Source organism: Spermophilus citellus (genome assembly GCF_964194105.1).
Source record: "Spermophilus citellus genome assembly, chromosome: X".
Classification (NCBI taxonomy): Eukaryota; Metazoa; Chordata; class Mammalia; order Rodentia; family Sciuridae; genus Spermophilus; species Spermophilus citellus.
In genome coordinates, this window is record NC_138190.1 from 115626642 (window position 1) to 115698730 (window position 72089).

Consider the following 72089-nt stretch of genomic DNA (forward strand, 5'->3'; position numbering starts at 1 on the left):
GCAGATGCAAGCTCACTTCTTGAGTGGATGTATCTATTGCTGCTGCTATTGTCCAAGGATATCAGACCCTAGCTACTTCACTCTTCTAAAACAGACTCTCACCAATTATTCTCCAGGGAGTTGGCAGGCATTCACTCTCAGACTGGGGCTTCACCATTGGTCCCTCTTGTTCTGAGGCTCCAGCTTCTTGGACTGAGTAGCTACTGGTTCCACCAGTTCTCCAGCTTGCAGAGGGATATTGTGGGACTATCCCACTTCTGATTGTGTAAACCAAACTAATAAATCCTCTTTTATAATCATACACATATCCTGTTGGTTCTGGCCCTCTGGTGAACTCTGACTAATAGACATCTATTGATTCAAAATAGTACCAATCAACCTCTAGCGAGGTATTTTGTAGATATTGACAAACTGATTCTAAATTTTATATGGGAAGAAAAAACAAACAGCCAACACAATATTGAAGGAGAAGAACAAAATTAAAGGAATGACACTACCCAACTTTGAGTCTTGAGTAATTAAGACAGTGTAGCATTGGCAGAGGAATAGACAAATGCATCAAAGAAGCAGGTACAGAGCCTGTAAATTAACTACATGAAATAATCAAGTGATCTTTGACAAAAGAGCAAAGAGGAAAAGACAATCTTTTCTTTTCTTTTTTTTAATAGACCTTTACTTTTATTTACTTATATGTGGTACTGAGAATCGAACCCAGGGCCTCACACATGCTAGGCAAGCACTCTACAACTGAGCCACAACCCCAGCCCATGGGAAAAGACAGTCTTTTCAATAAATAATGCTAAGGGGAGGGAGGGAAAAGGAGGGGGCCAGGGGGTAGGAATGATGGTGGAATGAGTTAGAAATCATTACCCTAAGTACATGTACAAGACATGAATGGTGGGCTGGGGATGTGGCTCAAGCGGTAGCGCGCTCGCCTGGCATGCGTGCGGCCCGGGTTCGATCCTCAGCACCACATACCAACAAAGATGTTGTGTCCGCCGAGAACTAAAAAATAAATATTAAAAATTCTCTCTCTCTCCCCTCTCTCTCCTCTCTCACTCTCTCTTTAAAAAAAAAAAAAACATTTAAAGACATGAATGGTGTGAAAATACTTTGTGTACAATCTGTGTCTTGAAAAAAAATTGTGTTCTATATGTGTAATATGAAATGAATTGCATTCTGCCACCATGTATAACAAATCAGAATAAATTTAAAAAATTTAAAAAATAAATTGTATTTATAACAAGTAAAAATATAAATAAATAAATAAAATGATGCTAAACCAGGCATCTTAAAAAAAGAGAAAGAATCTAAACATATTCCTTATACCCTTCACAAAAATGAACTCAAAATGGATCACAGACCTGACTATAAAAACTATAAGACTCCTACAAGATATCATAGGGGAAAATCTTCTAGGAGTTTTATGATGCTAGGTTTTGTAATGACTTCTTATATACAATACCAAAGTCACAATCCCTGATAGAAATAACAGAGGCCCATGCCAGAGAGGTCTTGGTCTGCTGGGTGGGAAATGCCCTAGCTCCAGTCCTTCTGCAATAGGAGGAGGCTTGCTGGTTCCTAGAACAACTATGGGATTTCCAGAGCCACTTAGGTCCATACCAGAGGAGAAGTGGGTGAAGTCTTTGTTATTAACCTTGACTCTGTGGTGATTCTTCCCATGCACTAAAAAATTCCTGCAAGCACACAAAACTGTCACCTGTGCCAATGAGATCACTGCAAGCCTAAAACCTGCAAAACTTGCCACCTGACAGAGGGAACAGAATTCCCCCACTCTACCACCAAAGGACTACCACACATCTCTCCATGTAGCAAGCACCAAAGACTTCCAGGAACACAAAAAGTGCCCTTCTCATCCTATGGAGGATTCAGCCTGCTGGCAAGGGCACCCTAGTGCCCTTCAAATACCAGAAGTCTACAAGTTCCTAGGCCAGCCATAGAGTTTCCAGAGATGCCTGGATCCACAATGGAGGAGATTGGGATAAAGTCTTTGTAATCAAACCCAGGTCCACATTGATTTTCCCTACACAAATAAATCCCCATGAGAACATAATACTGCTGTCTACACTAGAGAGGAAATCTGGCTACCAGGCAGTCTTATTTCCCAGAAGGCCTATTGGATCATACAAACACAGGAGAACACTTGGAGATACATTAAGTTTGCACTGGAGGAGAAGAGCAGGGCAAAAACCTGGTGGATAAGCTACAGTGCCTAAGGTCTGCATAGTTTTTTTGAAACAATAACAAATTAAAAAAAACAGTCTGATCTAGATGTTGGAGAAAAAATTGGCTGCCCCTAGCCCAATGTGAAACTGAGTGATTTGGTTGCTGTCTCTGGCCCAGAGCCAATCAGAGTATACACAGTCAAGCCTGGACATTAGCCACACCTCCTATTCTTGGTGGATTTCCAACCTGGAAATACCTAAAAGATATCTCATCATGTTAAATGACACAGCAAGGTGTAGATTATTTGTCATGCAGATCCTAATGTGACTCACAGACAACAAAAGGTAGGGTACAGTGACAGAGTTTATTTTTTAAACAGAGGAAGTAGACCGCCCAAAAGGGAGGGGTCCCTTCCTGCTTGTCAAGATGAAACTGGAGTTTGAGCTGAAACTTAATTCTTTACTTCTGCTGGTGGGTGCGATCTGTGAAAGTTGCAAAGCTCTGCAGATAAGAAAGCCTGTTTTAGTGTTAGCAGCTAACCAATGCTGGAAGTGACCATCTGTGTCAGCTCTGAGAGTCACAGCTTGCAAAACCAGAAAGTGGCATGTTGCAGCTCTTAATGGTGGGGCATGCTCTCCAATATTACAGCAGACCCTAAGAGTTCACAACCAATTTTTTTTCTTTCCAGGCTCTTGTCTCATGAATTCAAAAACTGAAATGCATAGACAAGGAAGAGTGTGTGTAGAAAGAGTAGGAATTATTCAAGTGGGAAGAAAAGAGAGTTCCCCCAGGGTAAGAGGTGACTTGATAGGGGTTGCTGCTTGAATCTAGTCTAGGAATTTATATAGTTCATAGGTCAGTGCTATTGGTCGAGATTTATGCTAATCAGGTCTTTGAAAGTATCAATACTATTGGTTAGCTTTTGAGTAACTTTCTTGTAATCTCCAGTTGGGAATATTGCCACTTTAATTTTCTCTCCACCAATGGGACCCTGGCCAGGCCACTGTAGGGTGACAGGTCAGCATACCCTGGCTCACCATGCCTCAGGATGGTGGGCTCTGTGTGCTCACTAGCCATGCTCTCCCATTCCACCACTGCTTCCCCCAGGAAGGGCTTGGATTCAAAGAGAACTTGTAATATTTTTCATATTTTTAAAATTTCATCTGTATTGTCTTCTATGTTGGTTTGTTTGGCTTCCATTAATTGCTATTTCATAATTTCAAATATAATTTTATTTTTTTAAATTTTACCCAGACATTTCTTTTTTCTTCTCTCTCATTTTGACTTCATCCCCTTTTCTTTTTTATTTTCTTCTCTAGTTGTTTTTTCTTCTGTCTCTCCTCCCTCCCCCACATTTTGTGATTTATTTTTTCTTTACTCTTCCTTTTCTTTCCAATTTCTATATAGTTTAATATTGATTTTACTTTATTACCTGATGTTTTAGACAATAATACATAATAACTCCTACTACTACTACATAATTACTCCTCCATTCTTCTCTTTGGTTAATGGAGTTGTACAGACCATTTTCAATATTTTTAATTGTATGTTTGCTTTCAAGCTGTAGCTATTTCTGTTTGATATTCTTTCCTCCAAACATGGAGTTGAGTATTGATTGAACCTAGCTCATCGAACATGTTGAGTGGGTACTCTGAGGCTGAGATAAACCTTATCTCAGGGGGACTTAATAAAGAGAAATCAGTTCACAAAAAGGACCTTTCACATAACCATGGTAGAAATATACATCCCAGTAAAAGAGCAAATTTCATCACAGAAATAGAGAAAACAGGATAATAAGATGCCTCCAAACATTCAATAGTTCCCAACAACTAAATCCATAAATACTGAAGTGGAGTAAATGCCATACAAAGAATGTTTTTTAAATTGATGTTTAAAACAATCAATGAATTATGGGTGGTGTTGTGGCTCAGTGACAGAGCACTTGTCTCACATGTGTGAGGCACTGGGTTTGATCCTCAGCACCATATAAAAATAAATAAACAAAATAAAAATATTGTGTAGGGCTGGGGATGTGGCTCAAGCGGTAGCGCGCTTGCCTGGCATGCGTGCGGCCCGGGTTCGATCCTCAGCACCACATACCAATAAAGATGTTGTGTCCGCCGAGAACTAAAAAATAAAATATTAAAAAAATTCTCTCTCTCTCTCTCTCTCTCTCTCTCTCTCTCTCTCTCTCCTCTCTCACTCTCTCTTAAAAAAAATGTTTAAAAAAATATTGTGTACATGTATAACTAAAAAATTTAAATAATCAATGAATTAAAAGAAGAACTAAGGAATAAACTAAGAAAGACAATACAGGATATTAAAAAGGGCTTTTCAAAAAAGAAACATTATGGGTGCTAGAGCTATGGCTCAGTGGTAGCACACTTGCCTTGCATGTGTGAGACACTGGGTTTGATTCTCAGCACCACGTATAAAGAAAGATCTATCAACAACTAAGAGAAAAAATATTTTTTTAAAAAAGAAAAATTCTGAAAAAGAAAAACAAAAATTTGGAAATGAAAGGCAAAATAAATCAAATAAAATACTCAGTGGATAGTGTCTACAATAGACTAGATCAAGGAGAAGAAATAATATCAGAACTGAAAGACAAAGTGGTTGAAATAGAACATTCATACAGTAATGAAGAAAAAATAAGAAATTATGAATGGAATATACAAAAGCTCTGGGACAATATTAAAATACCAAATCTAAGACTCATAGGTTTTAAGGAAGGAGTAGAGATAAATACTAATAGTATAGAAAACTTATTCAGTGAAATAATAGCAGAATTTTTCCCTAATCTGGAGAATAAGATGAATTTGCAAATACTAGGGGCATTTAGAACTCCTAATAGATATGACCAGAAAAGAATTTCTCCATGAAATACTATGATTAAAAATGCCAAAAATCCAGAATAAGAAAGGGTTTTAAAAGCTGTTAGATAAGTGCCATTCACTTATAAAGACAAACCTATCAGAATCACAGTAGATTTCTTAGAAGAAACTCTAAATACCAGGAGTGCATGGAAGGATGTATTTCAAGCCCTGGAAACAAAATGACTGCCAACTTAGATTACAATACCCAGCAAAACGATCCTACAGAAAAGAAGAAGAAATAAAGAACTTTCAAGATAAACAAACTAAATAAATTCATGACCACTAAACTAGCATTGAACAAATATACTTAAAGGAATCCTACAAACAGAAGAAGATAAGAACAACCAAAAGAGCAAGGGAAAGAATAAATCTCATTAGAAGAGTAGAAAGGCAAAAAAGAATTAGGAATGAATCAAGCATTAGAAATAAAGCAAAATGAAAGGATCACTCTATAATAAAACTGAATATAAATGGTCTTAATTCTCTAATTAAAAGGAATGGACTGGCAAAATTGGATTAAAAACAAGGTTCAACTGTATGTTGTCTGCCCAAAATATACTTCTCCAACAAAGACATTCACAGGCTGAAAATGAAAGGATGGAAAATGATATACCAGACAAGTGGAATCCAAAATCAAGCAGGAGTAGTTAAATTATTATATATGACAAAGCAGATAACCACGTCAAAATTAGACAAAAAGACAAAGGTCACTACATATTCTTTTTTATTATTTTTTATTTATATATGACAGCAGAATGCATTACAATTCTTATTACATATATAGAGCACACTTTTTCATACCTCTGGTTGTATACAAAGTAGAGTCACACCATTCGTGTCTTCATACCTGTATTTTGGATAATAATGATCATCACATTCCACCATCATTAATTACCCTATGCCCTCTCCCTTCCCTTCCAACCCCTCTGCCCTATCTACAGTTCATCTATTCTTCCCATGCTCCCTCTCCCTATCCCATTATGAATCAGCCTCTTTATAACAAAGAAAATATTCAGCATTTTGGGGGGACTGGCTAACTTCACTTAGCATTATCTTCTCTAACTCTATCCATTTACCAGCAAATGCCATGATTTTATTCTCTTTTATTGCTGAGTAATATTCTATTGTGTATATATGCCACATTTTTTATCCATTCAGCTACTGAAGTGTATCTAGGTTGGTTCCACAGTTTAGCTATTGTGAATTGTGCTGCTATAAACATTGATGTGGATGTGTCCCTGTAGTATGTGTTTTGAAGTCCTTTGGGTATAGACCGAGGAGAGGGACAGCTGGATCAAATGGTGGTTCCATTCCCAATTTTTCAAGAAATCTCCATACTGCTTTCCATATCACTACATATTCTTAAAGAGAACAATCCAACAAGATATAATAACTGTTCATATTTATGCCTCAAGTGTTTGTGCACCCAATTTCACAAAACAAATATTACTCAACATAAAGGGACAGATAGATCCCCTCAAAAAATAATATTAGATAACTTCAGCATACCACTTTAAATAATAAATAGATCATCCCAAACATAAAATTAACAAAGATACTGCAAAGGTAAACTATACTTTAGATCAAATGAACTTAATAGATATCTACAGAATATTTCATCTGACAAGAGCTGAACATACCTCTTTTCAGTTGTTCATGGTACTGTCTCCAAAATAAATCATTTATTAGACCACAAAGAAAGTATCAGTAAATACTAAAAAAGCTAGATACTTCCTTATATCTTATCAGATAATGTTGAAATGATACAAGAAATCAACAGCAATTAAAAGTACAAAAACTATACAAGCACATGAAAATAAATAAATATACTTTTGAATGATGAGTGGGATATCAAAGAAATCAAGGTATAAATATTCAGAATCTTTGGGATAAAATAAACGCAGTTCTAAATGGGATATAATAGGTATGAGGGTCTACGTTAAAAAAACAAGAGCCTGCTATAGTGGTGAACATGTTTAATCCCAGCAACTTGGGAGTCTGAGACAGGAAGATCACAAGTTCAAAGCCAACCTCCGCAATTTAGCAAAACCCTCAGCAATTTACTGAGATCCTGTCTCAAAATAAAATAAATAAAGGGACTACAGATGTAGCCCAATTGTAAAATGTCCCTGGATACAATTCACAGTTCCCCCCCAAAAAATCAGAAAAATCTCAAACAAACAACCTAATGATGTATCTCAAGTTCTTAAAAAATAAGGAAAAAAAACAATAGAAGAAATAATAAAGATCAGATCTGAAATTAATGAAATACAGAATAAAAGAACAATGAAATGAAGAATTGGTTCTCTGAAAACTTAAACAAGATTGAAAAGTCCTTAACCAAACTTACCAAAAGAGAAGATCTAAATTAATAAAATTATAGATTAAAAGGAGATATTAAAACAGATACAACTGAAATCAATAGAATCATTAAGGAATATTTTGAAAACTTATATTCCAATAACTTAGGAAATTCAGAAGTATTGGATAAATTTCTGGACACATATGACCTACCAAATTTGAACCAAGAGGATATAGAAAACCTAAATAGACCAATATCAAGCTGCAAGATTGAAGCAAAAATAAAAGCCTCCCAAACAAAAAAAGCTGGATCACATGATTTCTTGGCTGAGTTCTACTGTAACTTTAAAGAAGACCTAACACCAGTTCTCTTCAAATTATCCCATAAAGTATAATGGGGTGGAACACTTGTATATTATTCTATGCATCCAAAATCACTCTGATATCTAAACCAGGTAAGGACACATAGAGGAAAGAAAATTAAAGATCAATATCCATGATAAACATAGATGTAAAAATCCTTAATAAAATACTTACAAATCACATTAAACAACATATTAAAAAGATCATACATTATGATAAAGTTTGTTTCCTTCCAGGGACGCAAGGATGGTTCAACATACACTAATAAACATAATAAATCACATAAATAGAATGAAGGATGGAAATCAAATAATCATCTCAATAGATGCAGAAAAAAGCCTTTGACAAAAATTCAACATCCTTTCATGATAAAAATCCTACAGAAACTAGGAATAGAAGGAACTTACCTTAACATAATGAAGGCTGTATGTGAAAAATCCAAAGCCAAAAACTGAATGGGAAAAAAATATAAGAATTCCCTCTAAAAACAGGAACAAGAAAAGAATGTCTTCTCTCATCACTCCAATTCAATATAATACTCAAGATTTTGGCCAGAGCAATTAGGCTATAGAGAGAAATAAATGGGATACAAAATAGGGGAAAAAAGAAATCAAATTATCCCTATTTGCAGATGATATGATCCTATACTTAGAAGACTCTAAGGCTCTGACAAACAAATACAGCAAAGTAACAGGATATAAAATTAACATACAAAATAAAAATCAATAATTTTTCTATACACAATAATTAACCTGCTGGAAAAAAAGCCAGGAAAACCATTACATTCACATTAGCTTTCAAAACAGTAATAAAATATCTAGGAATAAATCTAGCCAAGGAGGCAAAAGTCTTCTAGAAGGAAAATTACAGAATATTGAAAAAATAAATTGAAAAAGACATTAGAAGATGGAAAGTCCTCCCATATTCATGAATAGGTAGAATTAATATCATTAAAATGGCCATATTACCCAAAGTGATCAACAATAACAACAAAATCCTCATCAAAATACAAATGACATTCTTTGCAGAACTAGAAAAAACTTCTTAAGAATCATGTAAAGGACAAAAGACCCAGAAATAGGCAAAACAATACTAAGCCAAAAGAATAATGCTGTGCATCACAATACCTAATTTCTAATTGTACTACAGAGACATAGTAACAAGAAGAGCATGGTACTAGCATAAAAACAGACATGTAGATCATGGAATAGAATTGAAGACAAAGAGACAAACCTACACAACCACAGTAATCTGATTTTTGACAAAGGTGCCCAAAACATACATTTCAAAAAAGACAACTTCTTCAATAAACAGTGCTGGGAAAACTGGATATTCATGCATAAAACAATGAAACTAATCCCTACTTCTCACCTTGTACAAAAGTCAGATCAAAATGAATCAAAGACCTAGGTATAAGACAAAAAAACTTTGTCAAATGCTAGAATAAAACATAAGGGAAACTTCAACATGCAGGTATAGGCAATGGCTTCCTCAATAGGATTCCTATAGGCTAGAAAATAAGATCAAGAATCAATAAATAGAATGATATCAAAATAAAAAGCTTCTGCACATTAAAAGAAACAATAAACACTGTGAAGAGATAGACTACAGAACAGGAGAGTATCTTTGCCAACTACTCATCCAATAGAGGATCAGTATCCATAACATATGAAGAACTCAAAGAAGTCAACACTAAGAAAAGCAAATAACACGTTCAGTTAATGGGCAAATGAACTGAATTGACACTTCTCTAAAGAAGTGGCCAACAATGGCCAACAACTATATGAAAAAGTTTCAACACATTTGTCACCAGTGAAATTAAAATCGAATGTATATTGAAATTCTATCTTGTCTGAGTCAGAAGGGTAATCATTAAGAATACAAATAATAAAAATGCTGGCAAGGTTATAAGGAAAAAGAAACTCTTATACACTACTGGAAGGAATGTAAATTGGCATAGCCACTGTAAAAATCAGCATGGAGTTTCCTCAAAAAAATAAAAACTGAAGTTATTCAAAAGAATTAAAATAAGCATACTTCAGTGATACATGCATGTCCATGTTTATCACAGTACAGTTCATAATGGCCAAGTTATGGAATCAGCTAGGCATTCATCAATAGATGACTTGATAAAGAAAATGTGGTACATATACACAATGGAGATTTATTCAGACATAAACAAGAACAAATTTATGTCATTTGTAGGAAAATGTATGCATCTGGAGAGTAAAATAAGCTAGACTTAGAACATATTAAATGTTTTTTCTCATATGTGGAAACTAGGGTGGGGGTGGTTAAAAGGATGTCATGAATATAAAAGGGAGACTATTAGAAAAGAGGAAAACAATCAGGGGGAAGGCAGAGGGGAGGACAAGGGGAAATACTGGGGAGTAAAAATGATTAAATTATGTTTTTGCATGTATGGATATACTACAATGAAAACCCCTGTTATAGTTTGTATATGAGGTATTCCTGAAAGCTTATGTGTGAGGCAATGAAGAAATGTTCATTTGTAAATTATTAGATTATTAGAGCTGTAACATAATTGGATTTAACCCATTAATAATTTGAATAGATTAATGCATGGTAACTGAGGCAGGTCAGATGTGGCTGGAGGAAGTATGTCACTGAGGGTATGCCCTTGGGGATAGATTATCCCTAGCTCCTTGCATTCTAGAGCTTTCCCTCCTACAACCCTTCTCCTTCCTGGACATCATGAACTGAGCAACTTTGCTTCTTCACACCCTTTCACCATGATGTTCTGCATCACCTCAGGTCCAGAGCTATGGACTTGGCCAACCATGGATTAAACCTCTAAAACTGTGAGCCAAAATAAACACTTCCTCCTCTAAATTGTTCTTTCAGATCTTTTGGTCATAGCAATGAAAATCTGACTAACACACCCACCATTCTGTGCAATTAATTATATCAATAAAAACTGAAATATAGATAAGCTGTACTTAATTACAATGTAAAAACTTCAACTCTGAAAAATAAACTGTCAAAAAATGCAAACATGAGTCACAGACTTTACGGAGAAAATACTTGCAAAAGACATATCTGATAAGGATTATTATTCAAAATATACAAAGAACTCTTAAAACTCAACAATAATAAGTACCAGTTTTAAAATGAGCACAATATGAACAGATACCTCACCAAACAAAATATAAGAAAGCAAATAAGCATATGAAAAGATACATAACAATATGTCATTAGGAATTGCAAATTAAATCAATAATGTTACAACATGAGTAAAAAGAACTCATTCATTGCCCGTGGGAATGCAGAATTCAACAGCCATGTTGAAAGACAGTTTGGCTGTTTCTTACAAAACTAAACACACTTGGGGCTGTGGATATAACTCAGTTGGTAGAGTGCTTATCTAGAATGTGTGAAGCTTTGGGTCCAATCCCCAGCACCATAAAAAAAACAAAGAACAAAACTATACCCACTCTTACAATATGGTCCAGCAATCATACTCCTTTGTATTAACCCAAAGGTACTGAAAATTATGCCCACACAAAAACCTATGCATGGATGTTTATAGCATCTTTGATTATAATTGCCAAAACTTGGAACCAAATAATATATTCTTCAGTCAATGAATGAATACATAATCTGCAGCACATGCAGACAATAAAATATTATTCATCACTACAGAGTAATGAGCTATCGAGCCATGAAAAGATATCAAGAATAATAAACACATGTTACTAAGGGAAAGAACCCAGTGAAAAGTCTATGTACCATATAGTTTCAACTATATAACATTCTGAAAAGTTAAAACTATGGAGACAGTACATAAATCAGTGTTTTACCAAGGTTAGAAGGGAGGGAGGAATTAATAAGCAAAGCACAGGCTCTTAGGATAGTGACACTATTTTAATGTGATTTATAATGGTGGGTAGATGTCACAATGTTTATCAAAACCCACAGAATGTTCAATACTGGGAGTGAACTTTCATGTAAGATATGGACTTTGGGTGAAAATGATGTGTCAACACAGGGCCATCAATTATAACAAATTTATCACTCTAGTGTGGGATGCCAATACTGGGAGAGACTGTGCATGTGTGGTACAACTTGAAACAAAGTGACAATAGAGAGGTTATATTAAATTGGTGGGGTAAATTCCTTATGGTGGTAAGCAGAAGGAAAAAATCACTGAATACTTGTTGATTTTATAAGAAAAAATATATTTATTTATCATAAAATGTTACCAGAAACCTTAAAGAATAAAAATACAATATGTAGTTTAATATTAGAAGAAAAATGAAGGGGATATGGAACACTTTATTAAAGTTAGGGAGAAGAAGAAGAAGGGGAAAAAAGTAAGGAAAACAGTTGGTAACAGAACCTAACCTATGTGAAATAAAGAAATTTTCAAAATGAGATGTATATAAAGATACAAGTTATGTGTAGTTTTCAAATCCAAAACACTTACAACCTACAATGCTATTTATAATTTGTGGAAACCTAAATAATAAACATAAAATTTGTGAAAATAATTATCTTTGGAAAGAAAGAATAATGAGATAAAGGAGGTATATATAAGGGACTGCCACTATGAAATCTGCATATCTATTTTTAAAATATTATTTTAAATAATAAAACTTAACGCCTAGCATACAGAATAAACAGAGAATTTTAAAAGCCCCAAGAGAAAGGAATTAGATTACATGTAGGGGAAAACCAATTAGGATATCTGCAGATTTCTCAACCCTGACCCTCAAAGCTAGAAGATTGTGGAACAACATACACCAAAGTCTGAAATAAAATGGATGCCAACCAAGAATCTTATACCCAGCAAAATTAAGCTTTAGATTTGATGACAAAATAAAAATCTTCCATGATAAAAGTTAAAAGAATTTACAATTAAAAAGTCTACACTACAGGACATCATCAGCAAAAATTCCATGAGGAGGAAATGAAAAAAAAAAAACAATGAAAATCAGCAAAAGGAGGTATTACACTAAAGGAAAATCCAATCAAAGGAGAAACCAAGTCAAGTTGAAAATCAAAATAAACAAAAATGACCAGGAATACAAATCATGTCTCAATAATAGCCCTGAATGTTAATGGCCTAAACTCATCAATCAAAAAACTTAGACTGGCAGATTGGACTTAAAAAAAAAAGACCCAACAATATGCTGCCTTCAAGAGACTCATTTCATACAAAAAAAAAAAAAAAACACAGACTAAAGGTGAAAGGTTGGGAAAAAAACATACCACTCACATGGACCATGGAATTAAGCAGGGGTTTCCATTCTCATATCAAATAAAGTCGACTTCAAGCTAAAGTTAATCAAAAGGGATAAAGAAGGACACTACATACTGCTCAAGGGAACCCTATACCAACAAGATTTACAATTATAAATATATATGCCCCAAACAATGGAGCACCTACGTTCATCAAACAAACTCTTCTCAAGTTCAAGAGTCAAATAGACCATAACACAATAATTCTGGGTGACTTTAACACACCTCTTTCACCACTGGATAGATCTTCCCAAAAAAAGCTAAACAAAGAAACTATAGAACTCAATAATATAATCAATAACTTAGACTTGACAGTCTTATATAGAATATTTCATCCATCAATGAGTGAATATACTTTCTTTTCAGGAGCACATGTATCCTTCTATAAAATAGACCATATATTATGCACAAAGCAACTCTTAGCAAATACAAAAAAGTAGAGATACTATTCTGTATCCTATCAGATCATAATGGAATTAAATTAGAAATCAATCATAAAATAAAAAATAGAAGCTATTCCAACACCTGGAGACTAAACAATATGCTATTGAATGAACAATGGATTACAGAAGACATTAAAGAACAGATTAAAAATTCTTAGAGGTAAATGAGAACACTGATACAACATATCAAAATCTCTGGGACACTATGAAGGTAGTGCTAAGAGGAAAGTTCATTGTGTGGAGTTCTTTCTTTAAAGAGGAAAAAGTCAACAAATAAAAGACCTAACATTACATCTCAAAGCCCTAGGAAAAAGAACAACAAATCAACACCAAAAGCAGTAGAAGAAGGAAATAATTAAAATCAGAGCTGAAATCAATGAAATTGAAACAAAAGAAACAACTGAAAAATTGACAAAACAAAAAGTTGTTTTTTTGAAAAAATAAATAAAATTGTTAAACCCTTAGCCATGCTAACGAAGAGAAGGACAGAGAAAACTCAAATTATAACATCCATGATTAAAAAGGAAATATCACAACAGACACTACAGAAATACAGAAGATAATTAGAAATTATTTTGAAAATTTGTACTCCAATAAAATAGAACATATCAAAGGCATTGACAAATTTCTAGAGTCATATGATTTGCCCAAACTGAATCAAGATGACATACACAAGTTAAACAAATCAATTTCAAGCAATAAAATAGAAGACACCATCAGAAGCCTACCAACCAAGAAAAGCCCAGGACCAGATGGATACACAGCTGAGTTCCACAAGACTTTCAAAGAAGAACTAAATACCAATACTCCTCATATTTATTCCATGAATAGAAAAAGAGGGAACATTTCCAAACTTATTCTATGAAGCCAATATCACCCTGATCACAAAACAAGACAAAGACACATCAAAGAAAGAAAAATTCAGACCAATATACTAATGAACATAGATGCAAAATTCTCAATAAAATTCTGGCAATTTGAATAAAAAACATATTAAAAAGATAGTGTACCACAATCAAGTGGGGTTCATCCCAGGGATGCAAGGTTGGTTCAACATATGGAAATCAATAAATGTAATTCATCACATCAACAGACTTAAAGATAAGAATCATATGATCATCTCAATAGATGAAGAAAAAGCATTTGACAAAATACAGCACCCCTTCATGTTCAAAACACTAGAAAAACTAGGGATAACAGGAACATAACTCAACATTATAAAAGCTATCTATGCTGAAGCTGGGGATGTGGCTCAGTGGTAGAGTGCTCATCTAGCATTCCTGAGTCACTGGGTTCGATCCTCAGCACCACATAAATATAAAATAAAAATATTGTGTCCGCTTAAAACTAAAAAATAAATATTAAAAAGCTATCTATGCTAAGCCCAAGACCAACATCATTCTAACTGGAGAAAAATTGAAAGCATTCCCTCTAAAAACTCGAATAAGACAGGGATGCCTTCTTTCACCACTTATATTTAACATAGTTCTTGAAACTCAAGTCAGAGGAATTAGGCAGATGAAAGAAATTAAAGGGATATGGATAGGAAAAGAAGAACTCAAACTATCACTATTTACTGACTACATGATTCTATGCCTAGAGGATCCAAAAAATTCCACCAGAAAACTTCTAGAACTAATAAATAAATTCAACAAAGTAGCAGGATATAAAATCAACACTCATAAATCAAAGGTGTTTCTGTACATCAGTGACAAATCCTCTGAACGAAAAAGTAGGAAAACTACCCCATTTATAATAACCTTAAAAAATAAAATACTTGGGAATCAACGAAAGAAGTGAAAGACCTCTGCAATGAAAACTACAGAAGAACTAAAGAAAGAAATTAAAGAAGACCTTAGAAGATGGAAAGATCTCCCTTGTTCTTGGATAGGCAGAACTAATATTGTCAAAATGACCATACTACCAAAAGCACTTTACAGATTTAATGCAATTCCAATCAGAATCCCAATGACATTCCTCATAGAAATAGAAAAAGCAATCATGAAATTCATCTGGAAAAATAAGAGACCCAGAATAGCTAAAGCAATCCTTAGTAGGAAGAGTGAAGCAAGTGGCATCACTATACCAGACCTTAAACTATACTACAGAGCAATAGTAACAAAAACAGCATGGTATTGGCATCAAAACAGACTGGTAGACTAATGGTACAGAATAGAGGACACAGAGACTAACCCACAAAATTATAACTATCTTATATTAGACAAAGGTACCAAAAACATATATTGGAGAAAAGACAGCCTCTTCAACAAATGGTGCTGAGAGAACTGGAAATCCAAATGCATCAAAATGATATTAAACTCCTATCTCTCACCATGCACAACACTCAACTCAAGTGGTTCAAGAACCTAGGAATTAGACCTAGAAATTAGACCAGAGACCCTGCATCTAATAGAAGAAAAAATAGGCCCAAATCTTCATCATGTCAGATTAGGCCCCAACTTCCTTAACAAGACTCCTATAGAACAAGAAATAAAATCAAGAATCAATAAATGGGATGGTTTCAAACTGAAAAGCTTCTTCTCAGCAAAAGAAACAACCAGTGAGGTGAAGAGAGAGCCTACATAATGGGAGCAAATTTTTATCACTTGCACATCAGATAGAGCACTAATCTCCAGGATATATAAAGCACCCAAAACCTTAACACCAAAGAAACAAATAACCCAATCAATAAATGGGCCAAGGAACTGAACAGACACTTCTCAGAAGAAGATATACAATCAATCAATAAATATATGAAAAAATGTTCAACATCTCTAGTAATTAGAAAAATGCAAATCAAAACTACTCTAAGATTTCATTTCACTCCAGTCAGAATGGCAGCTATTAAGAATACAAACAACAATAAGTGTTGGTGAGGATGTGAGGGAAAAGGCACATTCATACATTGCTGGTGGGACTGCAAATTGGTGTCACCAATCTGGAAAGCAGTATGATGATTTCTTAAAAAACTTGGAATGGAACCACCATTTGACTCAACTATTCCACTCCTCAGTTTACACCCAAAGGACTTAAAAACAGCATACTACAGTGATGCAGCCACATCAATGTTTATAGCAGCACAATTCACAATAGTCAAACTGTGGAACCAATCTAGATGTCCTTCAATAAATGAATGAATAAAGAAACTCTGTATACACACACACACACACACACACACACACACATAATGGAATATTACTCAGCATTGAAAGAGAATAAAATCATGGCATTTGCAGGAAAATGAATGGAGTTGGAGAATATCATGCTAAGTGAAGTAAGCCAATCCTCCAAAAACAAAGGCTAAATGTTTTATCTGATATTTGGATGCTGATCCATAATGGGAATGGAGGGGGGGCATGGGAGGAATGGAGGAACTTTGGATAGGGCAAAGGGGAGGGAGGAAAAAGGAAGAGACATGAAGGTAAGAAAGATGGTGGAATGATATGGACATCATTACCCCAGGTACATGTATGAAGACATGAAGGTGTGACTCTACTTTGTATACAACCAGAGAAATGAAAAATTGTGCTCCGTTTGTGTACCATGAACTGAAATGCATTCTGCTGTCGTGTATAACAAATTAGAACAAATAAATAATTTTTTAAATAATAGTAATAATAAAACCTAATGTTAAGATTTTATAAAATGGGCATTTGTTATTTTCAATTTTTGTCTTTGTTTTGAAACAATTCCTACTTTAAAAAAATAAGTCAAAAAAGAGAGAAGCATAAGGCTTAAAAAATCTTGTATATGAATATATTTTAAATGAATAATTAAAATTATATATATACTGGGAAAAACATGCAAAAGTGGCTAAAAATGTACACTTAATTCTTAACAATGATTCTCTCTGGAGGATAGGACTGCAATCTACTTCCACTATCTGTTATATATCACTACATATTTGGTTGTTTCGCCATGACCATGCATGAATATGGTGAGCAGTAAAAATAATAAGGTTTTTTTTAAAGTTGGAACAATGAAAAATTCAAGGGAATCTGAAGACATCTCAAAGCAACAATAGTTAAAATAAAAGAAAAAGCATGTACTTGAAATCATTTTCAAGCAAGTCCTCTCTGAAGTTAGTGTTATGTTCCATTATGTCAAAATGTTGGTAGGAGCTATTGACAAATCAGTAGAAAATGTAGATATTTCTTATATTCTTTCTAAGAATTTCCATTATTGCAATGGATAAAATTAAAGAATGAAATGATATAATTTTGAATATAGTGATGCCCATGCTATCCTATGATACCTGGTCTTGAAGAGCAATTAGATAATGCTGGCTTTGTTGATTTTAAGTAGAAGGCCAATATAAGAAGTTTACAGGGATAAGAAAACTGTTAGATTGCTGGCATGGTAACAGGAAAATTAAAAAAAGAAAAAACAAGATACACCCAATAGACTACAACAGTCTTCTTGTATGTATCTCATGCCAGTACCAGGTATCATTTATTACACATTGGGTCGAAAGTATATTTACATACTTGCAATAGAAATAGTGTATATTTACAAGTATAAATATTGTAGCATAGATCATGAATGAGCATACAATAATATGAATATTGTATGTGGAGGACTAATTTCAAAACAGAAATCATAGTTTCAAGATGTAATCTTTGTGCTAAGTGAACACATTTTGAATAGAAATATATTGTACATAACAGAGATATAGGATAATTACATTCTTCCAATATTATGTTGCAATATAATTGTGAACATGTTTTATAAAATGTACCCATGGTGGATTCGTTATTTTTAATGGAAAAGTAGAATTGCCATAAACATAACTCATAGTCTTACTGCTGAGATGGAAATGAGTCATTCACTAGCTATTAGTAGAGAGACCAAAGTGGGAGGGGGTGTGCATAAAACCATGCAATATTAAATACATAGTTTTTTTCCCACATGGGTAGTTTATGTCTCATTAAATTTTTTTTAAAAGCCTAATGGCCAAAGTCTATAAAATCATTTTAGATCAATATTTCTCAAAAATGAATATTAAAATTTGCACAAATGGGCCGCTAAAAAAGACAGAACATGGACCTGTAAACAACTTCTAGATTCATCTGGAGAAAAAGTAGTCTTTACCAACATGCTCCACCTATTTCAGGAACTATCATTAACTTCAAAACTACTGTGAAACTTGGCAGTATTTGTTAAAATATTAAATGTTCATAACCTTTGACATAACTTTTTAGCATCTAGAAAATGATTCCTCAGAATTCCATAAGAGAAGAAAAAAGTTTACACAAGGATATTCATTACAGCATTGTTCAATTTTTTCATGATAGCTAAAAGTTGGTAGCAATTCAAATGTTCATCAGTAGGGAAATATTTAATTAAGTCATGGTATATATACATAATGAAATGCAGTACACACACAGAGATTCATAGGTACAAACATGGACAAATATGTGTAAAATATTGAGTGAAATAGTATGTTATATAATGTTGTGTTAAATATGATACCATTTTCATTGTTGCTATCTATATATAAGGAAGAAAATAAGAGAAATAAACAATAAACTGTTTAAACAATAGAGTATAGAAAATACTTTTGCCTTTCAGCTTGTGTATTTCTGAATCTTGTATAATGTAACACATATTACTTTTGTAATCAGAAAAAAAAATTAGACCTGATGGACTAATGAGGCTGAGATTTTGTACACATAAACACACACACACACACACACACACACACACACACACACACACTTGAACGTTTTGACTGACTTCGGTCAAATTCATAAAAAATTCATAAAAACAGACAAAGCTATTCAGACTTGATTTCTTTTTCTTTCAGCAGTATAATGGCCTGAATTGTGCAACTCAAATTTCTTATACTGAAGTCCTAGCACTCAGTATTTCAGAATGGAACTCCATTTAAAGATAGGGCCTGTAAAGAGGTAATTAAGTTAAAATGGGGCAATTAGGATCGTTCCTAATCCTATTTGGTGTTTGTACAACAGGAGGAAAATATTAGGACAGAGATGAACAGAGAAATGACCAAGTGAGGACATAACCTAGAAAATAGCCACCTAGAAAAATCAAGAAAAGAGGCCTCAGAAGAAAACAAACCTGCTGATACCAACTTAAGACTTCTAGCCTTCAGAATTACAAAAAATAAATAATTTTCTGTGGCTGAACACCCATTTTGTGGTATTTTGTTATGTCAGTCCTAGAAAACTTATACAGGTGGTAAACTGATAAAGAGTATTGTAAAAAAAAAAAAAGATGCTGTAGATCTATATTGAAACTTACTTTATAACAACATGGATGGACCTTGAAAACATTTCACATAAGTGAAAGAGGCCAGCCACAACAAACATGTATTATATGATTCCATTTATATGAAATGTTCAGAATAGGTGAATTTATAGAAACAGAAACTAGTGGGTTTCTAGTCCTGAGGGCCTTGGAGGTAAATTAGGAATGACCAGGAATGAGTACAGATTTTCTCTTGTGGAGGGTGGATTTAGAACATGTCCTGAATTTGTTTGTGGTGATTGTTGCACTTCCTTGAGGATGAACTAAAGACAGTTGAATTGTATATTTTGATTTAATTGTACACTTTAAATGGGTGAATGTATGATCTGTGAGTTATATCAATAAATCTATGTTTACAACTCAATTTCTAGAAACAGAAAGGAAGCTCACAATATTCAGAACAGGAAGTAGTCACAAATGAAACCAGAAGCATTATTGTACAATATTTTTCTCAACTCTATACAGATATATTTGAATGCCTGGGTGAAATTAACTATTTCCCAGGATATTTAAATTACCAAAATTAATTCAAGAAGAGATTGAAAATTGTTTAAAAATTACTATAAGTGACATTGAAAAATATTGTCAGTGAATACCCTCCAAAATGCATGAGGCCCAGAAGTTTCAGATAAATTCTATCAAATATTCAGGTACAGAATAACTCTGATGTTACTTCACCTGTTCCACAGCACAGAGAAAAATCCAAAATATCTTCTTTAGAGTTCAAAGGAAGCAATAGCTCAATTTCACTTATAAGCCTCAATGCAAAAATCCTACACGAAGTGTCATCTAATGGAATTAGAAATCCCCTATAAAGAACAACACAACAGTGACCAAGAGGGTTTATTTCTGGAAGGCAAGTTTGTTTTAATATTGAGGAATTCATTAAAATAACTCACTATATGAGTAGAGCAAGGGAGAAAAACAACATGATCATCTTTATTGATACTGAGACAGTTTTTAACAAAATTTTACAACCATTTCTGATTTTAAATACTCTTAATATAAGGAGAGATAAATAATTGCTTATCATTATGGCATTTAGAAATTTGATACTGATGTATGAACAGACAGACATAGTAGCAGAACAGAATACAGTTCAGAGACCGAGCCAAATATGCATGGAGATTTTAGTATTGAAATAAAAGCTACATTCCAATCCAGTAGAAGGAAAGGTTATATTCAGCAAATGATATAGCAACAACTGGCTATAGGTAAAATGGACATCTACAACGTACCTTGCATTGAAAAAAAAAATTCCACATGGGATTAAAGAATTTTAAAGAAACCAAGACATATTAGAAAAAAATAGTTGGGTATTTGTGACCTTCAGAAAAGGAAAATCCATTTAAACAAGTCACAAAATGTGAATACCATTAAGAAAACTTTTGACATATTTGACTACATTAAAAATTAAAATTCTCTACAGGGAAAAACTATCTCTAAACAGTTTTAGATAGATCAAAGATTGAAAAAAAATTAATCATAACAATAACATAATTTTGTATTAATCCCAGATTTTAAAGACTTTCCCAAACAGGATAAAAAAATCCAGAAGCCATAAAGAAAATACTTTCTACATATATACAACCAGAGATATGAAAAATTATGCTGTATACATGTAATAAGAATTGTAATGCATTCCACTGTCATTTTTTTAAATCAGTAAAAAAAAAATACTGATCTATATTTGAGTGCAATGAAACTTAGGTTTGCACAGGAAAAAAAAATGCTATAACCAAAGTTAAAAGACAAACTAAGCCAATATTGGCAATTCATATCACAGATAGAGCACTAACTTCTTTAATATAGAAAAAGCACCAACACTAAAAAACAGACCAATAGAAAGATAGGCCAAGGAGACAAACCCACAGTTCACTGGGGAAAAAATGGAAATTACTTTTAGATGTGAAAATTGTTGAAGCTAACTTGTGATATAAGAAAAACACATTTACAATAAGCAACCATTTTCACCTATGGAATTGTCAAGTTTGATAACACTACTTTTTGTGAGGGTATGGGTAAATAGGCACTTTCTTACATTTCTGATGAAAGTTTAAATCAGTGCAATAAGCATGGAGATTAATTTATCTGTATCTATCAAAATTTAAAACAACATACCCAACAATTATACTTCAGGAAATGTACCCCCTTGTTTTACTCCAATGTTTGCAAATGACATATGCACAGGGGAGTTATTGTAGCATTATATACAATAGCAAGGGTTGGAAAAAAGAGTGCCCACTGAGTAGGGGGATAATTTAAATAAATAAAAGATGTATATGTTTATGTTTATATAAGCAACTTCTAGAGGATACCTAAAAAAATTATTTCTGAGAAAGGAAATGGAGGGACTGGGAATCTGTGACCAGAGAGAGATTTACTTTTCATTGTGCAGTTTTTTTGTTACTGTTTGAGCTTTTTACTATGTACATAAATTTACTATTTTTAAATTACTTATTTGATAAACACACAGAAACTAGTGTGTGCCAAATACCAACAACTTTTCAAATACTAACTGGGATATAGTTCAGAATAACCCCATGAAGTAGAAACTATTATTTTCTCCATTTTACATATGATGAAACCAAGGCACACTGGGATATACAATGATTTATGTATATCCTGGGCACTTTGGCCTTTATGAAACTCTTCTTCCATAAGAAGAGTTTGTGGTTGTGGCTCAGCAGTAGAGCACCCACCTAGAAAGTGCGAAGCCCTGGGTTTGATCCTCAGCACCACATAAAAATAAATAAATAAAATAAAGATATTGTGTCCAACTACAATTAAAAAATAAATATTAAAAAATTATATCCTACAACTCCTTTGCATATACATACATACAAATATAATCCAGGTTGGATTTATTATTATATACTCATAATAATATTCAAATAATAAGGAATATAATATTTTTCTTCTGCTTTTAAAAGAAATTAAAATTAAGGCATTTCCATGGGCTCCTAATATCATATATTTTCATGGGTTCCTAAAAGTATATAATATGCCTTAAGTACTTTTCCTACTGTGCCTAAATGGTTAAGTCAGTCAGCCCTGTAGGCACAGAGATATTAAGTAACTTGCCCTAAGTCATACGTATAACAGCAGGGTAGAGCTGGGATTTGATGTGGCTCCAGAATCTGTTATTTTAACTTCAATACTAGACAAATAAAACAAGTCATAGAAGGAAAATAGTGTACATCTTATGTGTTTTTTGGAAAGAAGGCTGATATGCACACATATGCTTAACATATGCCTAGACTATCTCTGGAAGAACTCACACACGCGCATGTACTAACATGAATGCATGCACACACACAAATGTATGAAGAAAGAGATGAGGAACTGGAGGGATGGGAGTCTTACTTTCATTGCTCCCTCTCCAATGATGAATTTTTTTACCATGAGCATATATTTGTAAAAGAGGAAACTGTGGCATAAGCAAAGTTAAGTATTTTGTTCAAGGTTACATAGGTAGTAAAAAAAAAACAATAGCACACAAGAACAAACAACTATTAGGCCAATGAATAATACATCCTCTTTCCTAATGATAGATTTTATGATGCATCCCTGTTAAATTGCATCATGGTAGCCCATAAGAGCAGTTGGCCAAGCTCTTTTTGGATCATGATTCTGAATCCAATGCATTCATCTTTCTGACCTCCTTAAATCTAGCAAGCATGTGTCTCATGTTTACATCCAAGATATTTTTTTTTAAAGAGAGAGAGACAGAGAGAGAGAGAGAGAGAGAGAGAGAGAGAATATTTTAATATTTATTTTTTAGTTATCGGCAGACACAACATCTTTGTTTGTATGTGGTGTTGAGGATCGAACCCGGGCCGCACGCATGCCAGGCAAGCACGCTACGGCTTGAGCCACATCCCCAGCCCAACATCCAAGATATTAATGAAAATATTTAATACATGACAGAGCATAAGCAAAATCCTGTGAGACTAAAAATCCTCCCAGGATCACATCAATCTATCTCTGTGGGTAATGAACTACCAATCCAACTGATTATGCCATCTACCATTCCACTTAACATCTCTTCTTGCCCAGTGACCACAGGATATCTAGAGATCCAAATATTTTACTGCAAAGAATCCACACAGCATTTCCTTTTATTTTATTTTATTTTTTTGCTATGCTTCTCTGAAACCTCTTTCACATCAGGCATTTAAATAAAACTAATAAAAGACTGGTTTCTTTACTATATTATGCAGGCTTCTGGATTTTACAACCTGGCCAATTCCCCAGAACTCAAGTACAAACTGTTTCAGAAAGACTATGATTTTTCCTCCAAAATCTTTCATAACACGTTTGTATGAGATATTTTTAAATGCAAAGATATACAACTGTTTTCTCCCTGGAATCAACCCACTGCCACCCAAAATAACCCAGACAACTAAATACAGCAGCTGGCAAAACGATGGAGGCCCCTAACCATGGGGGAAGGGAGCTAAATGCATACTGCTGCAGGGAATTACCAAAGAAGCACTCTGTTAGCAAGACCTTGCTCTATTTCTAACTACAACACACAAACTATATATAGTCAAAGTGTAGGGGAAAGAACATATTTTCTGGTTTCCTTTAGTATCACACACTATGGCATTGAATATTTACATAGATAACCCTAACAACACAATTGCTACATTTTTTGAAAGTTTACTATGAAGTAGAATCTACTGAACAAGGAATTCATTTTTTACTAGCCCTGCCAAATTGGAATCACATTGCCCTAAAAAGAATTTTGTTCCCTGGATATTAAAAAACTTACAAATACAGAAGAATTTTCAATGACATATTTTAGGGGAAAAAATCACAATTAACACTAAAATAAATAACATGTTTTACTCACAATGTCACAGAAAAGAATGACTAAAGCAAAAACATCAGAATGTCAGAGATCCTGGTAATGGGAGTACTTAGCTAACATTACCTCACTCATTGTTTCACTATATATGCTCAGTTGCATGCAATTTCTAATATTTCCTACTGTTTTAGATTTACCATCTCCTTTTTCAACCTCTTTAACAGACAAAGTCTATACACATTGTTAAAGAATATGTTTCAATAGGAGAATATAATGTATGAAGATCTGTTTTGATATGAAGTCATTTGGCAGTTGGATAATGTCCAAAAAATGATTAGGAAATTAAATTGACATCCTACTGGTCCTAACCTAATAGTTAAAATTGTGTGTTACTCTCATTATGATTTATTATTGTATCAAAATAGTATTTTTAAGCAGGGGTATAGCTTAGTGTTAGAGTATTTGCTTAGCATGCATGAGGCCCTGGGTTTAATCTCCAGAACTACACATATGCGTGTGCACACACACACGAAAAGGAAAACAAGAAAATAGTGCTTGTTGAGATTAATAAAATGCTGATCATAGTTATTAATGTTTGCTATCATTTATAATTTCAGTACACTTTTATAAAACAGACACTCGGTGTTTTACATATATTATCATATTTAAGCAGAAAACAACCCGATGAAATAGGAAGCATTGTTATCCACATTTTTTGGAAGAAACAGGTACAGAGATGCTAAGTAATTTAACCTTGACCACATATGTAGTCACACTAATTTCAGAGTCTGAACTCAACCACTAGACCAGAAAGGGGGCAGGGAATAGATACAATTGCAGTATCTTTGTTGAAAAAATGAGGTTGTTGTTTGTATTTTCTAAGTAAGTGACTTTCTTGATTTTAGAGTTAATTTAAATTAATCACTGTCAAATGAAAGACAGGTCACTATTTACGTTGGACTCTATGTTTTCTATATCTGTAAATGACTTAGATTACGCCTGAACCCTCCCCTCAATATAGTAAATTTGATGCCTTAATGACAAATAAGGTGCATTACTATAAAGAAGAGCTGGGAAGAGAAATGAGAAAGTTTTTCCTGACATTCTGGGACATTTTAAAATGCAAAGATATACAACTGTTTCCCTGAGACTTACTAAGAGTATGTCAGGAAAGGCCTAGAGGTACACATGCTAGGAATACATTAGGTCAAAGTTCTTAAGATTCAATTGTCTTTTGCACATAAATTATTAAAATTCTCACACAGCTAGCAATAATAATCCACATTTTATATTATTTTGAATAAAATACAATTCCAAATAAAAATGTTAATACACCCAATACTGATATTTCAGAATTATTGTTTTATAGTTGAAAAGCCATAAGGATTCTAAAACACTAATCCTGATTCTTTTTTGAGTGATGTACTAATAAAAGTATACTAACAAATTAAGCTGTGTCCTTACCTACTCTGAATTACACATAGGTCCTTTTTTAAAAAATTTTCCCAGTTTTCAAAATTATCTCTCCTCTCTATATGATCTCTCAAACTCTCTCTTGAATAACAATAAACCTATTATCACAAAACCAGTCCTATATTTTCCCCTAAACTATATGCAAATTACTTATTTCACTCTCACTCCAAAAGAAATAAATCTAGTTTCCTCATCCCAAATCGGTTACTGCTTTTATGCTATTTCCCTTGATTTAGGGGTGGCAACAATTATTATTATTTCTAGTATTAGTCATGGTCTTCCAGAAAATAGCAAGGCTATAATTCATGCTTTACTGCAATTGGTAAATCAGGCAAGTGAAAAACAGAAGAAGCCTATAATTTAAATTCTCTCTGGGTTCTTAATCTTAGACTCTGACATTTGAATTAGAATCTGTATTATATGGTTAAAATTAAACCATGAAGCAAGTCTATATAAATTACTATAAAATCTAACTCTATCACATAGAAACTCATAAATTAAGAATTGAGATTTAAATTCTATTTTTAATCCTTTGTATTATACCTTAATACTAAAGCATATTCCATGCTAAATAGTTGTATACTTTGTTTTTATTTATATGGTCTATTAACAAAAATTTGGGCCTTCTCATCTAAAATGAAAGTCAATAACTTTCAGATGTCAAATTTTTCCTCTGAAAACATATTTTTCCAGTTAACATAATTCTAGAAATATTTTTATGTCATCAAGTCTACTCTCCATTTATTCTAAGCAGTTGATTTTATATCCAATTTTCTCTTAGTTGTGATTTAGGTCTAGACTCTTTTCTCTCTCATTATCTCCTTTTTTACTTTGATAGCTATTTTCTAAGAATCATGAATACACTGAAATTGTATAAGACAGCTACATTGCTAATAAACAGAAGAATCACCATCTTATTTCAGATGAAGCAAGAAGTAGTTATGTTTGATTATGTCTACTCAAATTACATATGAGGAGGTTGAGTGAAGTTAAAGCATTCTAAAGTTTTTGTTTTGTTGTAGAAGACAGAGATATTTATTTTATTAGCACAGAATTTGTTTGGTCAACTATGCATGTTAAAAATGTAAAAGTTGGGGCTAGAGTTGTAACTCACTGGTAGAGTGCTTACCTAGCATATGTGAGGCACTGGGTTCAATTTTCAGCACCACATAGAAATAAATAAAATGAAGTTTCACCAACAACTAAAAACAATTTTAAAAATGTAAATTTAAAATGTAAAAGTAGGGCTGGGGATGTGGCTCAAGCAGTAGCATGCTCGCCTGGCATGCGCGGGGCGCTGGGTTTGATCCTCAGCACCACATGAAAATGAAATAAAGATGTTGTGTCCACCAAAAACTAAAAAATAAATATTAAAAAATTCTCTCTCCGTAAAAAAATAAAATAAAATAATAAAATGTAAAAGTAATAGTGAAAGAAAAATTCTTTTAAAATTCAAACAAAACAGCCCTGACAAAGCCAAAAAAGACAGAAAAAAGAAATGGTGGGGGCAGAACAAATAACATACAAAGAGGCAGTGAAATAGATACAAATATATCAGTAAATGTAATAAATGTAAAGTAACTTCAAAAATAAAGATTAAAAATAAATCGAGTCTTGCCCTTTGTAGAGTACCCAGGGCTTCTACAGTAGCCTTCAATGGCCCTCTCCCACCTGGCTTCCTCTGTTGATTGATGTTCCCGTAGTTTTCTCCTGTCCTTGCATCTAAGGCAGGAAACAAGGGACTCAAGTCATAATCCCTTCCCTAGTTTGACAGCAGGGTTGGATGTTGTATATTGTGTTGTTTTGTTGTTGTTTTATTTTGTTCTGAAATTAAAGTATGCAAAATTAAAAATCTAGCCTTTTCAAGGAGATAGGTAGATACAACTTTTTCTATTACTCCCAACAAATATAACTAAAAACCCTGGATGTTATATATAAAACAAACACAGGAAGAAGAAAGAAGATAGAGGAGCTGGGGACATTGGAATCCAAAAAATGGCATGACTGTGATTTCCCTACTTATTCTTTTTACCTCATATATGCCATATTTGGAGTTGATGAAGCTGGCAGCCCAGAAACTACAATGGATGCAGACATAATAAGTCCTACCAAAAGGTCTAGGAAAAGAGCAGCCTAGCATGACAAAAACCTTTTAAACAATAACTATTCTATTGTTACCAAACACTGAAGAACAAACTGAGGCTTTGTTTCTAATCCAGTCAGTAAAGGGCAAGTGAGGAGCCTAAACTTCTGTCCTCTTTCCAGGCTATAACAAGGTACCCCAGTACCTTATCCAGAATAGTATCAGAAAAGACCGAGTAGGGAGTCAGGATTTTCATCTCTGGTGGGTAATAATGAGAGATCCTTGACAATGATGAAAGTAGAGACCACAGTGGGAGCCTGGTAGTAATATGGTGCCCCTCCTTCTCCCTGCTAGAATGGTGTCAGAGAAGGCTTTGTGGAAAGTCAGGACTTTCATCACTGCCCAATGATAATAAGGCTTCCCTCCACCATGGTATCACTGGAACCAGGTGTATTACAGTAAGGTAGTCATGAATGGAGGCCTATATAGGAATTAGAACTCCTGAACCCACCCAGCAATGGCCAGAAGGAACTCCTATACTATAATTATCAATAAAATCAAGGAACAAACATGGATTCCTACAACCTACCTGACAATAATAAGGCCTTTCTTTTCTGGTGTTAGAGTAAGCCACCTGAAACACAAAATTTAAATAAGATCCTGAGTCTCATAACCTAATATTAAAATATCTGTGTTTCAATCAAATATCATTCATTATACCAAGAACCAGAAACATATCAGACAATTAAAAACAGAACTAAGGCTAGTTCAGTGGTACACACCTGTAATCCCAGTTATTTGGAAGACTGATGTAGGAAGATTGCAAACTTGAGACTACCCTGGGCAACTTAGCAAGACCCTGTCTCAAAATAAAACTTTAAAAGGACTAGGAGTATAGTTCAGTGGTAAGTTCTTGACTAGCATTCATGAGGCCCTGAGTTCCATCCCCAGTACCACAGAAGAAAAAAAGAAAATGAAAAAAAAAAAACAGAAGCAATATATGCCAACACCAAGATGACAGAAATATTAGAATTATCTGATCAAAAAAAAAAAAAAAAACAGCCAGGCATGGTTGGAGCACACCTGTAATTCCAGCAGCTTGAGAGGCTAACACAGGAGGATCATGAATTCAAAGCCAGCCTTGGCCAAAGCAAGGCACTAAGCAACTCAGTGAGACCCTGTCTCTAAATAAAATACAAAATAGGGCTAGGGGTGTGGCTCAGTGGTCAAGCGCCCCTGAGTTCAATCCCTGGTACTCCCCTAAAAAAATCAAGCAGCCATTGTAGGAAAAAAATGCTTCCATAAGCAATTATGAACATACTTGGAAGAAAGACCGAAGTCTTACTAGAGAAACAGAAAATATAAAGGAAAACCAAACTGTATAATGTGGAATTTTTAAAAATGTATCACAAATAAAATTCAGTTCACGGGCTTAATAGTAGAATGGAGGGGACAGAGGGGGGGAAATCAATAAACTCAAAGCCTTAACAATGAAAATTATCCAATCTGAACAAAATAGAGAAAATAGATGGCAGAGAAATTAACAAAAGGTATAGGATTATTATATTCAGAGGTCCAGAATGAGAGGAAAAAGAAGACAGGGCTGAAGATAAACTCAAATAGGTAACAGCTGAAGACTTCACAAACAACCAAAGACCAGAAGCTGGGAAGAGTATGGGCAAAAAGAAAAGTTCACCAGTGGCTAATGAGTTACACTTAGATAGGAGCAAGAAGTCTGGTATGCTACTGCATAGGAGGTTGACTTTAAATAAGAATGTATTATGCGTTTCAGAAAACTAGAAGAAAGGATTTTTTAAATTTTCACCATAAAAAATGATAAATGTTACAGGCATGGTGATGCACATCTTTAATTACAGTGGTTCAGGAGGCTGAGGCAGGAGAATTACAAATTCAAATCCAGCCTCAGCAATTTAGCAAGGACCTAAGCAACTTAGTGAGACCCTGTCTTAAAATGAAAAATAAAAAATGGGCTGGGGATGTGGCTCAGTGGTTGAACGTCCCTGGGTTCAATCCCCAGTACCAAAAAAAAAAAAAAAAAAAACCAGAAACAAATGATAACTGTTTAAGGAGTTAGATATGACTAACCTGATTTAAACATTGTACAAGGTATATACATATCTGTAATTAATTAAGTAATTAATGAGATTAAAATATATTTGTTCATACTTTAGACAGGGTTACTTGCATGTTAATAGCAAAGGAGTAAGAGAATGGTTTCCACAGCCTCTGTATCTCTAAGAAGACTAGGTAAATACTTCTTCATTTAGTCAAGAGAGGAAAGATAGTTCTCAGAGTTGGTCTCTTAAGTTACAGCTTAAGAAATGCTCACTGGGGTCTTTCTTTATTAGTGCTGACCTTTATCAAGAATAGTCAGATACTCTGTAGCTGAGCTGCTTAAACTTAAGAAACCCACCTTTCATTTTTTGGTGTGTTGATATTTGCTAATCACATTTTTATATTTCAAATATAGCTTTAACACATAAATTCAAAAATTACTATTAGTTTCACCAGTTGGTTTTATTTTCGAGGCCTACAGTCTTCAAGAATTTCATAAAGATGACCACAGGAAAATGTCTCTTCATGAATGGCTTTTGCTTAATGATTCTGTGACCCCATTGAAGTAAACTAGTGCATATTAAACAATTTATGGTGATAGATCAGTTTTTATTTTTTTCAATTCTCTTTCTTTTTCCACCATTTTGTTTACACTTATTGCCACAATTTTGGTTATAACTTAAAAGGAACAAAGTTCACCAGGTATTGACTTATTGTTTCTCCTTTTGAATAATAAATCTCTTCCAAATATTGCATTGGCAGTATATCCTACATTGAAATGTGACACTTTCATGAATTAGTTCTTTAAATACTGTTTTATACTAAATGTCTTCCCTAAAAAAATAATTCACTCTGTAGATTTCAATAAGAAACTGAAATACAGGTACAACTAGAGGAAGGAAACAAGAGATAAAATGATTAATGGTTGGCAGTGTGCTATTATGCCCAAGATAATCAAATGAAAAACACTTAGAATTAGTAAGAGTTTAGTTAAAGTAAATGGATAGAAAATCAACATTTGCAAATTGATTCCTTTTTTCTATACCAGAAATTAGAAAATAACTGAGAAAAAACATATACACAATTACAATTATAAAAAATAAACCAACCTAGAAATTAGCTTAATAAGAAATATGCAGAAACCATAAGAAAACTACAAAATTTTACTAAGAGTTGTAAAAGAAAACATGAAAATAAAGAGGCACATCATGTTTATGAGTGAGAAAAAAGTAATAAAGTTTGTCCCCAGCTGTCATATCCTAAAGGAATGGCTTAAAGATGTTATCTAAACAAAAAGGAAATTACTTTTAAAAGGAAACTTGGAACATCAGAAAGGAAGAAAAAATGTAGTAAGCAAAAATACTGGTAAGTAGAATTTCTTTCTGCTCTGAGTCTTCCAAATTATGTTGAATGATGGAAGCAAAAATTATAATGGCATCTGATGTAGTTAAAGAAACAAATATATTGTAATCAAGAAGAGCAAGGGACAAACATAAAGATAAGAAAAATTTCTACACTTCACCTAAACTGGTAAAATGAAAACACCAGTAGACTATAATGAGTTACACACACATATACAAGAGTCATGCACTCCATACCAATGTTACAGTCAAGGATGAACTGCATATATTATTTTGGTTCCATAAGATTAAAATGGGGCTACAAAAATTCTTATTATATAAATGAGGTGATAGCCATCATAATGTTATAGCACAATGCATTACTCACCTGTTTGTGGTGAGGCTGGTATAAATAAACTTCCTGCACTGTCAGGCATATAAGTATAGTACATACAATTATGTACCAAACCTAATACTTGATAATGATTATAAATGACTATGTTACTAGTTTATGTGTTTGCTGTACTATACTTTTGCTATTTCAGAATATATACCTCCTTTTAAAAAAATAATGCTGGGCACAGTGGCCCACACCTGTAATCCCAGCGGCTCAGGAGGATCATGAGTTCAAAGCCAGCCTCAGCAATTTAGCAAAGTGCTAAGCAACTCGGAGAGGCCCTGTCTCTAATAAAATACAAAATAGGGCTGGGGATGTGGCTCAGTGGTCGAGTGCCCCTGAGTTCAATCCCTGGTACTCCCCCGCCGCCCCCCCCCCAATAAATGTTAATGGTAAACAGCCTCAGGCAGGTCTTCAGGAAATATTCCAGAGGAACGCATTGTTACTGTTAGAGATGACAGGTCCATGTGTGTAATTGCCCCTGAAGATCTTTCAGTGGCATAAGGGGAGATGGAAGACAGTGATATTGATAATCTTGACCCTGTGTAGGCTTAGGCTAATGTGTGTGTTTGTGTCTCAGTTTTTAACCAAAAAAAAAATAATAATAATCTGAAGTACAACTTAAAAAACCTTAAAAATAGACTATACCATACAACCTAGGTGTGTAGTACACTATAACATCTAGATTTATCAGTCTACGATGTTCATAGAGCGTCAAAAATGCTTGATGCTGTCTTTCACAGAAAGAACATATTCCCATCATTAAGCAACACAAAAATACATGTAAAAATCAAAATGAGACGCTGGGGATATAGCTCAGTTGGTAGAGTGCTTGCCTCACATGCACAAGGCCCTGCATTCAATCCCCAGCACCAAAAAAAAAAAAAAAAATCAAAGAAAGGACAGGCACAGTGGTGTATGCCTGTAATCCCAGCAGCTCAGGAGGCTGAAACAGGATGATTGCACATTCAAAGCCAGCCTCAGCAATTTAGCAAGGCCCTGTCTCGAAATTAAAAATAAAAAACAGGTTGAGGATGTGGTTTAGTAGTTAAGCACCCCTGAGTTCAATCCCCGGTACAAAAAAAAAAAAAAAAAAAAAGAAAAGAAATTCTAAAAATAAATAAATAAATAAATGGGAAAAATAAAATGGTAGATTTAAGTTGAAAAGAGCAATAGACTGATATGGTGGATTAAAAAAATGACCAAACATATGCTATCTACAAAAAACTCACTTTAAATATAATAGTATAATGAAGTTGAAAGTAGGAGGACAGAAAAAGTAATATCATGTAAACATCAGTCAAAAGTAAGCAAGAGGGCTATATTGGTATCCAAGTATAAACAGATTGTATATGCTCATATATAATAACCTTATGTTTGATGTATTATAGATAATATATAATAGTACTATTTTTATATTAAAATAATTCATATTAATATATAGGTATATATTAATGAACACATAGAATAAAATATGAAATGCATCTTGGACCCAAAGTTTTAACTGAGATAGTCAAGGATATTACATAATGATAAAAGAGTTAATTCATCATAACATAACAATTCTAAATGTGTATACACTAAACAATAAAACTCTAAAATATGTAAAGCAAAAATTAATGGAACTAAAAGGACAAATTGATGAATTTACTACTACAGCTAGAGTGTTCAATTTTTCTCTCTCAATAATTGATGTCACAATTAGACAGAAAATTGGCAAGGAGATAGAATCCAATGTCAACTTTCATAGGTATTCTCCACCCAACAAGAGCAGAATACACATTCTTTTCAAGTAGCAACAAAATACCTATCAAGAGAGGTCCTATCCCAGAACAAGGAGCAAAACTTAACAAATTGAAAAGAATTCAAACTGTACAGGGTGTGTTCTTCAACTACAGTGGAATCAAACTAGAAATCAACTATAGAAAGATAACAAGAAAATCTCCAAATACTTGGAAACTAAGCAACACATTCTAAATAATCCATGGAGCAGAGAAGAAGGCTCAAGGGAATTTTTAAAAATATATTCATGCTAAAGTGATGAAAAACTAAATAATGATAAAATGAATGAAAATGAAAATACAACATATCAAAATTTGTAGGACACAGCTAAACATTGCTGAGAGTGGAAAATCATAGCACTAAATGCATACAACAAGAATAAATCTGAAATCAATAATCCAAGCTCCCATCTCATAAATTTATCCAAAGAAGAAAAACTACAAGAAAGGCAAGCAGAAGGAAGAAAATAATAAAAATAAATCAATAAAATTGAAAAGAGAAAAACAGTAGAATCAATGAAATAAAGAATTGATTCTTCTAAATGATAAAAAAAATGACAAAATTTTAGAAAAAGTGACAAAGAAAAAAAGAGGGATAAATCATATTACCAATATTGGGAATGAAACAAGAAAAAAGAAAGAAACAGGAGACATTATCACATGCCCTACAGACATCAAAAAGATAATAAAGAAATGCTACAATTGTATACATATGCTTGACAGTGTCAATGTGCCAATCCCTTAAAGAACACAAACTAACACCAATTCAACCTATATGAAATACATCATTTTAACAGCTCTATAACCATAAGGAGATTCAATTAACAATTTAAAAGCTTCACAAAAAGAAATCTCCAGGTCTAGAAGATTTCACTAGACTATTCTTCCAAACACTTAAAGAAAGATTAACATCAACTTTATACATTTTTTTCCAGAGAATAAAAGAGGATATCCCCAAATCATTTTATTTCTCTGATTCAAAAACTAAATATGGTATAAAAAGAGAAAACTATAGATGAATATCATTTATGACTATAGATACAAAAATTCCTAACAAATATTAGCTGATAGAATTCAGTTATGCATAAAAATAATTATATACCTTGAACAAGCAGAATTTATTCCAGTGATGCAAGTTTGTTTCAATATTCAGTAATCAAGCAATGTAATTTACCATATTAATGTGGTAAAGAAGAAAAATCATATGATCATATAAATCAATGCAGAAACAGCATTTGACAGAATTTAACACCCATTCATGAGGAAAAACACTCAGAAAGAGAAAAACAGGGGGATCTTCTTCAACTTGATAAAGAATATTTACAAAACCCTACAACTAACAATACACTTGACAATGAAAACTAGATGCTTCCCTCCAAAGATCATAAATAAGGCAAGAATATCTGCTCTCAACCATGCATTCATCATAGTACTAGAAATTCTAGCCAGTGAACTGCTACAGTTTGTATGTGATTTGTTGTCCAAGGGTTTATGTGTTGGAAGCCTGTTACCTAGTATGGTGTTGTAGGGAGAAGGTATAGACCATTAAGCAGTAGGTCGTAATGTGTGATCGGGGACTGCCTTCAAAAAGGATTAATGTAGTTCTCCTGAAAGAATTGTTATAAAAAGAGCAAGTCCAGACCCACCCAGCTCTCTGGCTTCCTATCTTGTGATGTGATCTCGCCCTCTGGCATACACTCCCACCATGATGTCATCTACCATTAGGCCCTCACTAGAGGCTGAACCAATGCAGCTGCCTGAACATCGACTTTCAGTCTACAAAACTATGATCTACATAAACCTCTTTTCTTAAAGAAATTAACCTGCCTGAGGTATTTCATTGTAGTAACAAAAATGGACTAATATATGCAAGAAGGTAAGAAAAGGAAATAAAGGCAAAAAGATCAGAAAGAAGTAAACAAAACTGTCCCTACTGGCAGACAACACATTATCCAAGTAGAAAATTCCAAGGAATGAGATAAAATCTCTTCTAACTAATGAGTTCAGCAAAGTTTCACAATATAAGATAATCATAAAAGTCAATTTCACCAGTCATGAACATATAAACAACAAAATTAAAAATACAATACCATTTATAATTGCTCAAAAATAAAATTCTTAGGGCTGGGGTTGTAGCTCAGTGTTAAAGTGCTTGCCTAGCTTGTGTGAGGCACTGACTTTGATTCTCAGCACCACCTATAAATCATTAAATAAAATAAAGGCCCATCAACAACTCAAAAAATGAAAATGCTTATGTATAAAAATAACAAAATATACAGGACTTGCATGTGGAAAATTAAAAATTTGGATGAAAAAAACAAAATATGTGAATATATGTGAATAAATAGAAATACATACTGTGTTAATGGATTTGGAAGACTCAACATAATAAAAAAAATTTATTCTCCCCAAATTGATATGTAGGTTTAATGCAATTCCTATCAGAATCTAGCAATATTTTTACAGACATAAACAATATTATTCCATAATATATATAGCAAGTCAAAGGAACTAGAATAGCTAAAACAATTTTGAAAAAGAATAAAGTTGGAGGCTGCACTTGTTCAGTGGTAGAGCACTTACCTAGCATGTGTGAGGCACTGGGTTTTATCCTCAACACCATGTTAAAAAATAAATAAATAAATGTACAAAATATAATAACACTATAAAAAAGAATGAAGTAGGAGGAATCAGTCTACTTGATTTCAAGAAATTATACAGCTACAGTAACCAAGACCATGTGAAAGGACAGACATATAGATTAATGAAACAAAACAGAGATCCCAGAACTAGACCCCCACAAATATACCCCCTGATTTTTGACAAAGGTACAAAATCAATTAAAAGAGAGAAACATAACTTTTCATCAAACGGTGCTTTAATCATCAGCAAAAGCGAAACTGGACCTGTCTCATATCCTTTACAACTATTAACTTGATACAGATCACAATTTCAAATATAAAGTGTAAAACTACAAAATTTAGAGAAAAAAAAGAAAAACAGGAGAAAAACTTTGTGTCCTAGGGGTAACAAAGAGTTCAAATTAAAAAATTGACAAGTTGAACTTCATCAAAATTTAAAACTTTTTCTCTATGAAAGACTCAGTTATGAACATTAAAAGGCAAGCTACAGAGTCTGAGAAAATATTTGAAAACTGTAAATCTGACAAAAGATTAACATGTAGAATTTATAAAGAACTCTCAAAACTCAACAGTAAAAACCAAACAATCCATTAGATAATTGGCAAAACACATGGAGTGATATTTCAAGAAAGAGGTTTTTCAGGTACATGAAAATATGTTTAGCAGCATCATTAGCCATTAGAAAAATGCAAATTAAAACATAATGAGATATTACTCAGGTAAATGATTAAATAAATCATGGTACATTGACATCATAGAATACTACTTAACAAAAAGGAATGAACACTACCTCACACCTCTGAGGATGGCCACTATCTCCAACACACGAACAGAAAAAAAACAAATACTAATGATGGTGTCTAGAAACTGAAACTCTCATGCACTGTTTCTGAGATTGCAAAATGGTGCAAAACCTATGGAAAACATGATGACAGTTTCTTAATTACAAAATAACTACCATATGTGCCTCTAATCCCAGCGGCTCAGGAAGCTGAGGCAGGAGGATCACAAGTTCAAAGCCAGCAAAAGTGAGGTGTTAAGCAACTTAGTGAGCCCCTGTCTCTAAATAAAATGTAAAATAGGGCTGGGGATGTGGTCAGTGGTTGAGTTCCCCTGGGTTCAATCCTCCCCCCAAAAAAAGGTTAAGACTGGCTAGGCATGGTGATGGTGGCACTTGTCCTTAATCCCAGCTACATGGGAGGCTAAGGCAGGGAGATCACACATTCAAGGCCAGCCACAGTGAGACCCTGTCTCAAAAAACAAAAATGATTAAGATGGACCAGGGATTAGCTCAGTGATAGAGCATTTGCCTAGCATGCATGAGATCTTAGGTTTGATCCTGGCACTGCAAAGAAAATAGTTAAGATGGTAAATTTATGTTATGTATATTTAACATAGTATATTTAACATAGTTAAAAATGAAATTCATAGTGTATTATAAATTTCTATGTTGTACAAACCCAGCAGTTATTCTGAGCAATTATATTGTATATTATCCATGTTAAGAAAAAAGCATTAAATTCATTAAATGTATGCATTTAAAATATGCCACAACATTTAATTCATGTTTGCTATTTTTTAATATAGCCATAAAAATAAAATCGGTCAGGTTTCTTTAGATCACTGAGAGTCCTTGCCCCTCTTCATATACTTCTTTTCAATCATCTTTCCCTTTCCCCAAACTTTGTTCTAATTTTCCACCCCTTTAGTGCTCCCATCCTACTTCTTACTGCAGAATTATTACACTGAGAGTGCTCAACTAGGAGCTCCTGTTGTTTCTGCCTCTCATCCCCATTCAAACCTGCATTTATATTTTTAATTGATTTTATTTTTTAAATACATGACAGTAGAATGTATTGTAATTCTTATTACACATATGGAGCACACTTTTTCATATCTCTGTTTGGATATAAAGTATGTTCACGCCAATTCATGTCTTCATAAATGTACTTTGGATAATAATGATCATCACATTCCACCATCATTGCTAACCCCATGCCCCCTCCCTTCCCCTCTCACCCCTCTGACCTATCTACAGTTCGTCTATTCCTCCCATGCTCCCCCTCCCTACCCCACTATGAGTCAGCCTCCTCATATCAGAGAAAACATTCAGTATTTGGTTTTTTGGGATTGGGTAACTTCACTTAGCATTATCTTCTCCAACTCCATTCATTTACCTGCAAATGCCATAATTTTATTCTCTTTTATTGCTGAGTAATATTTTTTATCCATTCCTCTACTGAAGGGCTTCTAGGTTGGCTCCACAGTTTAACTATTGTGAATTGTGCTGCTATAAACATTGATGTGGCTGTGTCCCTGTAGTATGCTGTTTTAAGTCCTTTGGATATAGACGGAGGAGAAGGATGGGTGGGTCAAATGGTGGTTCCATTCCCAGATTTCCAAGGAATCTCCATACTGCTTTCCATATTGGCTGCACCAAACCTGCATTTATCTTATAGCTGCAGCTTAGGGAAACTGTCACTAACTACTTGGTTTTGGTGAATTTTCAGTCTTGTTTGTCAGGAACTGGCATGGCATGTTCTAGAACTGGCATAAGCAGTGCTATGTTAGAAGGCAGAAAGCTTTTTAGAACAGATTTTTGTATGAGGTTGATAGTTTCATGAGTTTTCTCTGGCTAATGATATCTAGAACCAAACTCCCCTGCTACTGTGTAACCATGAAGCCAGCTTCAAGGAAGTAAAACCTGTGAAGTCACACAGGAACCCTAGCCTAGAAGGACCCAGGTTGGATTTAATGCTTTGTCACCATCTTGAAATTCTTAATTTTATCTTTGAACTTGTATTTTGTAAATGATGTTCAATAGGATGACGTATTATGCACATGAACAGGAGAGAGATTCAACAAAGGAAAAAACTTTATATTTTAGTACCTTTAATAGAAATTTTTCTTGCTTTTGAAAAAAAGTATTTTCATTTATCACTAGGCCCAGCCAATTATGTACCCAGTCCTGTATAACCCTCACATTTTCCTGCTACCCAAGACATCTCCACTTGGCTCCCAATATACCTCAAAAACTACCTCAAATCAGGCACCATATTCTACAGTATAGAGTAGAGGGATGTACTTTGTGTTTTTTCCTTAATTTCACAAAATATTTTTATTACAGAGAGATAATAAGATTAATCAAAAGAAAAATACATAAAAATCATTACTAATCCCAAGATCCAAAAATAATCAACCCTAATACATTAGCATATGTTCTGTTTATATGCACATATATTCATGTATGTAAAAACAAATAATATTAAACCACACATTTCACTGGTGCATTATAATTATATATAATAGTGGAATTCATTATGCCATATTCACATGTCACAGAACTATTTGATCACTCAACACTCTCATTCCACACTACATTCCCTTTCCCTCTCCTCCTCTCTCTCTCACAAACTTGCTCTATTCTACCAGTTTCTCTTCTATTGCTATTATCATTTTTTTAAATATTTTTTAGTTGTAGTTGAACATAATGCCTTTATTTTATTTATTTATTTTTATGTGGTACTGAGGATCAAACCCAGCACCTCACATGTGCTAGGCAAACACTCTACTGCTAAGCCACAACCCTGTCCCTTCTATTGTTATTATTTTAATTAGCACATTACAATTATATATAAAGTGGGGTTCATTTGGTATATTCATAGGTGGACATAGCATAATTTGATAGATTTCCTTCCCTAGTTCTTCCTCATTCCCCTCTTTCTTTCCTCCTTTTCAATTTCCTTTCTTTACTCTATTTCTCTCTTCTATTTTTATGAGATCCCTTTTTTATTTCTGTTCTCCAGTTCCATCCATTTTCCTTCAAATGACATAATTTCACTCTTCTTTATGTCTGCATAAAACTCCATTCTGCATATCTACCACATTTCCTTTATGCATTCGTTTATTTACAGACATTTAGACATGTAGGCTAGTTCCATAATTTGGGTATTATGAATTGTGCTGCTAGAAACATTGGTATGCATGTATCACTATAGTATGCTGACATTAGATCTTTTGGATAAAAACCAAAAAGTGGGAGAGCTGGGTCATATGTTGGTTCTGTTCCTAGTCTGAAACCATACACTGTTAATAATCTTCTCTTTCAATATATTAACATCACAGATCTCTCTTCTTATTACTAAAAAACACACACTATTTTTATAAGAAAATAAATGTAGCCAAGCATGGTGGCACACTCATGCAATCCCAGTGGCATGAGAGGCTGAGGCAAGAAAATCACGGTTTCAAAGCCAGACTTCTCAATTTAGGAAGGCCCTCAGCAACTCAGCAAGATCCTGTCTCTAAACAAAATATAAAAAAAGGGGTGGAGACGTGGCTCAGTAGTTAAGCGTCCCTGGGTTCAACCCCTGGTACCAAAAAAGAAAAAAGAAAGAAAATAAATGCATTGATTTTTCTAAATATAAAAATAATTATAGTTCGGTAGGGAAATACATTAGGCAAAACATAACTGTAGAAGTAAAGAAGAGAAACTTCTACTTATCTACCACCCACTTATAATAATTTCTAATAATTTGGTACAGAAACTTTGAAACTATCTTCTGTGTGTGTGTGTGTGTGTGTATACACATACATGAACTATATATTACATATACATATTTAAATAAATATGGGACCATACTCTAAATATAGTCATATAATCTTTTTTACTTTCCTATAGAATATGAATATGTTTCCATATAAATATAGATCAAGATATACACAAATAAGATCATCTTCCATTTTATATTCCCTATCATAATTTTATTTCTTAAAAATAAGTCTTTCCCTTGCCAATATAGATTTATCTTATTCTTTGTAACAACTGAAGAGTATTTCATTGTGTGAACTTATTATAATGTAAACATTTCTCAAACATTTAGGTTGTTTCCAGTTTTTTTTTTTAAATGGTATGATGCACAATAGCTCAACTGTGGAGCCAACCTAGATGCCCTTCAGTGGATGAATAGATAAAAATCACGTGGCATATACACACAATGGAATTTTACTCAGCAATAAAAGAGAATGAAATCATGGCATTTGCAGGTAAATGGATGGCACTGGAGAAGATAATGCTAAGTGAAGTTAGCCAATCCCAAAAAATCAAATGCCAAATGTTTTCTATGATATAAGGAGGTTGATTCATAGTAGGGTAGGGAGGGGGGAGTGTGGGAGGAATAGATGAATTCTGATACGGAAGAGGGGTGGGAGGGAAAAGGAGGGGGCAAGGGATTAGCAAGGATGGTGGAATGTGATAGACATCATTATCCAAAGTATATGTATGAAGACAGGAATTGGGTGTTAACCTACTTTATATAGAGAGATATGAAAAATTGTGGTATATATGTGGAATAAGAATTGTAATGCAAAAAAAAGTACATGTATAAAGACATGAATTGGCGTGAACATACTTTATATGCAAAGACATGAAAATTGTGCTCTATATGTAATAAAAATTGTAATGCATTCTGCTGTCATGTATTTTAAAAAAATAGAATCAATTAAATTTAAAAAATTAAAAATAAATCAATAAATATAAGTAAAAAATGCTATGATGAAGATTTTGTTATATGAGTATATATCTTTAGACTCTTGTGTGATTATTTCTTTAGAATAAATTGCTAAATATGTAATAGCTGGATTAAATAATACTAACATGAAGTTTATATTATAAAATTAATATTTTGCAAATATGTGGAGCTTTTTTATTTTTATCTATCTGAAGTTTCTCACAAACTCCTACCTTTCTATATGATACAGGAAGCATGCAGACTTAAATTTGTCCTTTAAAGATATCTTTAACTCTTCAAGTTTAAACAATAATATTTTCTATTTAAAATAATTTCCTTCAGATAAATTCTCAGACTCTCAAGCTTTCTCTCCCTAATCCTTCCCTAGATGTCCTCATGGCATTCTGACCACTGACTGTCCTCTAGGTCTCTGCTGGTCTTTCATTCCATGTTCTCTCTGGGCATCTTCTGAAAGAATCCCATGGGGTGGGGCTGGTATCTTCACCTACTCTGGTCTTTGAGACTGGTGATTTCTACGTTCTTGGTTCTATCATGTGACACTCCCACTACTGCTTATTGGTATTAGAGTGCCTACACAGGCATGACTACTGTCCCTGTGACTTATCTCTAGAGATTGGTCAGCCACAAGCCTCTGCTTGGTTTCTGCTCATACCACTGTCACTTGGAAAGTAAGTGGGTCCATGTCCCATATCTGACCAGAACATTCTCCAAGCTCCCATTGTGCTAATCTTAGTGCCATGGGAAACTAGGGGATACTTTTTGCCCTCCTCCAACTCACTATACTATCATGCAGTTTTTATCCTTTTATCTGAGTGGCATAATGTTGGACATGGTACTTCTCTAAGCTTAGTATTTCCCACCCTATACCTTGGGATTAAAGAAACTCACTCTAGTGTTCTAAGAATACCCCAAACTAACATGGGATCACTTACTTTGTAGACAGCTTCCACTAGGAACCAAAAAGGGCCATATTTTACTTCCTCTGCTAAATAGACAGATGAAATGCTCCCTCCTTCTCAAGTTGGCATTCATCTTTCTATTCCCTGGTGTTGTGCTTTGGATATGTAGTATCTCCCAAAAGCTTATGTGAAACAATGCAAAGAACATTCAGAAGCAGAATGATTAGGCTATAAGATGTACAACTGAATTAATGGTTTAATGCACTGATACAGATTAATTGGGTCCTAATTGTAGGCAGGTAGTATGTGGCTGGAGAAGACAGGTCACTGAGGGCATGCCTTTTTGTCCCTGGTAAGTAGAGCTCTCTCTGCTTTCTGTTGTCATGTCCTGAGCTGCTTTCTTTGAACATAACATTCTGCCTCACCTCAGGCCCAGAGCTATGGAGTCAGCTATCTATTGACTGAAACCTCTGAAACTGTGGGCCAAAGTAAACTCTTCCACCTCTAATTGTTCTTGTCAGGTCTTTTGGTCACAGCAATGAAAAATCTGACTAAAACACCTGGGGACCTAATAGTGGGACATTGTCAGATTAGTAAAAGTAAGAACCCATTAAAATGGTTCTTAATAATATTTCAAAAATATTATTTTACATCACATACATTTCAAAGTCCTATTACATAATACCAAATTGCCTTACAAATATAGTATCAATTTAAATCCTCAGAAACAGTATATGAAATGTCCTTTCCCACAGTCCTTCAACAGTAAGCATTAAACGTGACCAAACTTTTTATTGTCAAAATCTTGTTATCTCAATCTTTAAATTTCTATTTCATTAAGTACTCATAAAGTTGACTTTTTTAACTGTTTCATGTGTACTTTTATGAATTTTATGTGCATATTTGCCCATTATATTACAGGTCTTTTTCATGGTCTTCTTATTGACTTATAAGAGCTCTTATTATAAGAATAATACTCCAATGGTACAGAATAGAGGACACAGAGACTAATCCACAAAGTTACAACTATCTTATATTTGATAAAGGGGCTAAAAACATGCAATGGAGGAAGGATAGCATCTTCAACAAATGGTGCTGGGAAAATTGGAAATCCATATGCAACAAAATGAAACTGAATCCCTTTCTCTCGCCATGCACAAAAGTTAACTCAAAATGGATCAAAGAGCTAGATATCAAATCAGAGACACTGCATCTGATAGAAGAAAAAGTTGGCTACGATCTACATATTGTGGGGTCGGGCTCCAAATTCCTTAATAGGACGCCCAAAGCCCAAGAGTTAATAACTAGAATAAACAAATGGGACTTACTTAAACTAAAAAGTTTTTTCTCAGCAAGAGAAACAATAAAAGAGGTAAACAGAGAGCCTACATCCTGGGAACAAATTTTTACCCCTCACACCTCAGATAGAGCCCTAATATCCAGAATATACAAAGAACTCAAAAAATTAAACAATAAGATAACAAATAACCCAATCAACAAATGGGCCAAGGACCTGAACAGACACTTCTCAGAGGAGGACATACAATCAATCAACAAGTACATGAAAAAATGCTCACCATCATCTCAATCAGAGAAATGCAAGTCAAAACCACCCTAAGATACCATCTCACTCCAGTAAGATAGGCAGGCATTATGAAGTCAAACAACAACAAGTGTTGGCGAGGATGTGGGGAAAAGGGTACACTTGTACACTGCTGGTGGGACTGCAAATTGGTGAGGCCAATTTGGAAAGCAGTATGGAGATTCCTGGGAAAGCTGGGAATGGATCTACCATTTGACCCAGCTATCGCCCTTCTCGGACTATTCCCTGAGGACCTTAAAAGAGTGCACTATAGGGATACGGCCACATCAATGATTATAGCGGTACAATTCACAATAGCCAGACTGTGGAACCAACCTAGATGCCCTTCAATAGATGAATGGATAAAAAAAATGTGGCATCTATACACAATGGAGTATTATGCAGCACTAAGAAATGACAAAAATCATAGAATTTGGAGGGAAATGGATGGCATTAGAGCAGATTATGCTAAGTGAAGCTAGCCAAGCCCTAAAAAACAAATGCCAAATGTCTTCTTTGATATAAAGAGAGCAACTAAGAACAGAACAGAAAGGAAGAGCATGAGGAAAAGACTAACAGTAAACAAAGACGAATGGGGGGAGAGAAAGGGAGAGGGAAGGGAAAGCATATGGAAATGGTAGGAGACCTTCAATGATACACAAAATTATAAGAAGTTGTGAGGGGCAAGGGGGAGGGAAAAAAAGGGGGGAGAGAATTGAACAACAGCAGAGGAGGTAGAGAGGGAAGATGGGAGGGGATGGGAGGGGAGGGGAGGGGAGAGGAGGGGGGATAGTAGGGGATAGGAATGGTAGCAGAATACAACAGTCACTAATATGCCATTATGTAAAAATGTGAGTGTGTAACAGATGTGATTCTGCAATCTGTATTTGGGGTAAAAATGGGAGTTCAAAACCCAATTGAGTCAAATGTATGAAAGATGATATATCATGAGCTCTGTAATGTTTTGAACAATCAATAAAAAAAAGAAGAATACTAACCCAAGTTGTTCATTTGTCTTTTCATTTTATTTATGATATTCTTTGCTTTTCACATTATTAAATTTTTTATGAAGTTGAATCTTTTTTTTTTCTTTTCTGTTTTCTGTTTTTGTATTCATGCTTGGAAGGGTCTTCTACATGCTCTTTATATGAATATGTACCTACATGTTATTCTGTATTTGAATGTTTTTATTTAAGTATTTAATATTTTTGAATTTTTATTTTGGTGCAAGATATACAGAAAGGCTCTTTTTTTGCCAAAAGTATAAGTTATCCTAATATTCTGGTGCCCTTTGTAAAGAAGAAAAAATATAGTGCTCTTAGTTTTCCAAAATACTATGGCCTCAATGTAGTAACTGTAAGTGACTCATAAACTTCTCTTGTTTCTAACATTATATTATCTCTAAGGAATCCAGGTCTAACCAAAATTCTGTCTCCAAGGCCCAAACTCAACTGGATTTAAGTGAGTGGTAAACAGAAAGAGCCCTTCAAGATTAATCTTGGAGAGAGAGAATATCTGATAATGCCCTCTGCCCCATGTCTCATACTCTGACCATTTCCCAAAGGCCAATCAAAGGGATTCTTTACAATCTCCTGACCAGAGTTTCACTTGTCTTGAAGAACTTCCTGCACCTCAGTTATCATAGTATCATTTCTGAGCTTACCCAGAGATGTTTATTTTAGAAAGCATAGATGTGAATACGACAAGTTCTCTTTGGCTGAGACATCTTCAAGATGTTGGACAAAGTATCAGTTATCTTGGAGTGGAAACCCCCAAGCCCTAACCTAACCCTTAATAAAGGATATCAAAGAGTTAGTGGAGTTCCCCCAGTTTTCCGCCCTAATAACCCTATTTTTCAAGAATAAAGAAAGTTTTCTCTTTTATATAGGCTGCCAATCTGCCATCCAGATTGAGGAAGACCCATAAGTATCACCACAGGATCAACTTTGACATATATTACACAAGTTACTTTGGGAAAGTTGGTATGAAGCATTATCACTTTAGGCAGAACCAGAGCTTCTGCTCATCTGTAAACTTGATAAATTGTGGAGGTTGGTTAGTAAGTAGACATGAGTCAATACCAGAAAATCAAGACTGTAGCTGCTCCCACCATTTATATGGTGAGATTAGGCTGCTACCAAATTCTAGGAAAGGGAGATCTCCCAAAGTACCCTGTAATAATGAAGGCCAAATTTTTCAGCAGAAGAGATGAGAAGATGCAGGGTATTGTGGGGGTGTCTATGTCCCTGCAGCTTAAATCCACACAGATGGAGGTTCATTAAATTTTAACAAATGCTTTCCAACAAGGAAGTAGGAAGGCCTTTACCTAGTCTCTGAATGTAGCCACAGAATGTCAGCAACTAAAAGCTCTGTTTACTTCTGTCTTCATCTTTGTTTACCCTACCCCAACATGCTTCTAAGTTTATTAAAACAAAACCAAAAATGGAAAGAGCCATTTTATCACATTTTCTCCAAAATATATTACATTATTTTTGTACCCATTTCTTAAGGAACCTGGCTTTGGTTGAAGTTAATTACACAGTATGAAAACAGGACACACTGTCATCTAGGTAGAGACAAATACTTCAAAGTCCTCAAGTTTCTGTGATAGTAAGGTCAGACACCATTGGCTAAAGTAACTAGGCAAATCACAAAACTTGGTTTTCGACAAATAAAGGAAACAGTGACTATATACATGGGGACACTAAGCAGATGCTTTATCATATAAGCCAAAATACCAGGGAATCCCAGACACTGTCCCTCCTCAAGAAATCCCCCGACCTAAAAATTATATCCAGCTGGCATCAGATGGAATTACAATAATCCAATAGAGAGAGCAGAAAAACATTAAGTATGCATGGCTGAGGCCCAGGGCTACCTAAGGCATCCTTTGTAGAAATAGAAAAGAAAATGGTAAGGTGGATTGTTTTCTCAAAGGAACTTCCCTTTTTTAGTGAGAAAATCCCACACATAAATTATGTGTTTCTGCCACAGAGAAATCTCATAGACATCTGGAAATATATTCTCCCAATGCCCACCCACACAATAACACTTGTGAAACACATTCCTAGATCAAGGATGCATTAATTCAACAAACACTGAACATTTTTTATATGCTATGAACCATGTAAAAGGGTGAGGTTGCAATGATAAACCAAACAACCACGTTTCTGGTTCTCACAAAGTTTAGGGTATAGTGAGGGCAGATGTATAAAACACATAATTATACTTAAGTTGATCACTGCTATGATTCAAAAAGTACAGATAGACCTAGAAGGTCTAATGTGTTATCTTACTTATTCTTCATTTCTAAAATCCCTAGGAAATTCTCCCCATTGTTAACATCATGTAAACATGATGTTTATCTTGCTTGTAGCAGAGTCATCAGCCTAAAACAGAAATATGGGGCTGCAGGTATGGCTCAGTGGTAGAATACTTGCCTACCATGCACAAGGCCCTGGGTTCCATCCCCAGCACTTCAAACAAATAAATAAAACACAAATCTGGTCATGACACATTTATTTCAAATTCTTTGGTTCCTACCAAATAAAGCTCAAGCTTCTTGATTAGCTTGACAATCAATGTCCTTCACAATGTGGCAATAACCTATTTTGTTTTCAGCTTGACATTTTCTCCAAGTCTCTCCCACATTAGCCCATACTAAACTACTTACCAAAGACACTAAAACTTCATGCCAATCTTTTTTATGTTATTTTTTAAAAAAAACATTTTAAATAAATTTGATTGTGTATAATTAAGATATTCAACATGATGTCAGGACACATAGATAATAAAAAGGTTTGCAGCAAATTAACATATTCTTAATCCCACAGAGTTGCCCATTTTTTTTGTTTGTTTGTTGTAACAAGAGCAGCTAAACTCTCCTTTAGCACAAATCCTATATACTGTATTATTTAATTACCTATAATCCCCATGTTGTACCCTAGCTCTCTAGACTTGTTCATCCTACATAATCTCCTTTGATCCTCTGACATACCTCTCCCCCATTTCTTCTTCACTTTCCCTGATCAATAACCACTGTTTTATTCTCTGTCTCTGTATATTTAATCTTTGAAGTAGAGTACTCTTTTAGATAAATGGATCAGTGAAGGCTTCTGAAAAGAAAACATACTGCAAATCTACATAAAGAGAAGCAGGAGTTGGGGACTTAGTTGGTAGAGTGCTTGCCTCGCATGCACAAGGCCTTGGGTTCAATCCCCAGCACCGAGAGAGAGAGAGAGAGAGAGAGAGAGAGAGAGAGAGAGAGAGAGAGAGAGAGAGAGAGAGAGAGAGATATGCAAGTAACTGAAGGTAGAACAGTCAGGGCTAAAGGAACAGTGGAGTGTGATGTCCCTGTGTATGCTGGAACAATACAGAGGTCAGCAAGCCTGGAGGATCATTATTAGCTGGGTGACGGTGTCAGGTGATTAAAATTAAAATGATAGACAAAGGTTAGATTAGATGGAACCTTGAAGGTCAATGAAAGGATTTCATTTTATTCAAAGAGAAGGAAGAAGCCACTGGAAGGGTTCAAGCAGAACAAAGACATTATAAGTATCTTCCTATCTGTTTCTATCTCCTTGATTGATACATTCCTTGAAAAAAATATCTTCTATATTCTTTACTCTTAAAGTCACTGAAGTCACACCATAATAAGGATAAGGTTCCCTCCCGGTTACTAAACTCGGTATCTGTTTTCAATGTTCATCTTTTCAGACTCTTGGCAGCCCTCAATGCTTTTGACATTGGCCTCTATTTTGAAATTCTCTTCATCTATTGATAACCTAGTTTCAACAATTGTTAGTTCTGTGGCCCTAGCAAACTGCTTGTCCCTGTTCTTCAGTTTCCTCATCTGATTGTGGGGGTTAAGTTCAAAATCTGCAGGGAAGGCTGGCAGGCTAAAGATCAAAGGACAAATTGCTGCAGTCATGAGTCCAGGGCAATGAGCAGGCAGAATTCCTTTTTCTTCGTGATAATATTATTTCATTGTCCATTCAAATCTATTCTTAAAATAGCTAACATAATGATTGTAAAACGCACACGTAGGTAATTCCCCTGTTAGACTGTGGATCTTAAATGTCCCCCAAAAGCCTGTGGGTTTGGAGTCTTGGTCCCCAGGGAGGCACTATTGTGAGGTAGTAAAATATTTATGAGGTGGGGCCTCGTAGGAGGTCTTCCAGTCATTGAGGATATGCTCTTGAAGGGGATAGCAGGACCCTAGTCTCTTCTTTCTCTCCTTTTTTTGTTCCCTGGTCACAAGGCAAGCAAATTTGCTCTACCAGACACTCCCACCATGATGTGTTGCCCACAAACCAAAGGCCTAAAAGCAATGAATCTGCCTAATCACAGACTAGAACCTCCAAAACTATGAGCCAAAATGAACTTTTTCTCTTATTGATTATCTCATGTATTTTTTGTATCTCGTGTATTTGTCATAGTGATGGAAAACTGACTGACAAATTCTCCTTAGAGCCTCTGAGTGGTATCCCATCACTTACAAAATAAAGTTCAAACTTTATAACATGGAACAGAAGGTCATGCATAATCCATCCTCCCCTTACTTTTCTAATATAATTCCTTAACTATTCTCAGTCTTGAATTTCATTAAAACAGCATATAGTTTCCATTTGCACCATGTCACCTCTTATCTCTGTTTTTATGGGTACTACTCCCCCTAAGAATGCCTCAATCTTGCCCACCTCTTTCTTTTGCCTAATTCCTAAATAATCTTTTTATGCTTTTATTAGTACATTATAGTCATACATAATAGTTGTGTTCATTTTTACATAATCTACATGCATGGAATTTAATTTGCTCCAATTCAGTACCCAGGGCCTCCTCTTTCCCTCTCCTCTCCCTCCTCCTATTCCCCTACCTCTACTCTACTGGTCATTCTTCTATTTACTTATTTTTAATTGGTGCTTTATAGATATACATAAAGGAGAAATGCATGGTCATGTATTTATACATGCACACAGCACAATTTTGTCAAATTCTTTCCACTTTTCCCACCCTTTCCCATGCCTCTTCTCTCTCTTCAGTCTCCTTCAACTCCACTGGTCCTTCCTCCATTCTTATGATATATGAACCCCCACTGTTTTCCCTTATTTTACTCTAGCTTCCACATTTGAGAAAAACATTTGACCTTTGATTTTCTGCATTAGGTTTATTTCACTAGCATGATGGTCCCAATTTCCATCCATTTACCAGGAAGTGCCATAATTTCTTTCTTCCTTATGGCCAAGTAAAACTCCACTGTTTTATATATAAAAAATATAGTGTATATATATATATATATATATATATATATATATATATATATATATATATATATATTAATCCATTCATCTACTAAAAGGCACTACTAGTTCTGTAATTTGGCTATTGTGAATTGCACTGCTATGCACATTGATGCACATTAATGCAGCTGCATCATTATACTATGATGCTTTTAGTTCTTTTGGATGACTACATAGCAGTGGGATATCTGATTCATATGGTTTTTCTATTCCTAATCTTTTGAGGAATCTCCATACTGCTTTCCAGAGTGGTTGTACTAATTTGCAGTCCCACTAACAATGTGTAAGTGTACCTTTTTCCCCATATCTTTGCCAGAATTTATTATTTGTATTCTTTTTTAAAATATTTATTTTTTTAGTTATAGGTGGACACAATATCTTTATTTTATTTTTACTTGGGGCTGAGGATCGAACCCAGTGCCTCATGCATGCGAGGTAAGCACTCTCTCTCTGAGCCACAATCCCAGCCCCTATTATTTTTATTCTTAATATTGCCATTCTGTCTGGAATGAGATGAATTGTCAATGTAGACTTGATTTGCATTTCACCGATTGCTAGGGAAGTTGAACATTTTTTCATATATTTGTTGGCCACTGGGTGCAGTGGCGCATACCTATAATCCCAGGGTGGCAGGTGTGGGGGAGCTGATGGAGGAGGATCATGAGTTCAAAGCCAGCCTCAGCAACAGTGAGGCTCTAAGCAACTCAGTGAGACCCTGTCTCTAAATAAAATACAAATAGGGCTGGAGATGTGGTTCAGTGTCCAAGTGCCCCTGAGTTCAACCGCCAGTACCCCAAAAAAATATAGATATATAGATATACATTTGTTGAATGTTTGTGTTTCTTCTTTTGAAAAGTGTCTGCTTAGTTGGTTTGCCTGTTTATTGATTTGGTCATATGTTTGCTTGTTTTAGTGTTAAGTTTTTTGAGTTTTTTATATATTCTGGCTATTAATCCCCTGTCAGAGGAATAGCACTCCCCAGTTTTTCCCATCCTATACTGTGAGACTGGAAGTTGAGAGATACTACAAACAGCTTTAGCTCCTAGCCACAAGGACTGGTAGCATGGTGAGAAACATGAAAAAGTGAGATTTAAGAACCCCCAGGCCTTGACCTGAGGGTTATAGTGTCCCCATCCCCCAAAAAATATAAATACAAAGAAAAGCACTAAAACATAAGCAATGAAGGGCTGGGGTTGTGGCTCAGTTGTAGAGTGCTCCCCTAGCACATGGGAAGCACTGGGTTCAAACCTCAGCACCACATAAAATGAAATAAAGATATTGTGTTAACCTACAACTAAAAAATAATTTTAAAAAAACATAAGCAATGAAGATTTTCTCCAATTCTGTAGACTCTGTCTTCACACTATTAAATTTTTTCTTTGCTGTGCAGAAACTTTTTAATTTGATGTCATCCTACTTATAGATTTTTGGTTATATTTTGTGAGTTTTAGGATCTTGTTAAGGAACTCAGTGCCTGCACCAATATGTTGAAATGTTGATCCTATGTTTTCTTCTAGCAGTTGCATAGTTTCTGGTCTAAGCCCTAAGTCCTTGATTCATATCAATTTGACTTTTGTGCAGATTGAGATACAAGGATTTAGTTTCATTTTACACATATTGATAACCAATTCTCCCATCATTTGTTAAAATTGCTATCTTTGCTCTAACATATTTTTGGCATCTTTATCACATATCAGATGACTATAAGTATGTGGGTTTGTTTCTGTGTTTATTCTGTTCCATTGGTCTTTATGTCTATTTTGATGCCAATACTACACTGTTTTTGTTACTATAGCTCTGTACTATAACTTGAGATCAAGTTTTGTGATACCTCCAGCATCATTCTTCTTTTTTTTCAGATAAAATATTATAGGTTTATTTAAAACTTAATTCTCACCTTGAGTATGAAAAATACAAACTCCACAATATGCTCATTTTTCTTACTTTTTAGTTTACAAACATACAAAATAGAAGTTTGCTTGAATTTATATTACATATTTATTAAGGCAAGGAACTATATAGAAAAAACACATTTGTTCTGCTTAAGGCATACTTGGAAATAAACCATTGTACAAATTATTGCACATCTGAAACCACAGTGCATAACAGACTGTCTGCATAAAATAAGTAAAAGAAGTAAACCAGACGTATTTACCTGACTTAGGTCATACATGTAGATCGGAAGACAAAAATAGATTTTCCTTGTCAAAGTATGCAGTAGTTTGAGAACTTTGACTTCCTCATTTGGTACCTTTAGAACCAAGACTCACCAAGCACCATCGCATAAGCTATTAAAACATTGTCTGGGGCTGGGGATGTGGCTCAAGCGGTAGCGCGCTCGCCTGGCATGCGTGCGGCCCGGGTTCGATCCTCAGCACCACATACCAACAAAGATGTTGTGTCCGCTGAGAACTAAAAAAATAAATATTAAAAATTCTCTCTCTCTCCTCTCTCACTCTCTCTTTAAAAAAAAAAAAAAACATTGTCTGTACCTGAATTTCTTCCTCTTCTTCTAACATCATAATAATGGCTTTTAGAAGGCAAACAGAATACAAGGTAATCTTTATGCTTAATATTGCATGGGAACAAAGTCAAGGGAATTCTGGTCTTCCCTCCCCCACCCCCAACTCGGATCTAATTTATACCCTGATATCCAAGCTTCCAGTCACCTCTTGGTATTTTGTTAGTCCAGGCATGTTCAAGTTGGATTGAGAATTGGAATGATAGAAGATCCAGTCACAGAACTCATCTGTTTTTTTACTTGTCTTTTTCATTCCTCCTTTCTACTGATTATCCATTCCTTCACAAACTGACTCCTTGGGAACTTGACCCAGCATCACTCTTCTTCCTTAAGATTGCTTTGGCTAACTATGGAACCAGTTTTGGTGTCCATCAACTGATGAATAGATAAAGAAAATGTGGTATATTTACACAATGGAGTTTTATTCAACCATAAAGAAAAACAAAACTATGTCATTTGCAGGAAAATGAATGGAACTAGAACCCCTTGTGTTAAGCAAAATAAGTCAAACTCAGAAAGTTAAGGATCTTATGTTTTCTCTCATATGCAGAAGCTAGAGAGGAAAAGGAAAAGAAAGAGGCACATCTCATGAAAATTAAAGGGAGATCAATAGAGGAAATGGATCAAGGGATGGAAGGCAGGGAGAGAGGGGAAATCACTGGGGAGTAATAGTAATATAATATAATTTTTATTAGATCTCCGAATCTATCAGTGCAGCAAGAAAACAGACACACTCATGCTGATTGAAAAAAATGTAAAAATAAAATTAAAAACTTAAATTAAAATTAAAGATAAGAAAAGGGGAAAAGTAAAAACAAATTCTTAATAATGAACTTGTTTCCACTGAGGTGGTCAAAACTTGGCAAGGTTGGATGTTCGTTGCTTATGTTGTAGTGCCTTTCTTTGTATTTATTGTTTTAGGGGGTGGGGACACTGTAACTCTCAGGTCAAGGGCTAGGGATTGTTAAATTCCACTTTTTCACCATTCTCACCATGCTACCAGTCCTTGTGGCTAGGAGCCAAAGCTGTTTATAACAGCTCTCAACTTCCAGTCTCACAGTATAAGATGGGATAAACTGGGGAGAGCTGACAAATGGTGTACTTCTATAGTGGGGCTGTGCAGATTCTAAATTGGAAGTTCCAACAGGTGGGGTTTAGTCTTGGCTGACCTTTAGAATTCTGTCAGTGTATATTTGAGATGTGAACCCTGTTGCTGGACAGATGCAGGTTTCTTCTGGATGTATGGGTCTCAGGGGCCTCCAGAAAATTCCACTCTTAGGGTGAGGAGGCTAAACCTCCACAGGTCTCACATGTTCACCATAATGGATGAGAATTGCCCCAGATCTAGAGAGTAGATGCTCCTGTCTGGCCAGTTACTGGCAAACAAAGGTAGCTTTCTCTTCTTAGTGTCCTCAGCCTGCATCACCCTAGGCACAATTCTCTCTGTGCCTATTTCAATCACACTAGTACATGCACACTCTGAACCCCACAAAAAGTGACTGCTGACTCAGGCTGGCAACATCTTTTATGAGTTTCTTTTTTATTGATTTTTTAAAATACATGACAGCAGAATGCATTACAATTCTTATTACACATATAGAGCACAATTTTTCATACCTTTGAATATAGAGTATGTTCACGCCAATTCATGCCTTTATACATGTACTTTGTTTTTTGCATTACATTTCTCATTACACATATATACCACAATTTTTCATAACTCTGTTTATATATAAAGTATGTTTCTAATCTCCTATCTCTCCTCACTGTTGCATAGTTGCTTAAAAATGGTTCCTGCGAGACTCTGCTGTGGTTCCACTGATTTTGATTGCTTTTCATTCAACAACTTCCCCCACTGTCTCAAGGTTGGCTAAGATTGGCCTCCCTGTCTTCCACAAGTTCTACCAAGTCAATTTTATTTGTCAGGCTTTCTTGTTTCTCTGCCTATGTTCTCCTTCCCCTCTGCAATGGACTGGTAGCACTGGAGATGTTGCTGTCAGTTAAGATGATATGTTTCTCATGTGTTATTTATTATTTTGTGTCAAATTTCTGACTTTCTGTGTTTCTATGATTATTTTACTGTCCAGTGTTGAATATCATTGAATTCCCTTAGTCACCCACCTCACTGAAGTGCAGTCTTGCTCTGTTTAAATCTTCCTGCTGAGGAACAGCCAGGGAATACACTCTTTCTCTAATCTGACATCTTCAGAGTCTCCCCAATTCCTATATATTCTTTAACACTCAGTTCAAATATCATCTCCAGAAATCACCCCTGGTAGCTGGGTGTGATGGCACACACCTGTAATCTTAGCAGCTCGGGAGGTTAAAGGAAGGAGGATCATGAGTTCAAAGCCAGCCTCAATAAAAGCGAGGCACTAAGCAACTCAGTGAGACCCTGTCTCTAAATAAAATACAAAATAGGGCTGCGGATATCACTCATTGGTTGAGTGCCCCTGAGTTCAATCCCTGTTAACCCCTAAGAAAACCAAATACATGATGTGCATCATGTCATTTGATAGCTAAACCAATTCTCCTTCCCCAATCAAACAATAAAAGAGGTGCCTTGAGGAATGAAAAAAAAATCTGCTACAAACTAAATCATGAACAAATTTTAAGAAACTTGACAAATCAGGCTAAGACCGATTTTAATATTGTATATCTACCAATTCCATACCCAGATACTATAATTGTCCAAAAGAACATCTTTATTGATTGAACTGACCATTCTAATAAAGAATAACATTTATTCTACATAATTTCTTAGTTTGATTATTTGTTTATGTCTCAGTATCTTCTTAGAGCCCCATAGCCAGCACAATGGTTGACATATAGAAGGCATTCAATGCTTGTTGAATGGATAAGTAGACAATCAAAGTGCTACTTTTAACAGAAATACTTTTCCACCACCTCCTTTTTCAGCTGAAAAAACTTATACTTTCCCTTTAGGTTTCAACTTAAATGTCAAGTCTTTCTGACTCAACAGAAACAGAATTACTTCTTTGAACTACCATATTTGACTATACATATAGTTCTTGTAGCATCTATTTCATTCTGGGGTAGCTACATTTAAGAACCATGACCCACTACTTGTGAACTCCTCAAGAACAGTAATTTTGACTATTTACATTTATTTCTCCATATACTGTACCTAACACAAAGAAAGCCCTAAATAGAAGTTTTTCAAATTAGACTGAAAGCAGTAACAGTAAGAACAGAATGGAGGAAACATATGTTGTAACAATTGGACAAAGATTAAACCAACAGGAATTTTCTGAATAAAAGTAGTATGAGGGAGGAGAGATATAGAGAGGAAATCAAGGATGACTTGAGGTTTTGAACCTGAATTACTGGAATAATTGAGTCATTTGAACCTGAAGAACAGAAATAAAGAAATGAGGGCTAAGCACATGTTCGGGCAGGTGTAGTAATTAGTTTACATTTGATTTTGGACATCTTGAGTCTAAGGTTCCAGGAAACATCCAGCCAATATTTAAAATTGTCATCTAAAATTAAAGTGTAAGAAATGCATGTTTAGCAACCATGTGTGGTTGAAGCTACCAGGACTAAGTGGAAAAAAAAAAACTACTATAATCACATTAGTCTTAGTAAAAATAATTAAAAGAAGTAAAAGAAGTGAGTATTAAATATTGTCAAGGAAGAGACAATGCACTTGCTGATGTAAGGATAGCCTAACTAAAAAATGAAAAGAATAAAATTAAAACCATTAAAATCATAAGAGTCAAGATAAAAGATGAATACACAAATAAATTGCTTTCAGTATAAAAACTAATTAGAAAATACAATGAAATCTCTTCACAATAATAAAACTATAAAAATATTTAGAAAATGTATGAAACCTATATGAAAAAAAAATCATAAAAGTTTACTGAAGCACCTAAGAGAACATCTTTTAAAATGGAAAAGTATACCGAGTTCCCTGATAGGATGATGCAATATCTGAAATAAAATAATTCTTCCAAAATTAATGAATAAATCAAATATAATTTTTGTCAAAAACCTAAAGACATTTTTTAGAAATATGGAAAGTTAATTCTAAAATTCAATTGTAAGAGCACAGCTTAGAAATTTTTGAGGGCTGGGGATGTGGCTCAAGTGGTAGCGCGCTCGCCTGGCATGCGTGCGGCCTGGGTTCGATCCTCAGCACCACATACAAACAACAATGTTGTGTCCGCCGAGAACTAAAATAATAAATATTTAAAAAAAAAGAAATTTTTGAAAAAGAACAATGAAAAGACTTGTTCTATCAGAAAATAAAGTTATATAAAGTAGTAACCATAAAAACAGTTCAGGAATATACTTTGTGTATCTGAATAGTTAATATGTGATAATACTGGAGTTTCAAGACAGAGGGGAAGAAAATTATTATTTTTTTTTCAGTATGTACACTTTAATTCATATATTCTTTTTTATTTATTGGATCTTTTTAATTACACATGACAGCAGAATACTTTCTGACATAATCATAAAAGCATGGAATATATCCTTGATATATATCCAAAGGACTTAAAATCAGTATACTATAGTGACACAGCCACATCAATGTTTATAGCAGCATAATAGAAAATATCTAAGCTATGGAGCCAACTCAGGTGCCCTTCAACAGATGAATGGATAAAGAAAATGTGGTATATATATATACACAATAGAGTATTACTCAGCCATTAAGAAGAAGGACTTTATGACATTTGCCAATGAATGGATGGATCTAGAGACTATCATGCTAAGTGAAATAAGCCAATCCCAAAAAAACACAGGTCAATGTTTTCTCTGATATATGGAAGCTAACCCACAATAAAGGGGAGAATTAAAAAATAAAATGATTATTTAATAAATGGAGTTTGAAAAGTTTTTAATTCATTTGTGAAATACTTAGTATCTCTATAGTACATAAAGTATAAAGTGTATACTATTTAAAGTCTACATGGTTGAAAATCTAAATTTATAAAATAAAACAGAAAAATAAAATACAGAAGAGTCATTGTGACAGTACTAAGATAGTAAAAGCTTTCTTTTTTAATTAATTAATTTTATTGGGACATTATAATTATACATAATAGTAGAATTCATTGTAACATAATTTGACATAATTTGGTCAATTTAATTCTCTAGTACCTTCCTTTCCCTTTCCTTTCCACTCCCCTCCCATTTCCCTTCTTCTATTCTACTGGTCTCCCTTCTAATTAATAGGAAAAGCTTTCTAAGGAACTCACAACATCCAGAGGCTATAAAGTGAAAAAATTTATACCTCTCGTTATATGAAAATCTAAAATTGACAGCAAATTAAAGTATTAACAAAAAATAACTTTTATTTTAAAAAAAACTAAAAAATAAAACTGGGAGGAAATATTTTAGCAATGTAAAAAATTTAATACACATAAAGAAAAAAGGGTTCTCTTAAATCAATAAGGAAAGAAAATCCAAAGGAAAAAATAGGCAAACAAGCAATTCAAAAAAAAATCCAATAAAATTTTCTAATAAAACATTTTTTATTTATTTTAATTTTTTTACTTGTAGATGGACACTCTAACATTTTTAAGTGTTAAGAATCACTAGTAATAAAAAGTGTAAGGAGAAACAATGAAATCTTTTCTTTTTAGTATCAGGTTGACAAAATTTTAAGTGATTAAACACTTGTTAATATCTAGTGATTTATGATGAGGGTATTAGAGACATGGACTCTCAAAGTATTGGTAAGATTGAGGGCAAATCATTTCAAACTTTTCAGAAAACGAATTATAATTGACTTAAATATTTGCATATTTGCATTAAAATCTATAAAAATGTTTATATATAAATATGTATATTATAATTTAAAATATATATACCCAATCACCTAGTAATTCCATAGTGTGATTTATATACTTATATGGACTATGTTTATGCCTCTTCCAAACCCCAATTCATATACTGAAACCCTCACCACCAATGTGATAGTATTTTGAAGTCAGGCTTTTGCAAGCTAATTAAGAAATTTAGATGCCTTTTTATAAGGTTAATATCCTTATAAGAAGCAATGCCAGAAATCTTGTTCTCTTTCTCTCCCCACCACACTACTTAAGAATACAGCAAGAAATAAGCTTTCTGCAAGCCAAGAACAGGGTCCTCCTCAAGAACAGAATTTGACAGCACTTTAATCTTGGATTCCCCAGCCTCCAAAACTGTGAGAAATAATATCTACGATGTTTTTTATAGCAGCCAGAGTTGACTAAGACACATTCTGTATTTCCTTCAGTCATATCAGACCTCTGATCTCTCATAACTTAAACCCTAATTGTTATACCACTCTCTTAGTCTTCTAAGTAAACCAATGACTCTCTCCTTACCCTACCAATTTTTTATGTCTTCTGGAACTCAGTTTGTATCAAATTAAACTTTGCAATATCCTCAGCTTCCTTCCTAAATGTTCCTTTCACCTTCTTGTTCTAAACAAAACCTTACATGCCTCCAAATATGCTGCTTTCTCTGAGGTGCTCCCCAGTGGAGGCTGTTGCTCCTCCACATAATTCACACCATTAGCCTGAGAAGTGAAGTGCCTTCTTGTTGCTTATTGTCCTCAAAGCAATTTCTAATTTATTCCTCCCTAAAAATCACCTAACCCACAGTCATCTATGGTTATGCTACCAGTGTTTCTAGCTTGTTCTCCACAATTACTGCTATCTTTATTTCTAGTGACTTTAGTATTCTCATGCATAATCAATGCAACCCCCTCATCAATTAGTTCCTGGACCTCCTCACATCCAGTGATGTTTTTCCCCAGGCTATCTCATCTGCTTGCTTCCACTGTCATAGCCCAAACCTTGTCATCACCATCACAGAACCACCTCTCAATATAACACTGGAAACTCAGAGACAATGGAGTCTGCTCTCAAAATTCTGAAGGAAAAATATTTCCTAACTAAATTTCTATATCCAAGGATGGGGTTGTGGCTCAGTGGCAGAGTGCTTGCCTCATCACATATATGAGGCACTGGGTTTGATCATTAGCACCACATAAAAATAAATAAACAAAATAAAGATATTGTGCCCATGTATAACTAAAAAATATTTTTTAAAAATTTCTATATCCAGTCAGACTATTAATCAAGTAACTGGGCAGATTAAAGACATTTCAAACAAGCAAGATCTCATAAAACCCTTGATGCCTGGACCAGCTGAAGATTCCAATTTTACCCACGGAAGTGTCATACTTTGACCTATTCTTGAGAGCTGGAATTTGATCATGGTGAGTTTAGAAAATATACAGCAGCCCATTCCTTCAGCTCATATTTCTGCAGGCTGCTCAAATCCTGGTCTATATTGCCACTTGCCAATTATCCTGACCATTGTAAACATGTATTTCTCAGGACAAGTGATTTTCTGGTTTTCTGGCTCACTGAAAATATCCTTTCTTTCCTTTATTTTTTTTAACAGAATTGATTCAAATCCAGGGCTTCACATATGCTAGGTAAATGCTCACCACTGAGCTACATCCCTAGTCCTGATATTTTTAATTTAAAAAAGGCTCTGATTTTGGAGTTTTCCAACTTTCTTTTTCTTAATATTGTTTTTAGTTGTTGATGGACCCTTTTAAAAAATTCATTTATTTATACACAATGCTGAGAATTGAACCCAGTGCCTCATACGTACTAGGCAAGCACTTTACCACTAAGCCACAACCTCAGTCCTCCAATGTTCATGATAGAAATATTCTCATTATCACTGGGCACGGTGGCACATGCCTGTAGTCCCAGCAGCTCAGGAAGCTGAGGTAGGAGGATCATGAGTTCAAAGCCAGCCTCAGCAAAAGTGAGATGCCAAGCAACTCAGTGAGACCCTGTCTCCAAATAAAATACAAAATAGGGCTGGGGATATGACTCAGTGGTCAGGTGCCCCTGAGTTTAATCCCCATTACCCCAAAGAAATAAAAAAAATTCTCATTATGGGCAATTTCTTTCTTATTTCAATTGACAAACATAATTATATGTATTTATGGTATACAACATTTTTTAAAATATGTACACATTGTGAAATGACTAAATTAAGCTAATTAACATGCATTATCTCACATATTCATTTTTTCAGTGAGAACAGTAAAAATCTACTCTTAGCAATTTTCAAGTATACAATACACTGTTATTAACTACAGTCACCACAAAGTAATATAGATCTTTTGAATTTCTTACTCCTGTCTTAACTAAAATTTTGTATCTTTTGATCAACTTCTCCCTAATTCTCCCTGCCCACACACAGTATGGGCAATTTCAAGCTGCTAACATGACATCAGTTTCCTGAAACCATAAGCCAGCTCTAGCAAGCCACTGTGTGACACAGAAGCACTCACAACTTTGCCCACTAACTTCCTTAGAAGAGATTCTTATAAATTCTCAGGGAAGCTAAAGACAGGCTATGATCCAAGACTATTCCACTTAGAGCCTCTAATGATGCCAGTATTTCCCTTTCTTGAGATAAGTGCTTGCTAGTCAGTTTTTCAAAATTACACAATATGTTGCACACATGTGATTAATTTGTAAAAAATCAAAGAAATATTTAAACACAAATGTAAGATATTGATTGTCTCTGGTGGTGAGGAAAGGGGAAGTAATTGAGAAGGAGCACAAAGGGGCCTTTTCAGGGATTGAAGGATTGAAAATGTTCTATTTCTTAAGCTGGATGGTGAATACATGGGTATTTATTTTACTATTCCTATGCTATTTTTATGTGAGATATTAATAGCTTAAAAGGTATAAGTAATGATAAGATTAAAAAAGAAATGAGGGCTGGGGATGTGGCTCAAGCGGTAGCACGCTTGCCTGGCATGCGTGCGGCCCGGGTTCGATCCTCAGCACCACATACCAACAAAGATGTTGTGTCCGCCGAGAACTAAAAAATAAATATTAAAAAATTTAAAAAAAAAAAAAAGAAATGAAAAGTATGCATTAAAATAAAATACAATAGAATATTTTATATCATCTTTGATTAGAAAGGCCTTCCTTAGCAAGACTCCTAACCCCAAGTCCAAAAGTTAACAGATCTGATAACATTAAAAATGTTAAATATCTGTGAAACAAAAGATAACAAATAAAAATAAGCGATAACAAAATGGGAAATATTTTTCTATTATATGAGAAAAAGATTATTACTTTAAATACATGAAAATTCCCTATAAATCAATGCGAAAGATAACCAATCAGAAAAATCATTAAAGAATATCAACATAGCCATTCACAGAAAATGCAAATAGCAAAACAAAAATATTCAATGTCATTACTATTTTAAGAAACAAGTTAAACAATAACAAAATTCATTTTCACTCATTTTTTTTGCAACGAAAAAATGATTAATGAAGTCCAGTGACAGTGAGAGTATAGAGAAACAGGGTCTTTCAAATATTATTGGTAGGAGTAAAGTAGTGTACATTCTTCTTAAAGGTCAATCTGGTTGCATATTTGACAAAATCGTAAATGCATTTTTCAATCATTCAAATCTAGAATGCTAGTCTTCATATCATGTGTACAGGCACACAAAGTAAAACTAAAAGCCCTTCATTAGAGGATTGATTAAATATGTTGCAAGATAGTCACAAATGGAACTTGTTTTAAAAAAGACGATGGACTGGCATGGAAAGATGCCTCTAGCCTATTGTTACATTTTAAAAAGTAACATTCAGATTAATATTTATGGTATGGTTTTACTTATGAAAAAATGTATGTATACACACACACACAAGCATAACAACATTTTGAAGGAAACTAAAATGTTCTTTCTGGTTACCTCTAATGGGAATGTTACTGAAAAAGACTAACAATTATTACATTTAACTTCTATATTATTGGAATCTTTATCAGCATGTATCTGAAGATTTCTTATATCATTTTAATATAAAAATGTTAATGTTTGTATAGTTGTGGGAAATTCTTTAGTGGAAATTTATCTGATAATGTCCAATTTAGTATAGATTTAATTGGAACCTCCTTTATGAGTAATCCAGATTACTTTTATCAAAACAGCCTATGGATAATATGGGATCACAATTACAAAATTATATATCTCTGACTCCTATTCCATCTGTTCTGCAGAAGTTATAAATAACCCTTCTTAAGTTTTTCTTGAATATTTCTGAAAATAAGTACTCAGAGGCCATCTCACATGTGTTCTGAAAATGAGTCTGCTTTGCTGCCATGTGGTGCCTGCCATTTTCCTCCAGTAATGATGTCTCTTGCTCCTGTCATTACCAAGAGTGGCTTGTCAACAGTTTCCATAAAGATTGCAAGCACTAACATCTGAGCTGAAGGCACTGATGTTATCTGTCAAAGACATTGAACACAGTGCAACTGACAATAAAGCTACTGCCCTCCACAATACCCTGACAAATACTGCTGCCACCATCACCATCATCCCAATACCTAACTTTCCCTCATCTCTAAAAGACTATGAATTCAGCTGGTCATGGTGGCATGTGACTGTAATCCCAGTGGCTCAGGAAGCTGAGGCAGGAGGATCACAAGTTCAAAGCCAGCCTCAACTAAGCAAGGCACTAAGCAATTTAGCAAGACCCTGTCTCTAAATAAAATATAAAAAGGACTGGGGATGTGGCTTGGCTTGGTGGTTAAGCACCCCTGGATTCAATCCTAGGTTCAAAACAAACAAACAAACAAAAAAAAAAAAAAACCAAAGATTTCTTTCCAAGACTTGGTAGTCTGCTACCAAGCTATGACCATAGTTTACTTGTGCTATTACAAATACCCTACTAACTGATCTTCCTGTTTCCACTCTTACAACATTTTAACCCATTTAATGATAATTTAAAGTAGAAATTGGGTCTTATTTCCCTTCTCAAAACCATTCAGTGACTCTTCATCTTCAAGTTCAGACTCTTTACGATAATTTCCTAGGGTGTATATGACCTGGCCCCTGACAACCTCTAGAATGTCATCTTATGTCCCAATTAGCCAGTTGTAGCCACACTGGCCTCCCTTCTGTTTCTTAGACATGCCAACCTTGCTTCTGCCTTAGGGTCATTGTATTTACTATTCCTTTACCTATAAAGTTCTTTTCTCTGTCCTTCATAAAGTTGACTCTTTCTTAGGAAGAGAGTCTTAAAGTGTGAGTACAACTTACTTTAAGTGTTACTTCTCTATAACTGTCTATGACCTACCAATCCAAATATGTACCTACTCATTCTCCATTACATCACTCTGTTTGAAACTGTACAACATTTAACACTGCATGTTGTTTTTGTCCATCTCCACCCACTAGAATCCATGATTCAAGAGAGAAAGAACCCAGTATTCCCTGTTTGCCACCATATCCTCAGCACTTAGACTAGTGTCTGGTGCATAGCTTAGGCTCTCAAAATTTTGGTGAATGAAAGGGTCACCATCACCAATATTGCCAGTGTTGTTGCCAATGCCAAAGCTGTTTGCCCTTGTGCTCTTACTATTCTCTGAGTTTATAGAGGACACGCTTACTTTAGCTTTTACACTCTTATTTTAGCACCTTAGACCTAGGTCTCATGTATGGCAATTCAGGTGTCAGTTTGACTCCTCAGAGCTGAGTCTAGGAACAATTTGATTGCTAGACTCATGCTGCCCCCAGTACCGCTCTTCTCCTGCCACACTGGCCAGTGTCCTTGACTCAAATCTGTACATCTATAGGTTCTCATCTTTTATAGCAGCAATTCTCCACCTTGGCTGAACAAAGAATTGCCTGCAGAAATTTAATAAATATTTATGCCTGGGGATGGAAATCTAATGAAATGGAAGGGAAACCAGTAGATTAGGGGAAAAGGAACAGGAGAGGAAGGAGGGGAGGGAAAGGGGAAATACTGAGAAATGATACTGATCAAATTATATTGTTATATCTTGTGCATGTATTAATATATGTAACAATGAACACCATTATGTATAATTCTAATAAACCAATAAAATATAAATAAATGAATATGTGGAAAAAATATTAATGCCTAGACAGGTCCAACCTCAGAGGTTCTGATTAATTGGTCAGGAGTGCATCCCAGGCATTGAGATTCTTTATTTTTTAAACATTTTTTAGTTGTAGATGAACACAATATCTTTGTTTTTTATTTATTTATTTATTTATTTATTTATTTATATGTGCTGCTGAGGATCGAACCCAGTGCTTCACACATGCTAGGCAAGTGCTCAGCTCAGTCATTACAATCCCAGCCCAGCACTGAGATTCTTTAAAGTGGTTGTCAACCACTTCTTTAGAATAAATTCTTTCACAGGAGGCTCCTTAATTCCTCATATCAATAGATTCCTGGCAGGTCAATTTCAAGTAGTCTTGACACTCCCTGAATTATAATCAATAAGAAATTTAAGTTCAAGCTAGGACCTTTGGTGCACAGATGTGCCACCACTCACTAATATTGGAATATTAATAATATTGTGACAAAATCCAGGGTTATGAATATTCATTTCGTGGTCACATTAACTGAGTTGAGGCCCTTTTAAGAAATGTAGCATGTGGATGGGAGCGGTGGCACATACCTGTAATCCCAGCAGCTCAGAAGGCTGAGGTAGGCGAGTTCAAAGCCAGCCTCAGCAAAAGCGAGGCTCTAAGCAACTCAGTGAGACTGTCTCTAAATAAAATACAAAATAGGGCTGGGGATGTGGCTCAGTGGTCAAGTAACCCTGAGTTCAATCCCCAGTACCAAAAAAAAAAAAAAAAAGAAAGAAAGAAAGAAAAGAAAAATAAAGAAATGTAGTATACGCTTGTTGTCACTAGAGGGCTGTCAGGTAAGGTAAGCAAAAGAGGAAAAAAGGGAGGATGTTTTCAAATTTTCAGGGAATCAATCTACTTCCACATTCCTATCACTTTGATGAATACAAATCTAAACTTTTTATCTCCAGCTCTATCCACTTTTCGAGGCTCTATCCCTACACATTCAAGCGCATCCTAGGAATTTCTTCCTGATTGTCCATTACCTCACATTTAACCAAACACTAAAACACATGCCTCCCAAACTAATGTGCCTTTGTGAGTTCTGTGATGTTTTTTACTCTCCCAGTCACCCAAATGAGAAACTTCACAGTCCTATGCCTCTCTTTTCCCATGTCTCCCCTCCCTCCATGTTCCAAATTTAGTTTACTTTTCAAGTATTTCTCATATCTGTTTTTTGTTTTGGTTCTGGGGATTGAACCGAGGGGCCATTTACCACTGAGCTACATCCCCAGCCACTTTTTATGTTTTTATTTTGAGCCAGTCTCACTAAGTTGCTTACAGTCTCACTTAGTTACTGCAGCTGGTCTCAAACTTGCAGTCCTCCTGCCTCAGCCTTCAGAGTCACTAGGATTATAGGCAATCACCATCACACTTGGCTCACATCTGTTTATCTCCTTTTATCCCCACTGCCATGAACCTAATTCACACATATGAGACTTCTCACCCAAATAAGAATAACCTCCCAACAGGTCTTTCTGATCCAGTTTCAGGTTGTCTACTCCTTCCTCAACACTGCTACCAAAGTGAGCTTTTTAAATAAAAACAGCTCATCATGATCTTGGCAATCCCCTCTTAAAACTTTTCAGTGGCAGGCTGGGTTGTGGCTCAGTGGTAGAGCACTTGCCTAGCATGTTTAAGGCACTGGGTTCAATTCTCAGCACCACATATCAATAAATAAAATAAAGTTCTATCAACAACAACAACAAAAATTTTAAAAACCTTTCAGTGGCTCCATAACAAATACTTAAAATACAAATATCTCTTCAAGGGCACTCTAAGATCTGGCTCCTGGTTACTTCTCTAAACACTAAGATCTGGCTCCTGATAACTTCTCTAAGCATATCTTTCCTTCTCTTGTATAGTAAGAACTAGCATTTCTAAAATTGCAGTTCCCTCATCTGTGCCTTTGCAATGCTATTTCCTCTGAGTATGATGTCCTTCCTTCTTTTCTTAATCTGGTAAACTACTCAGCACTCAAGATTCAGCTAAGGAGTTCCCTTCCCTTTCTAGGTAAGACTCTGGTACTATCTGGCATTAGGATTTTTTAAAGCTCTCCAGGTGCCTCTGATGTGTGTTCAAACTTAAGAACCATTACTATCACATGTCTTTAATACTCTACTGTATTTCAACCAGTTTACTGAGTATCTGCCCTCCCTTCTAGACTCTAAGGTCTTTGGGACAAAAAAAAAATTTCCTATTCAATTTTGCAATCCTAGTACCTGTTAAGAACAAATAGATGAGTGCCTAATCCCTGCCAGTAATATAAAATTACAAATTCCATTGATACTTTTGTCATATCATAACCATATATAGTTCTCTTTTGTAAAAATGTAATGTAGGGCTGGGGACATAGCCCAGTTGGTAGAGTGCTTGCCTTGCATGCACAAGGCCCTGGGTTCAATTCCCAGAACTGCAAAAAAAATGTAATGTAGCATTACCTTATAAGAATATAAGAATTGAACCAGGCACGATGGCACATACATGTAATCCCAGCAACTTGGGAAGCTGAAATAGAAGGATGGCAATTTTAAGACCAGCTGTGGCAACTTAGTAAGACCCTGCCTCAAAATAAAAAGGGCTGGGTCTGTAGCTCAGTGGTAGAGAACTCCTGGGTTCAATCCCCTGTACAAAAAGAATCAGAAAAAAAGAATTTAAGAATTGTCTTGCCAATTTAGACTAAATATTTTTTTATTGATAGCATAAAAGATCAAGGTTGTCCTCACCAACATCAGTCTCAACCTGCTCAGAGATATACCTATAATAATTCTAGCTTCCTTTAATAATTTATTATAAAACCATTATAGGTGAATTAATAAATCTCTCCAGAAGCTATTTATAATTTTAGCTAGTTGTGTTTCCTGGGGATGATTTTACTATTGGCATGCAGCAACATTCCAGAGCCTGACAGTAGACTTAGAGTACAAGTGAAGCCACCTAAAATTTTCTTTTTTAGACAGAACTTGATCCTAGGGACCAAGGACAATTTATCCCCAGAGCAGCTTCCCTAGATGGCTTCATTACACCATCACATTATTAGCAACAGCTGCTTAGCTAAAAGGTCCTGAGGATAGCTCAGCTAGCACAGCTCAAAAAACTTGAAGATATTTCTGGAATTACAAGACAGTCAGTTATGAGACCCTGGAAATAGAGGACACCTGTTGTTGTCATTCCACAACAAAGAAGACACCAAAAAACTTGGGCCTTTATCCTAGGTGAGAACATCTAATCACAGTTTGAAAGTCTCTGGACATAGGAACATGAGAAAATCTAACCTCAGTTTGGTCTGGAACATATACCTATCTTCCAATTTGAATCCTAATTCAGCAGGGGTGTCCTGTTAAAGGGCCCTCTGAATTCCTTTCACCTTATTGGCCTAGACACACATAGGATATTTATAGGCTAGGACCATTCCCCCTTTCCAAAAGAACAGGAACCTAAATATTTAATTGGGTCATGAGCTGGCAACAATAAAATTGTCTTGGTGCATGTGTAGTCATATCAATAAAGACAGAATACAAAAGAAAATTGGAATACTTACCAACAGACTCTTATGTAGGAACATGATCTAAAGTTACAAACACAAGGAAGCCAAATGTCACCTCAGTCATAGTCTAAGGAGTGCTGTTTTGGGATATAAATGGCAAATATTCTTTCAATTTTCAGGGCTTAAAGGGGTGAGCCCCCTATTCTTTAATGGAGAACTCTACTGAAGTTGCCGAAGCACTAAAATGAACCTGGAAAACCTCTGGCTGAATCCGCATTTTTCCCTCTACCAACCAGCTCCCCCAGTCTATGCCAGAACACAACAAACTAAAAGCACTGAGGTCAATTTTGGGACAAATTACTTACATTTGTAATGATGGCAAGTATTCTTCACAGGTGAAACTAAGTAGACTCTTCCAGTATTCCTTGTTAATAAAGTATTCCTTTAATACTGAGGGGTCATAATTGTCCCTAGAACCCAATCTTGAAGTCCAAGCTTTTCAAATTAATCTTTCCTACTTCTACTTTCCAGTCCCTGATTATAAGGTTGGCTTTAGCTTCCTTTTTGGTCTCTCAAGGGGCAAAGTTTTTGCTATCTGGCCTTCAACGGACACATATTTTGGCCTCAGATTGAAACAGCACTAATTTCCTGACTACCTCCCATAACCCACTTGGCTAATTTGCCTCTGGCTGCTCCTAGGATGTCCTGTTTCTCCCTATCTCTTCCCTGTTTCAGAGAGCCTATTCCCACACTGTTACTGGTCCTTGCTACCAGAATTATAATATACAGAATAGGCTACAGATTTTTCCTATTATCTCTTTTAAGACTCTCTCCCTGACCCCTGCATTCTGCAGCCACCATAATATATATATTACTTTTCAGTGGACACAACATCTTTATTTTATTTTTTATGTGGTGCTGAGGATCGAACCCAGCGCCCCGTGCATGCCAGGCAAATGCACTACTGCTTGAGCCACATCCCCAGCCCCCATAATATATTTTTTAACCAGCTCTTATGAGCTTCTTCCTGCCTAAATACTGTTCATTCCATAGGTTTTCTGTCTCTTCTCATTTTTTTCAAAAAGCACTCTTGAATTTTGGATTTTTTTACCCTAAGATATCTCCCACCTGCAGTGTTGGGCTGTATTTCCTTACCTCCTTCCAGTTTAACTTTTCTCCCCATGCAGGATTTAGCAAAACAAATCTTTGAAAACACTCTCATCACCACTAATTGCCATTAAGCATTTACAGATTATTCCCACTTTAGACTTTGCCTCCCCAATTTCCTTCACTTGGAGGAAGGAAGGCATTTCGCTATAGATGTCTTGAAGTGTGGATGCTGTAATTCTCAATCTGATGATAAAATGGCAAACCCTTATGATATAAAAATGTAATATGGAAGTGGGAGTGGTAGCACATGCTCATAATCCCACTTACTCAGAAGCCTGGGACAGGATGATCACTTGAGCCCAGGAATTCAGGGCCAGCCTAGGCAACATAGTTAGACTCCATCTCTTAAGAAAAATTGTGTGTGTGTGTGTGTGTGTGTGTGTGTGTGTATGAAATGCCCCCTCGAATAAGCCTTATTTGAAGTATTATCTAAGGACCTCCTGTGTAACAGTCATTTTGCAGATGTTTTTAAAAATGATGATTTGGGTGCACTCCCAAGAGATCAAAATTCAATAGATCTGGGGTGAAGTTCTGGAATCTATATTTTACAGGCTCACTAAATGTGCATATAGCTTGAAAACCTCTGCAGTAATAAGATGCCACTTATGTAGCTTGTTCACTTTAGGAATCAGAATCTTGACTGTGATCAGTAAGCAATTCATGTGTTTGTGGTAAGTTCTCTAACTCAGGACTTTATGAAAATAGCAAAAAGTTATTTGAGAATAACTGAAACTGAACTCTAAAACTAAGAGCTATATACCTACTCTGGCACATGTGCACTTACACACATATACACACATATACATACTGCTTATTTACTTACTGCATATATTTCAATAAAACAAACTATATGTTAGGTTTGGGTGTTCATCTCCATGTCCTCCTTTCTCAGGAACTGACCCTATATACATTTCACTTCTAAATCCTAGGGATCATTACCTGACTGACTGACCCGGCAGTTCCGATGCTTGCTTCAGGATGCTTATTACAAACCCCATGTGCTTGCTCTAAGTATTGAGAATTAATTTATTTCTATGTTAATGTTTATTTCCTTCTAATATTTTCTGCAAATGACTCAGTACCTGATGAGCTAGTTAATAGGAATTGGCAAGTCTTTCAGTTAACATCTAACTTGATGGTGCCGAACTGGGGCTGGCTGGGAGGGAAGGGGACAAATGAAAATTCCCTGAGGATTTTTTTCAGGTGATGTGTGCCTTTGGCCCAGGATACCTGAGATTCTGGCAAGATTGTGGATGGGGTAGGAGGTTTGGGATGAGAAACCCTTGTCTAATCAGCATTCTACATACAGCTGTGTTCTCTACTGCGGTTGGATTCTTTCATATTTAACACCTTTTTTGTACTTGGGATGAAACTGAGGGACAGTCCACCTCTGAGCTACATCCCCAGCCCTTTTAATTTTATTTTTTAACTTAATTTTGTTTTATTTTATTTTTATGTGGTGCTGAGGATCGAACCTAGGGCCTTGCACTTGTGAGGTGAGTGCTCTACCACTGAGCCATAACCCCAGTCCCTTTGTTTTATTTTTTATACTGTGTCTTATTAAGTTGCCAAGACTGGCCTCATTTGTGATCCCCCTGCCTCAGCCTCCCCGAGCTGCTGGGATTTGGAGCATGTGCACTGTGCCTGGCATTCTTTCACTTTTAAATTTATCATTCTTCGAGGTGAGTCAAAATGAGGTGCTTTTGAATAACTTTTGCTTAGAAAAGTCATCCTTGGTTTAGAGATTAAACTGAATACAAATTCTCCCCTTTCCCTCATTACACAGGTCCATAACACAACACATCCTCTATAACATCATAAACATCCTCCACTACCATCCCAACCCTTACTCTTGTGGCAGTATCAGCTCAGAATATTACTAATCACTTCTTGTCTTCTATTCCTTGATCTACTGAATGATTTTGGATTTACAATGGGCATCTTCAGAGTTCAACAGTATCCAGAATCTTTCTCAGGGTTGATTTGAGATATGATTTAGATTCAAAGTTTCCTAAATATGACATATATGACAAGGGGAAACTGATTTCTATTACAAGTCTCATTGACTTCAATCCCCCAACCAAAATGATGTATGCTGAATAGGTGTCCAATAACAAATGCAGACCCAAAGGGAAAAGACTTAGATTCTAACCAAAGAAATCAATGACCCCTTCTCAGACAAAGGTTATGCTCCTTGATACTAAAGCAGCTCAACTCCAAATAGATAGAAGCTCCATACTTCCTAGGTTAGACTAGATATGCTCACATTCTCCAGGAAACAAACAGACTCTCACTTTCTATGCAAGAAGTATTTGATATGCCTCCTGCAACT